Source organism: Diadema antillarum, unplaced genomic scaffold (assembly GCF_040938485.1).
Source record: "Diadema antillarum isolate AM-2024a unplaced genomic scaffold, OU_Dant_1.0 seq00000846_RagTag, whole genome shotgun sequence".
Classification (NCBI taxonomy): domain Eukaryota; kingdom Metazoa; phylum Echinodermata; class Echinoidea; order Diadematoida; family Diadematidae; genus Diadema; species Diadema antillarum.
Window position 1 is genome coordinate 848836 of NW_027271720.1, and position 72089 is coordinate 920924.

Consider the following 72089-nt stretch of genomic DNA (forward strand, 5'->3'; position numbering starts at 1 on the left):
GGTGACACACAAAAAGTATTTCCCATCTTATAATTTGTTATATGATAATAAACAATATTAGCAACAGCAAAACAGTGATACCACACATTGTAAATACATATTGAAAAACTGCATTTGAATATCTATATGTGCACTTTACATGTATTGGCAAAAGAGCCTAGAGGATAGGGGTGTCAGTTTCAAAGTAGATATAGGGCAACCAAGCAAGTGCAGGTAAAATATCACAATGCGTTCGAAACAATTAACTTTTGAATACAGATCGCTTGCATATATATTAAATCACATTTTTCCATGTGACACACACTTTTGAATTCACAGTATTTCTTTAATCTTACATCTATAACTTAGTGTAAGTATAAACATCATCTGTGAGTAAAATTTCAGACAAGTTGTGAAATATTTTTGTTTCTATTGACAGAAAAATAGTGTAGAGAGTAGTAAGACACTTAACAATCATCATATTCATAGATCATACTGCACATTCAAATGGTTATCAAGCAAGTTTACAGGAATATAGCTGAGTCGTACACTAGTGAATGTAGATCCTTTCTAAAACATGTTAGTCACTAAAACTTTAAGTTTAAATTTTATTTAGAATAGTCCAACTCCTTCACAGAGTTTATGCTAACATTTGTTAACATTTAAATGTACACACACAAACAAACCTCAAACAAAAATCTAAACGAGTTTCGTATATGCCATCAGCAAGACTGCAAGGTTAAGAAACTATGATATAAATATCTATGAAACAGCCACTTCAAAATTTTGCATCATGTTTGCATCAGGAAGTGCATATAAAACAATCACTAACGCCCATTAGAGCACGTGGGACTAACAACCGTAACTATGCGCTTTGGCCAATTTGTGCTTTCCTTTTGAAATGTGTTCTATAATAAAGCTGACGAAAATCGAATTTTCTGAAAGACTATTGGTAAACGTTCAGTCAAAATGAGAGAGACGATGCACAACACTTACCAATTTGAATGGTACATGGCACGAAACACTTGCCGGGGATTCCCTACGAAAGCCCCGTTCGGATGAGCGCCGAACTGCTTTTGGGGTCGTCGAGAGAACACGTCGCGGGGCCGCGCCGCGCCGCCCGGTACGGTTCGGACGGTACAGTGATGAGTAGCTAGCTAGCAGGAGGGCCTAACCATGGGGCCTTTTTGAGGTAAATAGTACAACATAGGGTGTTGATCGTATTCAGTCGTGGATGGGCGAAATTGGAAATCTTCTGCAACGATCGGTACTTATAAAACCCATATTAAACTACAAATATTTCTCAGACTTGTCTTAACTTCTTTGGAGGACGAGGGCTAGGGCTACCCCGCGGACATGATTGAAAAAAGTTGGAAAATGGCTTGTGTTTGGTGTAGATATAGCAAGTTACCGGAACATACATGTATTTCATATGACTACACCAAGCAAATGAATGCAAAATGCCAAAAACATCCTCTTTCTAAGCATTCTTGTGGTAGAATTACATAACCGCAATGTAAGAGCATATATCTGCAATTTGTAATGCACAGACACAGAACAAAAATTATAACAGAAATAGTTGCCATAGCAACCTTAATTGTAATAAAGTGATTCAAGCAAATCTTATATTTCTGCTGTGTAATTACTTTGTATCGGTACCTACCGGGTACCATCTTATATAATTTCCTACAATCAGTTTTCTCTCATCAATAAAGTTCACATATCATTATCTTTTTCCCTATACTGTGATGTCGTATTTTAATATACATGTATTTGAAATACATAGGCCTGGTACTAGTCACACAATAAAAACATAAATAATGCCTCTTTGTAACAAATGATTTTTTCCTTTTTTCCCACCTCTTTTTTTTTTTCTTTCATGTAAGAGATGTGACAAGGGCCCATCACAAACCAACTTTGGCACAATTATGAAAATACATGTATTCCATAATAGCAAACAGAAAATGGTATTGGCTATATATCATTTTGCCAAGATTGGAGATATGAAAGGTTTAACGATGTACATCACAGCGGATGCACTTGTAGGCCATGTGATGTTGATGTTGGAATGTTCCATGGCTTTATCCATCATAAATATCCTCTCCACTCTCAAAACTTGAGATATGGCTTATTTCAATTCTCACATCACAGCAATAAATTGTTCCATCACAGTTACTTGCTTTTTTTTTTCAACTTCTCCAATGTTACCACAAAACACTCAGACAGAGAGATAGATTGAGAAAGATGATATCAATATTGAAGGACATATACAGAGATAGAGAAAGTAGACATTTCTTAACGGTTGAAATGGAAAGAGACAAAATACAGATAGACAGAATGGATAAAAAAAAGTATATATACATATATATGTACATACACACATAAAGAAATGAATATAAGATATACAATGTACATCCAAACACTCACACACAAATGGATATATAGATAAAAATGACATAAATAGAAAGAAAAAAAAAAACACAGACCAAATAACCATCCTACAGACAGATAAGGTAGCTTTAGAGAATGAATAATCCAGGCTTTTTTTCTTTTTTTTTGTGGGGGGGGGGGGGAGGGGTGGCAAATTTTTAGGCTTACCATCATAACTCGGAGAATTGTAACCAAATCTCTTTCATACATGGTCAAATTTTTTTAAAAAACAAATAAACAAACACACATACACACACACACACACACACACACACACACACACACACACACACACACACATTTCACAGATATCAAATCTCTGCAAAATTAGTGAGACTTGTGACACCATAGTACGGTATTTAACATGAGGTAAGCATTTTAATAGCATAAACAGTAACATTCATTCATTATCTCACCATCAGCACCACAGAAATCATTATTATTATATGTCTGTACCAGTTAACTTTTACAGTCTTTTATTTGCATACAGGCATAATTGACAGTTCGTTTCATTTGGCAATTCAGGGAATCATACACAGCACACAGTTTTATCTGAAAGATGGTGCCTAAAATCCAGTCGACTCCTAGCATGCAATTTATTTTCGTAATATCAAAATTTTATCATAACTAAACACATACACAATAAAACACAAACAGCGGATAATGTTGCGGCCTGAATCTTTACTTTGTTGTAACCGGGATTTTGTTATAACCGTGTTCGTTATAACAGGTGCACTGTAGTAATTTTTTTTTTTTTTTTTTGTGACTGGTTCATGCACCATTTGTCAAGTAAGGTTGTCTCTTCTATGGTATCACTCATTTCCTCCTCAAAAAGTGAATGCTACATCTAATGACAATCATAAAAATGAAAACTGTGTCATAAGGTAGTCAGCTAAGCTGATATAATTTTTGTCTTTCTTTCTCCAACAGGACTTACTTGCTTGTTTCTCCTGTAATTATTCTGATACTGATGTACTTGTAATTTCCATGAATATTATAATTACCACCAAGTTTTTTTTTTTTAAAAAACTTTTGTCTGGCTCTGCTCTTCTTCTTCTTGTTTGTTACACTGCTTTTAAAAGAGAGTGTACCCTGTACAGGGAAATAAGTGCTCCATTGCAGTGAAGAGATAAAGCTGGTAGTTGCAATGCCCTATATTGGCATGGCAGAGTCTGACGAGTACATCGCACTGCATTATATCTGTTGCACGGTTGGGTGTTGGTGGGTGGGCATACACGTGATCAGCAAACTTCCTCATTTAATCTGAAATGTCTTTAGTCTTCAACTGCAAGCTTCCAGATTTGCTGCTTGCTTGAGGCCACTGCTAAAGGAGGATGAAAATCTGGCCAGGGTGGTGTGGAACAGCGGGCGTCCCTTCAGAACCTGTGAGTTTGAATCTGTGATCTGTGCAGAGATGAACATGAAAAAAATGTCATTTATGCACATATTTCTTTAAAGTATGTATGCACGAAGAGTGCTTGCATGTGAAATTTCATGTGCATGTAAGTCTAAATGAATACATTATTTGTATTCAAGCACTCTGACAGAAATTGGATGACAGTTCCAGCAAAACTTATGAGTCATACCAAGACATTTTATACCCTTCCCTGCTTTTAGACTGCTACCCAGCTAGTGTGTTATTTTGGAAGCCTTCTTTGATTTCTGTGACATCAAATCTTCTATCTGATGCAATGCTCTGTAATATTTCTATTTGTCTTTCACATAGATGTTAAAAGTGAACAATTTATGAAGTAAAAAAAAACATGATGTGAATTACTTCTATTTGTTTGTTTATAGTTTGTTTGCTTTCAATTAGACAAACATTAAAATGAATAACGAGAGCTTACGAGAGCTAATGTTCTCCGAAGACAGAAATTTCACTCAATATCTCAAGGGCTACTAATCACGAGGAAACAAAGTTTAGATGGTAAAAACTCACAAGTTTAAAGAAGTTTATCTCCACACCTACTGACTGCCCACTCTGGACCTATCAACTCACCTCAACAGCCACATAGTCTCCAGGGTTCATCCTGGAGTGACTGTTACCGTGACAACCATCAGACCCAGGGATTGCAACGTTGGGAATGACCACCCTCGTGTTGGCGTCATTTCGACCAACCACATCCTTATCAGATCGTTTGCTTGCCTGCCGCAGAAAAAACAACCCACAACAAAACAGTAACCCAAAAAACAGAACAAAACAAAACAACCAACCAACAACACCACTGTGATAAAAGCAAGTGAATGCACGTTCAATGGCATTATTATAAAGTTATCAATTGCTGGACCCTTATCAAAATCATTCCACATAACTAACTGGATTTCTCTTGACAAAATGTGGCAGTGACAAATGGTTGTGACTGAACAGGCATATGTCAACATTTTGTGATTATGTTCTGTTTGGCTGTTCAGTAAATGCTGTATGTAAAAAGCTGGTGTAACTTCTTATAATTCTATTGTGTATTGTGAGAAAAATACCAGAAAACCAACACATTCATCAGAAAATAAGAACTTTTCGTACTCACCCCCTCTATAAGAACAAGCTGTGTAGCACCAACTTGAGCCGCATTAATCTCTGCCATGCCGTCCCGGCAAACTGCGATGATCTCTAGCAAACGCCTCTGCTTCACCTCCTCAGGAACGTCGTCCTTCATGCGGTGATATGCGTGGGTTTTCTGCACACAGGTAAAGAGAGGAGACTCACAATTTCGTCAAAATGTTAGCGAAACGACCAACTGTTACAGCTTCCTTTTTTTATTTGGCATTTTATAACATTCTGCTCTTAATGACATCTAAACATTTAGCTTCTGTCTCTTTCTATACGTAGTTTGCTGATTGGCACATCTGCGGGCTTGCTTTGTGCACCAAGCACTACAACAGACGTGTTGCAACTACTAGTTTATGGATATGTATGGAGTTGTTTTCTGTAGCTTGGTCTTTGGGGAACTGAACTGAATTCTACAAAAGAAATTTGGGAAAATAAAGCTAAGTACGTGGGAATATAAAATAATATAACAGCAGAATTTCACAAAAAGTTCTGATTTTTTTTTTATCAGGGATGACAAAATGGTAAGAGTTTAACTTTATCACTTCTTAAAGTTTTTTTATATCCAAACCTACAGAACGATCGCACCTAGTCCATCCAATCAGAGAGAAAAGAAGACATTCTTGTGCAATGATGTGTGGTATGGAAGCTTTGTTGAATACTGATATATCTTTTCTTTCAGAGCTACACATTTTGAAAAACAAAAGTAAATTAAAAATGCGTTTTCACTTTGACCTTCAACAGAAACAGGAAGCAAATCTCATCAAGTCAGACATGAATATGATGACACATGTGTAACTCAAAATCCTAGTCCTCCATTTTCACCTGTCGCATGCTGTAGGCAAACAGGAAGGCATAGTTGTACTTGACCAGCCCAAGTAGTGACATCGTGTCCTCGTGGTCAGCCTCTGTCTCACCACAGAACCCAGCGATGAAGTCGCTGCTCAGTGCCACGCCAGGTATGTAGGCCCTCACGTGGTCCACCAGCTCGATGTAGGCCTCACGACTATACCTGATAGTATGTGAAATAACAAAATACTTTATGTCTGTGAATTTAATGTAAACATGTATATGAGTTCATGGATGCAATGGGGCAGGGGTGAAGGTGTTAAACACTCTGAGCAAATCACCAAAGGATCTTACAGAAATGATGCCCATTAGACCAGGAGACTAGGATTTATTGATACATGTGATTTATGACATGGTTGTAATAGCTTTTGCTCTCCTGTTTTGCCACTTTGATCTCATAACCTTTGCCAAGGCATTACTGACATTTGAAAATAATATGGTATAGATTGAGTATGAATACTATAACTACAGAGACTGAATTCCTGGGTAAATACAAAAGTCAACACCAAGATTTTATTTTGAGGCTTGACTCCTTCTCATAAAGGAAGGGATCATTCTTATACAATACTTTTGGCTTCTGAGAAATCTTAGATTGAGTAGTTTAATCAAATGGCTCCAGGAACTGAACACACTGACTGTATGTGTCCTATTTATGACAAATTACCACACATCAGAGACCAAAGGAGTGTGTGTGTCTCTTTAACACTCACCCTCTCCTCATGTTCTGCAACACCTGTGTGCTTCCACTCTGTGCCGGAAGATGCAGCTGATTGCACACGTTGGGGAAGTCCCTGATGGCAAGAAGAACCTGCAGCCAGAGGATGACAGAAAACACACTATGATGAAACATTACCATGTAAACCTAACATGTGTGTCTTTGTGTTATTGACATCTATGAACATTTGCTGATTTCAGCAGCTTGTCTTGCAACAGTCACTGTACTGTCACCACAGCCCAGACATAGCACATTATGATTTTGTCATACTTACTTTAGTGGCTCACCTCAACAGGACAGAGCAAGGATGGTTTTAATCTTTTCACATGCAAAATCCACCCCCACCTCCAGAAAAAAGGGGACAAATCTTTACGTTCCTACCAGACAAGACAGCATCAAGAGTATTCTGAAAGAGGTTGTCCCGACACCATCAGATGCCATTTTGCAGCCATTTTGCAAGGTGAGATTTCACAGAAATCTGTCAAGCTTGATCAACTACCATAAGTTGGCAGCCATGACATAACCACTGGTATATCCTCATATAATATCTGAGCTGTCATCTCACACAGTCTTTGCTTGCATAATGTATCTCTGCCATACAAAATGTACAACAATCCTCTATAAATAATACTAGGGCCTCTGTATTCATGGTTTCTATGGTGTAATACTGCATCCAAAGCTTCAAAAAATACCTCATCTGGAAAGTCCTTCGGGTGTGGCGAGGTGAATCTGATTCTCATTTCAGGATCCACCTGGGCTACTTGCTCCAGCAGGTCTGCAAACCTCCGGCCGCCCCTCTTCGTCTTGTAGATGGTCTTGAAACCCCTGGCAAGCTGTGTCGGCTTGTCACCATCGGGGGCACTCTCATCACCAAGGCCGTAGTAGGAGGTCTGTGACACGTCTCTGTAGCTGTTCACATTCTGGCCGAGGAGAGTGACTTCCTTCACTCCCTGTAGAGACAAAATCAGATTTAACCTTTACATATAGAATCCATACCACTCACTTCTATAGATTTTTATCTGGAATATGATTAATTGCCCTGTCATACAACAGGGCTGCACACTGACAGATTTTTTTTTTTTTTTCTACTGGTCCAACTTGTCATTTCAGACCAGTTGGTACCCATTCTTTTTTTTATTTTTTTTATTATTTTTTTTACTGGTCCAATCCTGAAAAAGTTACTGGTCTAAAAGTGATTTTTACTGGTCAGGGACCATCTGACCAGTGCCAGTGTGCAGAGTTGCATACAACATCTGTGCAACAAAAATTGATTTTTTGTGGATAAAATTGTACAAACAAACAAATTCCACACTGATTGCGAAATGAACAGGAAAAGAATATATTGTGGTCACTCCTGGTGAAGAGGAATGCGAGGCAAATTTTTAATTTCTTCCTAATTCAAATGAAAACCCTTGGCTGATTACGCAGAATATACGGCACAACTCCTTAACAAAACAGAATGAAACAGATACTACAAAACAAAACAAAAGAAAAGAAGAACACATGGAAAACTCACAGAAGGAAATGGAAGGCGGTGATTTGTGGCATCCAGAAATCAATTGGGAAAGGGCATTGAATCCTTCTGTATTTTGTAGGTAATTTTTATTAGTGAATAAAAGCACTTCTCACCTTTGATGACTCTACATGGATAGGATATTATAGAAGTAAAACCTCACCACTGCCTACTGCCAGGCTTGTTGTGGCATACTTTACTCAATGGATAATTGCCATGAAAGGCTGATAATTTTGTGACAAAATCCTCTCATCTCTTTATGTTCACTGAACTATAATTACCTGATCCGAGAGAGCTCGAATCTCGTCCACGATGGAGCTGATTGGTCGACTCCGTTCCCTCCCCCTGGTGAACGGTACGATGCAGTAGCTGCACATGTTGTCACATCCTCTCATGATGGACCTGTCAAGAGAATATGGACATGTAATGTTGGTAGCATATCACCATGGCAACACAGTAAACAACGTATCTCAAAAGGCATTCAATATCGTCAAGGAAGCATGGACAACTCGTAGTCATACAAGATCATCAGAAATCACTCTTAAGAAAGACTAGTACCACTAGATGGGTAACTGTGCATACGAAAACCTCAAATAAGTGCAGCTTGAACTCCAAAGAACATTTAACCTATATGCCAAAAGATTTTTTAAAAATCTGTTAAAAATTCATAAAAATTCTTTAATCACTACCACAATTTAAATATTCTGTTCCTTGTGTCATTACAAACTTTTCCTGCAAGTTTCATCCAAATCTGTTCACAACTTTTTAAAGGGATGGTACAGTATTGGTGGAGATGAGAATTAGGCTTTAAACTTTTTGCGAGATGCCAAGAAAACACTTATAAAATCGTACAGAACATACCATTTTAAAGGAATTCAAAGTTTATTTGATGAAAATTGGGTTTGGAATGACTGAAAAATCTAAAAACAAGGTAAATCTAAGCGATCGTAATAAAAGGTGGGTCTCACACTTTATTAGAATCACTCTGTTTTGGATATCTCAGCCATTTAAAAACCAAATTTCATCAAATAACATTGAATTACTCACAGAATTTCATGCTCTTTCATAATTCATATGAGGTTTCTCATTATCTCACCAAAAAATGTTAGAAACATGAAATTAGGTCTCAACCAAAACTATACCATCCCTTTAAGTTATTTTGAAGACAGACAAACAAGCAAACAAACACTGATGAAGACATTAAAGGTCCTGCTTACCTTCGAGAACAGTGATTTTAAAAATGTTCAAGATATCACATTGGGTGCATATGTGTAGGTCTTTGTATCACAAAACATCCTACCATATAATCTTTTTTTTGCAATAAAGCCTAAAATATACAGAGATATCACTATTTTTCTATATTAAACTGTAACTGCAGACGGTTTAGTCTTGAAACATTTTTACTATAAACCATTGTTCACATTTTGTGTATTTAACAGACTTAACATCGATTATACGGATTCAAATTTTTTCTGTGTTTTTTTTCTATCCCTAACTCACATTTCAGAACTATTTTAAGACACTTATGCTGGGTTTTTGTTTCTTCTGCAAATGGTAAATTATGCTTTTAAGCCTCCTTCCTTGGTGGAGGTAATTGTACACGTACACAAGTGACTTGGCATATAAGGGGTACTCACACAAAGGCAGCCTTGGACTCCTGGTCTAATCTCACTGGCACGATGTCTGCGTACGTCTCGTCCATTGAAAGCATTACATTGATTGCGGTCTGTCCCGACTCAGCGACCGACAAGAGTCTCGGGAGATCACGGTAAGCGTCAGGCCCTGCGACAATGTCCACTGTCTTGCTCTGCTCAAGGAGCTTCTTCTTCAGCCTTTCTGCCATACATCCTGGGTTACGGAGAGAAATATAAAAAGGGCTGCGAGATGTATTCAGTATGTGTGTTTGTCTTGGGGAAGTTAAAACTTGGTTCATCCAACGTAAAATTTTGTTATTTTATTAATTGTGATTATCATTTTCCCATTTGTTTCACTGCTTCTCATTGCAGTGTTACGACATCCACTGCACCCATGCCACTGAAACAGAATGGCTAATGTGCTACATCCTCATGTAATCTAATCTGGATATAATTGTGAGATACGTTTGTAGCTTCAAAGAGAATGAACTGTAGGTCTTGTATGGTACACATGTCGATGGCATGTATGAACCAGTTATGCGGGTTAAAATTACATTTGACAACCTTGGTGGATAAAGCCATTTACTATGTTTCCGTGGTATCTGTTCATATCAAAAATTACTTTTATACTGCACAAGGAAGGAATGGAAAATATGAGAAAATTCAAACTACATTTGTATAATCAACAAAACAAATTCTCACATTAAAACATTCATGGGCAAACAAGGCTGCACAGATTCTTCAGTTTAATATTCTTTCACAGAATACCATCAACATATATGATAAATAGAAATTTTCTGCTTATTTTCTACTTGTTCACTTACCCAGCAGACCAATCTTCAGAGGAAATTCCCCCTTTTTCCTCCTGTTTTTGAGTGACTGGAAGTGCTTGAGGCGATTCCATATCTTCTGCTCAGCATTCTCTCTGATTGCACAAGTGACAGCCAGGATTACATCAGCCTACAGTGTATGCACAAATGGCACAAAACATTTGAAACATTCAATGTGTATTTACCAAAGCATACCGAGTACTAGAATGACAAATTTGTATGAACAGCATAAGAAAAGTACAAAAGCATGAGTTTCAGTTGTACAATTTATGGTTGACATTTTGGTAACATTAAAATGTCTGTCTGGGAAGGGAAGAGGAGTAGGAAGATTAGAATGGCAAGAAAAAAAATACACTAGAAAGAAAAGAAGAGAAAAAAAAAAGAAAAAGTAGAAAGTTGAATAAAAGTGAAGGGAACGGAAAGAGGAAGAAATGAAGGAGTATTCATCTTGGATAGTCCTCAAAAGAACCACCTTCTGTGAGTAGACTGGAGGAAAGGGTCTGTTACATGTAAGTGAAGAAAAGGCAGCAGGGGAGGAGAGGCACAAAATGAATGACAAGACAATACATTTTATAATTACAAAATAAACCATTAATCTATTTTAGATTTAAAATGTCTTAGTGTGCAATTTGATATTAACCTTTCTATGCTTCTGCATACCATGAGTGTCAGCAGCATCTACATTGCACATCAGCATCAGTATTTAACCCATTACAGCCAATTCCTCTGAATAGATGGGACTTTAATATTCTGTCATACCGCAATGATATGTATATAAGTACCTTATGTAAATATATCGTCGCTGGGGTGACAAGACCTTGTATCTGCAATTTTGATGAAAATGACTTTTTTTGATTAATGGTCAAATAATGGGTTAAGTGATGTCCTGTCCAAATCCCAACTGTCTTACTCCAAAAATGAAGCCACCACAGCACATCAAAGGAAAGGCTCTCCCATTCGCCACAGTGCTTTGGCCGCCATGTTTTTTGGCTCTCCTGAACATTTGACATTTTGTAGATACAAGGTCTTGTCGCCCCAGCGACGATATGTACCTGTACCATGCTTGATGGATTACCCCTTATAGAATTATCATGAAACGTGTAATGTGGGAATCTACTTGAAATAATTGATGTTGAATGAACAATGAAATTTTTATTGTGATAACATACACATACTTTACACTATAAATGAATTTGACTTTTTTTTCTTTTTTTTTTTTGCACTGAGGGAAGTCTTCTCTTACCTCAGAGATTTCACCTGTCTTCTTGAATCCACTCTTCTCCAGGATGGCCCATGCAATCTCTGTGTCACTGACATTCATCTGGCAGCCATAGGTTTCGAAGTAAACTGTACACAAACAATATAGCAAAATGAAGAGGAAATTGAGACAAAGATTTCTTCACAAAATTATTTCATGCCATGTATACAGTAGTATTTGCCAGCCAACCCATTTACCAAAACTCAGTGAAAATGTATTTAACGAATCCATTCATGCAGAGTTCATTTTTGTTCCCACCATCTTTGGTAATACTAATATCACTTGACTTCGTCAAATTTTGTCATAACATTAAGATTGAAGTAAACACAGAAATATCTTTAATTGAATCCTTGAAAGTCATTGCGATTGCCTTAGACAATGAAATAATTTGTGCATACAATCACAATCCAATAATGCATTTATTGGCTCAATATGCATGACACTAGGTGAGTAGGTCTAGTGAAGTAGTGTCTATACTTGTGATACTTATTGATAGGTTCAATAATGTACAGTGTAATTTTAATCCAACAGTGGAACCAGCTTAAATGTACATGATTGTGTAAGCTACAGAGCTGTAGACAGTAGCCTACTACAGTCCCAGAGTACCCCATCATAATCAGCTACAGTACAAGGAGGGCTGACATCCATCTAACATTAAGTAATGAGGGCTCATCATCCTTTTCATATGAAGAAAAAAAGTAATGTTAGCTAGGGGGAAAGCATGACAGTCATAATAAATACCTTTTCTCGCTCGACCTTCAACAGCTTCAGGCAAATAAGGAATATAATCCCCTTTGCGAAAAATGACATCTTCTCTGGAATTGCTTTGGCTTTCTGCGATGAAATCGTTTAATGAAGGGCCGGATTCTATAGAAACTCGTTGTGTACGACGGGGTGGGACTCGGAGTTTCGTCGCAGGCCCGCCTTTATCATCGGTCGCTTGAGAACTCTCGTCCCCGGAGTTCGGGCAGAGGCTGCTGGTGCTGTTCGATGGTGATGAGTTTCCATGTGCAGTGCAGAAAGCAGCTGTCCTTGAGAAATGAACAGAAGTGTCATGCCTGAAAATCAGTCTTGTTTTGACTCTCCTGCATCCACGTCGGTTTAAGAGGCAGAGTGTACATGTTCTTTGCTGAAGCCTTGAGTGATACTGAGACAGAAGTAGCCGGCAGGAGAATGCCATAATCCCTAATTTTTCACACTAACCACGCTAGCGTACTAGTACATCGTTGCGTAAATGGTATCCAAGCCGGTTACACATTTTTAAGCCAAACACAGATCAAATATAGCCCAATGTTTGTTTTTTTTTTCTTCTTTTTTATAACTAAACGTAAGCGCAAACTTCTTTACGTAGAAAGCATGCACGGTGGCGGAGAGTGCAAGATTGGCTAGTTTTTGTACGAATGCCCCTGAAAGTTTGGTGTACGCCTATGGGAGATCTTCTGTTTTGGGCGATTTCTGGCAAGTGCGGTAAGAATACTCCTCATCTGGCCTGTCCAGTGCTTGACCCTGACAGCCTTTAATAAAGAAAAGAAGAAAGGAAAAGAGCCCAGATCACAAAATCAGTCCCCACATTTGAAATATTATCCTATCATCAGTCACCGATGATAAATCACAAGAAAAAATTGCTCTGGCCAGAGAGGAGAGCGATAACGTAAAAAAAAAAAAAAAAAAAAAAAAGACTCCTCCGGTCAGATGGATCTTTCTGTCTACCATCTTTCCAAGCAGGATATGACTCATGCATGGAAATAAAATAGATCTCTTCTATGTTTTTTTTTTTTTTTTCTGTTTTGAAAAATTAAACTATTTAATTTTTTTTTGGTTAATTTCCTTGGCACTGTAATAACCTGTGGCCGTTTTTCTTCCTTATACATTGTAATAGAATCCAAGGCAGCATAATGATTAAGTATACATTTTAAACTTCTGCTTCACCTTCATAATAATGTGAAAGAAAATTTTATTGTTCGCACATGCTGTGCATACGTGAATGCTTAGGTGGTGCAATGCTAAAAGACTGTGATTGTGAATTTGTGACAATGAAGACGCTCTACATAAATAACAACATATTTGCCATAAAATAGAATAAATCATTACAATTGTCTTTCATACATATAAATCCCTAGTGGCAATTTGCTGACGGGGCATAATTATGTGATCTCTCGTTGCAAAGTTTGGCAGTTTCATATCTTCCTTGATAGTTTTGAAATTTATTACTATTTACATCTATCCTATCCTACCTATCTCTCTCTCTCTCTCTCTATCATCTATCTACACGTATCTATCTACCTAGCTATCTGTCTATCTATCTGTCTATCTATCTACCTATCTTTCTATCTCTATCATCTATCTACCTATCTGTCTATCTATTTACCTATCTATTTACCTGTCTGTCTATCAATCAATCTATCTATCTATCTATCTATCTATCTATCTATCTATCTATCTATCTATCTATCTATCTATGTTGTATTATCTATCTACTATCCATCTACCTACATAGGGGCCCACGTATGGGTATGTGTACACCTGTATGTACGAATGTGTTCTATGTATTGTACATTAAAAGTATGTCAAGAAAAATACTGTACTAGTATACTTATTTTCATCTGGTCGATAATCGGTGCAATTTATGTTTCAGTATTATAAAGAGTATATTTTGCTTTATCAACCCTTTCTGCTTATAAAGCCAAAATGTCACACAGTTCTTTCCTACATACTTTTACAAGCCCTGAAACATATTATGAGTGCTCTGGCATTATAACTGAATGATCACCTTACACTGAAATGTGTGAAGCCACGGAAGATTCTCATAGCTGTGATTATTGGAATCAGCCTCGAAAGGCCAATGACCTACTGCCGATTTCCATCACCATTAATACTCAAATTGTTATGTCAATCTCCATCACACTCTTTTTAATCATGACTATATGTACTTACCTGAAATAATGTATATGTATATTTTGATTGAATGTCTCTGTTATATGTTTTTTAACTGAATTTGTGGAATAAACTTGAATTGAATTATTGATTTAATTTTGTTGCAATTCTATAAATAGAAACATATGTGCACTTCGCACATAAGAACATCACACATTGAGACAAGTCACTTTTCAAAATAAAAGAATGCATCAAACTTGTTCAGAGAGTTCACACGTTTTAATGCAACCATCCAATCCCATCCCCTATCTACACATGACATAGAAATTTGGATGGAATACCACTCAAAAGATACTCTGTTAATTAGATGTTGAATATGCACACTCGATCATGTGACATTTGCAGCTCACAAAGGTACAGCTTTGAATGAAGAATACAGGTTAAATTTCTGAAGCGCGATAAAGCTACAATATAAACTGTTACATATATGCACAAATTTATGCAGAAGGAATGTGTTAGTGCATGGATTTGCATATGTAGCGTATAATTAAGACTATGGAGGTCATATCATGATGTAACCTCATGATCTTGCAATAGGAATGTAGAGTGAGTGTGGCATTTTCTTCTAGATAATTTTGATATCACAACACTTTTGAGAAAATATATTTCATGATTTCCCAATCATGTATAACTCATGATTATCATTCAGTTACAATTCAACTGCAATGGAAATACAAGATTTGAAAAGAAATGTATCACTTACGGACACACATCATAAAGACAAGTTCACCCAAATACACCTGCCAATTGAGCAAATGCAGCAATATTAGTAGAGCATATCAGTGAAGGTTGAGGAAAATTGGACAATCTGTCAAAAGTTGTGATTTTTCTTAAAGTTTCAGTGCCACCATTGCTGGATGAGAAAACTACAACAGTTTGTGTCATTACTGCCGGACAACAATACAGGGTGTCTCCAAAAAAAGTAAACCCAACTTCAACGGCGAATTTTCAGAAAACTATAAAATATTTACACGTTACTTTTTCATGGTTAGATAGTCCAATAAGTCCTCTGTCCAATGATACCACGTAGGTTATGTAACTCTCATGCATGACTGAGCATGAATCAACTTAGTGAATGGGTGTGAAATCATCGCTGTGGCAAGTTCCGTGATGAGCATACTTTCTTACATGGTACCAGATGGCTCTTTTTGTTGAAGGCTGCCTGTCACGGAACTGCACCCGAAAAGCCTCTTGAACTTCCAAGAAACTTCTTGTTTCCCGGTATCGAGTTACCAGGAATACTCTCTGCTCAATTGTCAACTGTATCATGTTTGGAAAGCATGTGAAGTGTGCCTGTGTCAGGAACAACCTTTGCTGAAGTTGTTATGTAATCATAGGCTTAACATGTGACAAAAATTTAACTTCAAATATGCCCTGAATGCATGACAATAGCAAGAAGTAACTTGCCACAGTAATGATTTCACACCCATTCACTAAGTTGAATCATGCTCAGTCATGCATGAGAGTTACATAACCTGCGTGGTATCATTGGATAGAGGACTTATTGGACTATCTAACCATGAAAAAATAATGTGCAAATATTTTATAGTTTTCTGAAAATTTGCTGTTGAAGTTGGGTTTACTTTTTTTAGAGACACACTGTATATCAATAAAATAGAAAGAGATTTCCACAAAATTTCTTTGTGTGTGTGTGTGTGTGTGTGTGTGTGTGTATGTAAAGTACACGTTCCTTCGACTTATACGCTACAAACTCATGTTCAGGGTAATATTGTTACACTGATTTCTGAAAGAGGCAAGTCAAATGCCCTTCCATTTTGCTAGAAATACAAATACATGTTACATTTTGTTCATATTTTCTGTTCATAGTTATCCTGTAGAGACATCACAAACTGTTGTAATCTTCACATCCAGTGATGGCGATGCTGAAACTTTAAAGGAGCATTATTTTTGAATGGATAGTCTGATCTTCAAGTCCTTGATCCTCAAACTTTCACTGATGTGTTCTATTTTCAATAGTATTGTTGAATTCACTTAATCCACACATACATTTGGGTGGACTTGTCTTTGAAGTATCTCACATTAACTTTGTGCAAATACATCTTTTGAAACATCATACGCAATTGACATTAATTTTGACATTAATCATGACAAATTAGGAGTTGTTTAACAGTCACAGCACGATATCTTTGCATCATCTGGTCATAGTGATTTCACTGTTACAGCATTTTCATTTGTGAGGTACAATGTATGTGCTTTAAGAGTTACAATTTTAAGTTGTAAGAAGAGTTACACAATCTGGAATGTGGTTAATGATATATAATGTACATCAGGATTTGTGTACTAAACACTGCACATATAATGTACAAGTACTGCTAAAAGCAGTACAAACCTATCAGCAACTCTGCAGCTAGCTTACATAATGAACATTAGAACACAAACACTAATATACTCTGAGATGTAAAAGGAGATTTCAAACACAAAAACGCACTTACAAACAAACAAACAAACAAACAAAGAATCTAAAGCCATACCTGTCAAAAACAAGAAAAACAAATGTCATAAATCCACACACATTAAAGCTTGTGCAACTGGTGCACAGTCCTTTCACAGCCTGTCACAGGCAGGTCTGAAATTTGGATGACCTGTTGTTCACTTACAGCAATCTTTGGAAACAAAGCACTCAGAATAATATTATATGTATAAAGTCATTCTTTCACTAAAAACCCAAACAATGTCATATGATTTATGAGACTCAGCAAATCACTGTGCTATAGACAGATGGAAAATACTGCATACTGAATGAACTGATGAGGGTGGGTGACACTTCAGTTGGAAAGAACCAAGTGAAATCTTGCTTTTAAAAATGTCCTATGCACCTAAAATGATGCAGTTTCCACTGCTACATTGTACCTACACTGTATTATCCTGTCAAACATGAATATGAATAAAGACTGAAGCCCAACAAGTGCAGAGACATAAAATGCATGATTAGCATCATTGTCACATTATACTGGAGAATGTACATTTATTGTCTTGCCATTACGTATCTTGTATGAACATTACCATGCATCAGCATGACCATACGTAATCAGCTTTAAAGTTGTCCTTGTCAGAGATGATAACTTCACTGCACAATGGTAATTGGACAGTGGGACACGAGTTAATAATTAAGCTGTGATAATCTATTTGGTACTTTGGTTACTGTAGTTTTTCTAATACCTGATGATCGAATGTGAGCATGGCCCAATTCACAAAATCTTGCAACATGTACTTTTCATTCTCACTTCATAAATTTCTCTACAGGGCCACATTTAGTTATTCTTTTCCATGCCTAAAAAAGTCTTTGTATAATTGTTCTATCTAATGATTTGACTAACTGTGCAAGTTTTGACATATCAAATGACATAAGTGTGGGGGAAAAAAGCCTTGTAGCAAGTCACCAAGCATGATTTAAAGGGGAAATCCAGTCCAAATATAAGTTAGTCTGATAAGAAAGAGTAAAATATTACGAGTTCAACGGTATAAATTTGATTGAAATTGGATGGAAAATAAGGAAGTTATGACATTTCAAAGTTTCACTATTTTGGGGGGGAAACAGTTCTTGAACAGTCAATATGAATATTCAAATGGCAAAGTGGGCATGTCGCACCCTCACAACTTGCCATACAGTTTGTACATAAAAATTTTGAAATTTCCAGTTTTCCATTCAAACGCAATTATGCCCGAGGCTCAAATCCTCACAGGGTATCTAACTGATCAGATTTGACTGATCATGATTTGACTGATCAGATTTGACTGATTTGCGGAATCATTCTGATCAGTCACGATTTCAGTCAAATTTTTACCGTTGAACTCGTAAAATTTTACTCTTTTTTATCAGACTATCTTATATTTGGACTGGATTTATTCTTTAATAGTTTGTGTTTTCACCTACTGCTAAACTGGTTGAAGACTAGTCCCGATTATACTCAGACAAGTGTCTATGGAGAATGCACGTTACGGTAAAATCAGCTTGCCCTCAACAGGTTAAAAGTACTCTGCCACAGGTTGTGGTCAAGTATACCTACTAGGTAATCCTAGAATTACAAGAATGTTAATGACAAACTTTATTTACAATGTACACATAAACTAAATGAACTTATCACACAAAAGGGGAGTGAAAATGATATACATTGTATGATACAAGTAGTAAAGCTATCTTTTTCATTTTTACATCAGCCTCTTAACATGTGATTTCTCTTCAGTACAGAGCAACAACATAGTCTTATACAGTGTGTAATTGTGCAAGTCCCTCATTTATACATATATACCAGTGTCAGTCTTTTCATCACAATTTCTTTGTGTAAGTGTGGCATTCTGCCACACAAGAAACAAGAATACATGGCCATTTCTGTGATCAACTACCAAACCAAAAATAATAGTGAGGGAACTTTCTCTAAAAACATATTTGTTTGAAAAAAAAAATCACTAAGACTTGTAAGAGGCACAAGTATACCTGTATCATTCAGGTGTCTGCAATGCAAAAAACAGTGAATCTGTCTCTATTGATGTACAATTGCCACAAACAAACTATGACAATACGAGTTGTGCTCTGCAAATTATATCCACAGAAAGTGCAATACCGGTATATATAATGCATGAAAGTTCATACATGCACACCCACACACTAACAATGTCAAAATTTCAGTATCAAGATTATCAAGCATGCACTGTTATACCTTGTCCATGTTGTGCAATACTCCAAATCCCATGTAGGGAAAGTTTAGCACTAATTCTTTATGGATTCACTTCAGCCAATTCTGGTCCTTAGACATTCTTTTGCTGCAACTGGGACAGACATTAAATTCATAGTCATGGCACACAATAACTAAACACTTGACAAACATCAAATTGAGCACGTTAAGATGAGTTAAACACTGTATACAATCATTGTACAAGTATGACAGGTGGCACTGGGTGTTACATGATGTGCAGTAAAATGTTTAAAATCCATCAAGTGCTCTCCTGCTGGAAAGTGTATTTCAGATGCTCACTTGTAAGATATGAAGACAAAATCCCTATGGAAGTTTAAAATGTTAGGTTTCATTTGTGAATTTTGATGTAAACATGTTACAGCTTATATGTTTTTACACTACCATGGCGATGAAGTGTATAATAAGACTGGAATGTGAATTTGCTTTGTGTATTTACATGCATATAAACACAGAAACATTGAAATAACAGGTATCAAATTTTGACACAAAATCAATAAATGTAGTGGATGATTTCACAAATACATTACAGTACCACCCCTTACACTACTTGGCCAGAGAATTATTGGTTCATTGGTCTACAATACCAACTTGATACCTTAACATCATTATCTTGTATATACCTAACTTCCATAACATGGTGAAAATCAAAACTATCTCCAAAAGACTACCCAAACTGAGGAGCTTTGTGCACCAAATTTGATGAAATGAAATCTACTCCTTAGTGAATTGTAACAGACATATCACAAATTGACCTAAAACCCTCCACATTCATTTCACAAAGAGTGAATTTCAGCTGGCACCTGCCCAAGCAACATTATGTGTATTTCAATACATGTAGAAACAACTAGATATATCGCTACGGCTACTGATATGCCTCTGCCATAATGCATGGTTCTCCTAATAGGTCTATAGTACAATGTCTTGACAATGTGTGATGACAGTTTCACACAATTGGCAAAATATTAAAATGACAGGTTTGACACAAATTTGCTGAATGTTCACTTTCCTAGAACTAGGTTCAATTGGATGAATGATTAAAATGTCAGAGCGCAGGTATTTGGGGAACTGATGATTTTTACTTGACTTTTGACCCTTTTATAAGTTTATGCATTGAGTAATTTTCAAGGTATTGAGAAAAAGTATAATTTCAGTATCAAATGGGAAAATAGCATTATCTAAACCTGGCCTTTGACCTTTGACTCACAGTTCCAGAGAGAATCACTGTTAGGTTGAACATGCATAAATATGTAAGTTTCATGATGATACCTTGAGTTACTTTCGAGATATGGAGGAAAGTGCAATTTAGCACTTTCACTTGACCTTTTACCTTTTGACCTTTGACCTTTTTGGCAAGAAACTTCCCCAAAAATATATATTGGGTAATATATGCCATACATCAAGTTAAAAAAAAAACCTTCAGGCATATTGCATTTTAAGGAAAGTAGTGATATTTTGAGGAGTTGACCTTGACCTTTGACCCCCTGACCTTTGACCCATGACCCCTAACTTCCCTAGATAATCACTGCCCATCGGTACAAGCATATATACTAAGTTCCATGAAGATACCTTGAACCATTTGCGAGATATGGAGAAAAACATGAAATTTCATTTTTTTTCACAAAATAACCTGTGACCTTTGACCTTTGACCCTGTGACCCTAAAATCCACACAAAGTATTATCCTTCAAGGATATACCCTCATACCAAGTTTGATGTAAAACCACCACACGGTTCTTGAGATATCGACAAAAACAAACGGGACGGACGGACGTACGGACGGACGACCCGAAAACATAATGCCTCCGGCCACTTCGTTGCGGAGGCATAAAAAAGGTTTAGTGACACTGAAAGCCATTAATCTTAAAGCTAACTTCTAGTTGAATCTTGTGCAAACATTCCTTTCAGATATTCAGCCTTTGTCCACTGCAAAATCAAGCCTTCCAACCTATTGTAATGTATCCCTGACAAAAATCACATGTCTCTATAAAGGTAGTTGCTCAATATGTCAGGGCTTCTGAGGTTACACTTGAATTTGGGTATGCAATCTCTGATGCAATCACGCCATTACAAGTTTAGAAACAGAAGCCAGATCAAGATGAAATGTGGCACATTCCTATTCCACTTGAAATGGTGACGGAGAAGATTTTGAGAGTCCCATGGTATAAACACTATCACACCTATCCACAGGATAAGGTAGAACCCCCTCCCCCCCCCCCCCCCCCCCCCACAAAAAAACCAAAACAAAACAACAACAAAAACTTGCACTTTCTCTTTGACCATTTGGAAACTGTTTTCATGAACAAAATGCTGCAATATAATGTAAATTAATCAAGTTTCAGCCATGAACAGAATGCTACCACAGCAACTCAACAAGCAACCTCGTGGGACTTACCATTTTTTTTTTCAGCTACTACAAGCCCCCCCCCCCCTTCCAAACCCCTCCCTCGTCCTTTCCAAACTACACTGTTTTGACATGACAGCTGGAACGTACATTTCCTGCAACACAGTGAATTCTCATATAAGACAATTGTATTACTTTAATAGTACTTCTTTAAAGTACAGACAAATGAGCGGGTGAGTATTAAGACAGTAGATGACACATAAAAGTAGATTTAAATAGGCAATGCTCACAACAAACATTCACACTATCTGAAGACAAAACATAACATCTTAGATCAAGATTTCATCTGATTAAATAGTAATTTCTATGTTACATGATATACACTCAATCAGTCATAACATCTGTAGCAGTCCTCTTTCATAATTCCTTTTCCATACCAAACTTACTATCACCAAACACCCTCCCCCTGATTGTCTGTCAAACTCGTCACTTGAATGTGCAGCTCCTACAGGGGTCTCTCTAATCCCTGTCAAAGTCAGATGTTCTCTGGAATCCTCCATCCCAGTAGCCAGTCCTCATTGGTACATACACATAAACACACACAAAGTGAGCCCAAACAGAAGATGATCCATCTGTTGTTGTCCCTCCCTCTACTGCACTGCCTCGCCTTAGACAGTCCTCACTGGCATATACTGTACCCACCCATCCTCCCCCAACACATAAAAACACACTGATCCTGATCAGAAGCTGCTCCAGCTGTCGTTGCCCCTCCCTTTGCTGTACTGGGAGCCAGACGAGTGGCCGCTGGAACGAGTCGGTGAACGGGAACTGCTTATCAGCGGTGGTCCTGAGCAGGAGAAAAAACACAAACAAATAAAATAATATACAAAAACTGCAAGTAGCTACAGTCCCGTGAGATAGTATGACATCTGTATCTTGAAGTACACTTGTGACACTTTTAGCTCCTATAAAATGATTTTGTTGTCAATTTTTGTTTCGCTTTGTTATAAAGTATACAATATGTAATAAAACAGGTAATGATTTCCACATCATAACCACAGGACAGAGACATACACAGCAATAATAAAACTATGGTTCACAAGAAGTTAAAGGAAATATTTTATGGTACTTTTCAGTCTATAACTGGGTTAACTACTTTTACTATCATAATGAACATTCTATTAATTGATGTGTAGACCAAGTTTCTTGTGTGTGTGTCATTTTCTTATCGTATATGCTTTTCTAATCTAACAACTAACATACCACTATCTCATGCCTGAACTGTGCAACTGTGTTTAGGATGTACAGTAAGTGCAACTATCCAGAAACACAGCCAAGAAATGAAAAAGAACGGAGAGAGAGGAAAAAAAGGGTAACCCTGGCGACACTGTTGGTCATATCATGAAAAGCTTTTCATTTCCACACATGCCATCAACCAACTATGAACAGATTTCTGGTGTGACTAGGAATCACCTCTCACGGTAGTGATCTTACCAAACCCACCTCCTCCCTTGCCAATCCCCTGAGTTGTGCTTGGCCCCGTTGGGAATCGGGGACTGGTACTCTGGCCGGGACCAACTCCAGCAGCGCCTGCATAGGAATAGCTGCTCCTGCTCTGCCCATACGAGTAGCCTCCAGATCCTAAGAGTGTACACGGTGTCGGGGTGAAGACAATTATTATGACAGTAGTAAGTCTATTAAATCATTTTTTGTTTGTTTGCAAACATATCATAGATATGATGATACCAAATATTGATCATTTTGATGATATTTGCCCTCAGTACGGTAGTTCTGTGCATTGCACAGAAAGGCAATAACAAGAATATGAGCCTCCATCAAGAGCTGGTGGACATCTTTGGAAGAAACAATTTTTGAGATACCATGTGTGAATCACAGTGTAATATTCATGTTTTAAGGGATAGACTGTTACTGGGGTTGTGTTGAGCATAATTCAATCTACATTCATCTAATGGCCTGGTACATTGTATTTTTAAGTGTTATCTCCTGTACACGATGAATATGAGCAATTATATCCCTCACAAATTATTTCTTGTCCTCTGACTGGTCGAGGTCATTGAAAGCGACAGAACATACAATTACATGTACACGTATTTCCACCACGAAAATCCTAGTCCGACTATTTCAACAGGGAAATACTAACACACACAAAAAATACCACGCTGACGATTTGCTATATTAAAAAACATTCCACTTGTACGTCAGAGGCGCATATTTTAGTGAATGAGAGGATGTGTCATCCTTCTCTCTGCATTGACACAAATACAGTATATTTTTTCTGCCAACACAGTGTCGTCTCTTGGCAACAAGACAGGCTAGGTTTGCACGTACAAAAAAATGGGTATTGTGCAAGGCAGACCATGAATACATGTACACTTATACGAGTAATTTTGTGCATAGATGAAATGAACTTGGGTGATCGGTCAACTGCGAACCTAATAAATAAATAAATAACAAAAAATTGTGAGAAGAAACAAACATTATACAAATATTGACTGCTTTACAGGAGCTGGTTACAACTATTGCCTAGAGGTGATTTCTCAACATTGCCATGCTTCATGCTTTTGATAGCAAACCCACAGGGGAAAACGATAAGTCATCGATGTCTATGAAAACAATACATAGTGTACATGGTGGATATAAATGTACCAGTCTAATAATCCTTCTAGAGACGATCAGATCCTGAGTAGGAATATAGCAATCTCACAATTTGTTTTTTTAGAGATTTTAATAACAAACCTACACGGGAAAATGATATTGAAAGTATCAACGTATATGAAAATAATACATACATGGCGGATATAAATGTACCAGTATTATCCTTCAAGAGAAGATCGGATTTTGACTGTAAATATCTGTTTACAAGTTTACAAACACTTCATGACTGTTTGTATCCTGCTAAGTTTCAACAGTTTGATTTCTTGTTGATCAGTGAACTTATCTCGGTGTCCCAGTTGTGATTTTTTTTTTCTGAACCTTTGGGGCAACATGATATGAATATTCATGAGATGCGGCTTGGTAAGACTGCACATGTGCGTGCACTTAATCACAGCTCATTTCTCATAATGTAAATGTGTACAGAGGCTTTAGCAACCGTTTAAAATGTATATTTCAACAATAAATGGGGGCTTCAAGCATGCCTGGTGTATTTGATTTATTCCCAGACATAGCAGGGTACATGTTTGGCTCATTACATAAATAACCGAACCACATTTTCTCCCTCTTTTGGAAGCCCCCAGTCGTGGCCGAAAAAAAAAGTAATAGTTTTAAACCTGAATCTGTCTTTATGGGTAGGCTGGTGTGTGTGTGTGTGTGTGTGTGGTGGGGGGGGGGGGGGGTGTTTTGTGTATTGCTTGGTGTCTCTTTTTTCGTTGTTGTTAGTTTAAGACACATACACAGTGGTGTATCCGGGATTTTTTTTAGGGAGTTGTTGTTTACTCTAGATTTTGCTAACATGCATGAAAAGTACGGGCAGCACTGCTATGAAAGGGAGCTCTAAGGGACAATCCACCCTGACAATAAGAAGTTCTCAATCAAAGTAGAGAAATGACATGAATCCATCAGTCAAAGGAAAATCCGATAAGAAATTTGTGGACTTTCAGTGTTGTGATCAACCACTCTGTATCAGCAATTCTGTAACAGTACAGCCAGCGTACATGTAAACTTAGATTCCTTTTGCTCTGTACAAAATACATAAAAATTTCAATTTTTCATGTTAGTTGAAGCAGGAGAATAGATAATTCTCAGGAGCATACATCTGATACTCATGCCTTTGGTATGTACATGTACTGTATGTACACCAAATGTTTTTATGAGTGAACACATTTTGTTTTTACATTTTACTACACAGTGGGTGAGATATCACATCACATGGTAATTTGTGTCTGATTGATAAACAACTTCACAAATTCACAACCTATTTTTGTTATCCACTGTCTTTCAAACTATCAGCAACCTGTTTCTACATATTTTTTTTTTCTTATTACAACGAAGTTATTTTTAAGTGGACTCTCCCTTAAACATGGATTCATATTAAAAGGGGGTCTTTTCGACATCTAAAACACCCCTCTTCTGTCTATTAAAGGGGGTGTTTGAATGCCAAAAACATCTTGCTTGATATGATGGCAATGCACACTCACATGCACCCCCCCCCCCCCCACACACACACACACACTATCATACACACAATGTACACCCAAGCATTCAAGCATATGCATTGGCAGAGGATAGTGGAGAAATAAAGAGTCATATGTTTTTAATTGTAAGTTGCTATTTTTTTAAATTAATGAACTCATAAGTTTAAAACTGAAGTTAGCACTATTACAATACACTTGTTTGGCTCTCTAGTTTGACAATTAAATCCAAGAAAGTGTGCTTCTTGACATAAGGGACATTTTCAAGCCGAGAGAAAAGGCTTTTACCATATTATAGCAAAATATTTTTGTTTATTGGTATACCATTTGCTTATAGTGTGACATTTACATTGTACATTATGCAGTGCTCTATGAGGTCATTTTCATTGATGCCAATGCCAGAGCTACCAAGTCTCACGCATTCTGCGTGAGACTCAAGCATTTAGGGGCCATCTCACGATCTCACGCACGACACCCAATTTTTTCTCGCATCGGGCGAAGTCTGCAACTTGGGCCTATAATAATGAGCACAGCTCAAAAAATTAAAGTGATAGTTGCAATTGAAGGTATATTTCCCTTTTGTCTTTCAAAATAAGTAAAAAATAGTCACTCAAGTATGCACCTGATCGCACCATTAAGAGCTAAAAATTGAAAAAGCTCCCTACCGTGGGAGGCAACAGGGGGGAAAAACCCCTCCCACACCCTCGCTCGCGCGCACATTTGCATGCCCAGATGCCGAGTCATGAAAATCTCACTCATAAAATTTTTTTGAACTTGGCATCCCTGCAATGCATCACTGAAAATAAAACTTTTACAAGTCTGCTGCATCCACACAATGCTCACAAACTGTCTGAGCATTATATTATTGCCAAACTACTGCATGGCTAAAAAGTATTTCCTTAATATGGTGCACACAATCATACTTGACATTCCAGATGGGTCAGAAGTGGTCAGACCAGCCATGCCCTCGTCCAGCTTGGATGACTTGGAGTACTGGCCGTGGCGTGAGTAGTAGCCAGTGTTGGAGGCGTGCTTCGAAGCCAACTGTGAGGGCTTGTTCAGGCTAGTGGACACATTCTTGCGGATACTCCACACATCATCCAGCTCAGTCCCACCCATGAGAACTTTTGCGGGGAGAAACAGAGAGAGCTGATCATTCAGCATGGTTGTACATACACATTTTGATACATTCATCTCTTTAGATTTATGATGTAAAAGAAGCTTAAATTACTAACCACTACTGCTCTTCAAGCACCCATTGGCTCATCTGCTCTTGTGTACTTTACTGTAGCTGTCTTGAAATTCACTCTCAATGAAGAGGTATGATATGCCTGGTAGACATGAATTAAGCCCCTAACCCCTAGTATCTAACCATTACTATCCTGCTAGAATGGGACATTGTTATACCTAGGCAGGTTGTCTAACTCATGATTAGTTCAAGTTTTAGGGGGATTAAAAGCAATTATGATGACAAAGCTTGATACATGTTAAGTTACTGTGAAGTACCTGGGTATACTGTATATCAAATGATCTATGGACAACTTTCAGGACGGTTGCATTAAATCAACCAAGTTACACAATGGTTTACCACAAAATTGAATGCTTGCATGTAGACATTGATTCTGTATGTCAGGAATGGTAATGACATATGGTGGATAGTGACTTGATCAAAATGCGTTGTCACACCCTACAAATATTCTGAAGTACAAGTCATGCCACCTGTCATCATTTACAATATCACCATGTGAAAACAACCATTTTGGCTGGGCATACAATAATATCCATTCACAACTCAACATGCATGGGTTTAACCCCCAAGAAAAAGTTTATCAGAATAAACTAAGAAACCAAGAGTGCAATAAAAAATTACAAACTTTCTTGGCAATTTGCAAGTTTCACTGATGTAATTGCACTTGCTTCATTAATTCACGTTATAAAGAAATACTTTTATAGATGTTGTATTCTCCATTCATTTTCATCTCATTGATTAACGGTCATTGTTTCTATCTTTTTACATTTCATGTGTAACATTCATACTGTGCCAAATTTTATCCTTTCAAATCTCTAAAAAAAAAGATGAGGTTCATACAGTAATGTAAAGAACTTACGAGACTGATCTGATTTTGACTTTGTGGGAGCACCACTGAACCAATCATCAGTGTGGGCCGAGTTGTCTTTGGCTGTTGAGTTGGGTCCATTGTAAGTAAAGCGTTTAACAGCACCTAGAATGAAAAATAAGATGTTAAATCAGTAAAAGATGGCTCACAAACATACACGTATACATAATGTACAGCTGTATGTATCCTTTACATTGTATTAGAACTGTGAGAATGAAGTTAAAGTATGATCTCAGAAATATCATTCATGACACAATAGTCTCTAAAAAAAGAGTTTGATCTCCTTGTCATGAAAGCAATTTATCTACAGTGACAATTGGCTCTGACCATATGGTGACATTTTCTTTTGGGATGATGTTTCATACTTTTCAAATTCCTTTTGAATACAATGAAGAATCATTTTTTTGCTGCACATTGTTTTTTACTCTGAGATCATGTACCAGTTGAGTAGTTACATGAAGTTCTACAAAAGCCCATCTTAACAGGCCACAAAATGCAGGGTAGCCTCAGGGTACATGTACAGTAGCCTCTGGCAAATATATATTTTTTTTTTCCAATGAAGATTGTGCTTGTAAGTAAATATGCAAAGTTCACGGTGGACAGCCTCCAGAGAGCCTCTGGAGAAATCTTACTTTGCAGTTTTAACCAGGGTAGACATGGGGCCAACAACCTCAAGATAACAGACAAAGAACCAGGGGAGATGGTGTCTGTTAAAGATGCTTGTGGGATGAATCTTACCCTGAGGTGTCATGTGATCAGCACTACATCAACGTGTGTGTATGTCAGGTGACCAGTGCTGTGTCACACAAATCTTATGAACTGCTACAAGATGTACGAGTGTATAAATATTTGGCAGCCCAATCTGACGTTGTGTGAAGTAGGTCTACAGTGAATTCTGTGCAGTGAATACAGCAACAGGTTTACCTAACGTTACACAGATGTTTTAAATATAAGGTTGCACACTCACCAATTTCTGTGGGCGATATCCTGTTAAAGTCTGGTTCTGATTGTTTAAACATATAGTAGTCTGTTTAACAGTTAGTTATCATGAATGCTACTCGGGTACTGGAGCTTGAGTTGTAGTCAAGTACAATTGTACCTCTTACAATTATATAGTGTAGGCTACTCAAAACAAATAAAATTATTATTAGTTTTAATTTTACTTTTAGCTGATCTCAGTCTGTGGACTCAGAGACTCAGTCAGTGTAACCATTAACATTGTTCTGCTTCTTTGGCTCTGCTGCATGCTGTGTATAAACATTTGCAAGACTCGATCAGTTCCTCGTCCAACCAAGCTTCGCCTTCCGTTGTATAATTGCATGGCCATGCATTGTAGTACGTAGGACCTAGAAAACTTCTCGGAATTAAACAAAACGTTACCTGGTGTGACTTACCATGCTGGCTATTCGACATCTCCCTCATGATGTTTTATCTCTCCTTTTTACCCCTTCCCGTCCATCTTATGCACTCGAGTCGAGGTAAACCAAGCCAGGGCAGGGAAAACGAAATAACACTTTAAGAGCTGGTCTTTGAATATTGGTGTATGTGTCCAATCTGCCAGCGTCTTGGTTCACGTCATGACATAGCATAGGAAAAAAACAATTTTTGCACGATGCAGAATTTCCAGCCGAAGACCAGTTCAATTACGGATGCGTTCACAGGGATGCGGAGTTCGCATTTTACCATATGCAGGCGTGTTACAAGCAGTAAAATGTAGGTTTACATGTAATCCTACATACTACTGCATACTATGTGTACTGTAAAGTACTGTAAAACATGATATATTCGCTACACGTTACACATTGTAGGGAGGGAGGCATTCCTGCGGCCACTCGCCAGCTTTCCCACGGCAACGCAACGCTTTCCGTCGTTGCATCGCTGCCATCCGTACGTACGTCACGCAGTCGACATTGCATTTACTGGGAGTGCTAGGTCCTCAGTGGTCTATTCACCTGGCCCGCCTCAAGTCAATTGTTCACCTGGCGACTCTCATTGCCAAAACATGGAGTGTTAATCATGATGCATACTAAATGTAGAAAACGACTAAAAGCAGCTGCCGTTGTTTGAAAGCTTCCCATTCGCAGGGGCGGATAATATTTCTGGTGCCACTTCCGGGTTTCATTTCATTTTTTTTTCTTTTTATTTCTTTTGTTTTTAACGATAAATAAAGGGGGGGGGGGCATGCGCCTCTTGCGCCCCCCCCCCCCTCTGGATCCGCCACTGCATTCGTATTGTATGCTACCACTTATAGCAGGGGGTGTTATACATTTCAACTGTTAGTTTCTTTATCTCATTAACTTTCTTTCTTTCTTTGTCTTATGCTTTATTTTTTCCTATTTCAATGAGCATGTCCGGAATTTTCCATGAGATGTTCAAATTGAATTATATCGCATTGAAAAACGAAATGCAACACACATATTCTGTTAATAATTTATCAGAAAGGTCACATATTCTATTAAGAACGACCAACACCGGAATGTATGCCTACTTAGTACTGAGTATTTGTTTGTTTGCAAGTCCGAAGCTGTAATACTGAAATCCCCTGTCAGCAACGAGGGGTTCCGTGATGATGTTTTTGTTTTTGTTTTTGTTTTTTGCTCGTTTTTGTTTTTTTGTCTTGAATTAGTTGGCCTAGCTCAGAGCACTTACTACCTACTACTTTGTCATACAAAAAGCACTGGAACTCTTGCATTGTACATTTATAATATAGTCTGCTATGTCGAAATATTGGACCCCGTGAGATTTTCGTGCCAAAATTGATTTTTTTTAAAAGCTAACTTTGTCAATTAGGGGGTGCTGAATCCAAAAACCTTTGGTTCCATTTTTTTTTCGACCACGTCTTCAGCTGCCATTTTGGATTTCAAAATGGCCGCCATAGCAAACTGTATTTCGACCCAATTCTCATAATGTGAGCATTATAGAAGGTTCAAATTTGATGCAAAAAGCATGTTTATGATGTCAGACATTCTGATACACCATTTCCTGATCTTGTATATTGTTTTAATACAATTTGAGGGCTGCCATCTTGAAATTAAAAATGGCCGCCATAGCTAAATGTATGTTTACCTGTGTCTCAGGTTATAAGCACCATGGAAAGTATAAATTTGGAGCAAAAAGCATGCTCATGATGTCAGACATGCTAATATGTACATTTTTGTTTTAAATGATGGATCATTTTGGTTGGCGGCCATCTTGAAATTTAAAATGGCTACCGTAGCAAATGTAATTGGACCTATATCTCATATAATATGCATTCTTTATGTAGGTTCTAATTTGAGGAAAAGAGCATGCATATGCCATCAGACTTTCTGAAACATCTTTTTCTGAAATGATGGTCCATTTTGATATTATAGGTGGCCATCTTGAAATTCAAAATGGCCGCCATACCAGGATGTATATTTTGACCCATATTTCATGTTGTAACCAATACAGAAAGTTCACATTTCGGGCATAAACCGGGCTCATGATGTTGAACATTCAGATGCACTTTGATCCCCTCCTTAAAATTGCAGATCATTTTTGAGGCTGCCATTTTATCATTCAAAATGACTGCTTTTCAGTTAATGGCAAGCAACTTTGCGGCATATCAATGTTTATGGTGGTGTACATTGTACATTCTTTTACAAACACACACACACACACACACACACACACATAATTATACATTCTGTAATAATGGATTATTCGCATTGGCTGCCACTCTTGAAATTCAAGATGGATTTCGACCCGTATTTGGGGGCGTAAGCGGGACTGCTTCCAGTCGGTACACTGCCATGTTGAAATGCAAAATGTCAGCCATGGGAAACATTCCTTTAAGAGCTTGCATTTGGGTAAAACTTGTTAATGGAAAAAAGTGCCTCAATAACTGTGTCTGAATGACTAAATGCCCCCATTAAGACGATTTGGTTGTAGAATTTAAATGAACAATATTAACCGTGTACTAAAAATTCACGGGATATTTACTTAGTTTATGTCTTCTAGGCTCATTCCCTGCATGCATTGTTTTTGAAGTCACAGCACTTGTATAGGGCTGCACAATGGGGAGAATTGGTTCTAAATTCTTCCAGAAACAATTGCTTTTGCATTTCGTGCCACATGAACATGATAATGAATTCTGTGGCTACCGTTGGTGTAGGAAGCTCAAAGCACTTCATTGCACAGTTTATGTATATCCGCTGAAAAATAACTACAATTTACCATATTACATTCCCCTGTAAGCGAGGCACAAATTAGGTTGTGAAGGTTTCCGAGGTTTGTTCTCTGGATGTGTTGTATCAAGACTCTACGAGAGCAAAGCGGGAGATTGTCCAGGTTGAGGTCATCCACGCCCAACGTCTGGAAAGCATGGACTGTGTCATTGCACATTTTGCATGATTCGAGGCTTAGAGAATTCTTGATTCATCTGCTCTTTGAGACATCCTCAAATTTTCAACTTCAGCCTGCACCATGAAAGGCATGACCAAGCAGACCTTTGTTTTGCGCAACAATTTGCAGAACATAATCTCTCAACAATGTCAATTGTACTTTTATCCATATTTCCAGTGATGGAGCAGACAACATGCGATGCAGTATTAAAAGTAAAGCAAAGATCTATTAGGAGAATGAAAATGTCAGTGTCTATATACGGAATAATCATCAATATCTCTGAAATTCCCTGTTGCTCTTGAAGTAGCATCTAATACATGCAATGGAATGAGGATATCTGCTTCCTCGTTGTGACGGGTGACAGCTCCCATGGCATCTTTGGTGAACCCTTTGTTTCTTTTTTTTTCCGTGATGTGGTATCTGTGTCAGATGGAATTGACTGTTCAGTATTTCAACTATCAGGCTGATTATTTGGCTCAGTTTTGTGGGTTTCTAAGGCATGGGTATGAAAAATGAACCTTTGTTAGTGCGAATGAGGAGAAGGCCATAAAATTATGAGATTAAGAGTGATTGTGGAATTACTTAGAACAGTAGAACTTATAACTTCCGATAATTGTATCGTAGTGTTATAAGAAGGTGTTGGTCCTCTTAAGCGTAATGACTTTGATCCAATCTTAAATGGTGTATTTCAATTGCAAGAGCTGAATGTCTGGCCTTTCTCATATCTATTATTAACCCAGATATATATATTTGTTTCATTCTTTCTGATAAATATTCTTAGTACAGAACTTGAAAACTTCCCTTTTTATCTCTTTCTAGAATATCCTCCTTGAACCTGATTGCCAAACACCGTATTCATCAGTTGCAATGCAGTGACAATTTTTGAGATTACCCTTGTGTGATGGTGTTCTAAATCACTGAGGAATTTTGATGCATCCAAAGTGCCACAGAACTGAGCTATTATTGCTCCTTTGTAGTTTTAGAATCCGATTGGCGGTACAGCAGTAAGCATCTTGGAAGTCTTGATAATTGAGGATGACCCACACAGGGCAATCAGGAAAAAAACCTACTCATTGACATTCCTTATTCATTCTATGTTATTCCAGAAACACATCCAGCAATTATGAGCTTCCTGATGAGTTGTTTCATTTTGTGGTCAACAAACAAGCTTCTGAATGGGATGCCTGGTAGGGTGACCATGGCAATTCTTGCCATTGCGAGGCTTTTCCTTGTTTGTCTTCATTCTCTCGAGGCAGCATCAAGTTTTTGAAGATCACCTTTAATCGTATCAATGCTTGCTTTTGTACAGATATTTAATAACTGGGACTGAGTATAACTATCAACGAGGTTCCACGACACCAAATAATGTATTGCCTGAGAGGCAAAAACAAATCACGTGTGTATTAAGCGCATAGCTGTAGCACACAGTACGCAAACCACATATACCTGGCTATTATGGGACGTGGGATGTAACGCTTACACGCTTGCCCACACTTATGGGAAATGGTATATGACCCCTCCCCTACCCCCCCCCCCCCCCCCCCCATATGCAGTTTTTGCCCCTCGGAATGGCTTGATGACGTCATTGGAACGTCGTCCTAACAGTCTGAATTAATGGCGGCCATTTTGAATTTAGAGCTGGCTGTCGTTCTGTGTGACCTGAAAATGAATTCGGTCTAACTAGGACAAATTTGGCAAATTCATCTAAGGCGCTTACCACAGTATTATATGTTTTTATATGGCCACCATCTTGAATTTCAAGATGGTGGCATATCTAATGATCCACAATAGGAAACAGCTCTATACTGGAACGTTGGACACCACAAGCATGTACATTACTGAAAATTTGATGCTCCTACAATAATTGCAACATGAGATATGAGTAAAAACGCTGTGGCTGCCATTTTGAATGTCAAGATGGCAGCCTATAAAGTGTATCAAAACAATCCACAGTATCAGAAAATGATATATCAGAGTGTTTGACATCACAACCATGCATTTTGCACCAAATTTGAAGCTTCTACGATGCTCAATTAATGAGATATGGATAAAAATACAGTTTGCTATGGTGGCCATTTTGAAATTCAAAATGGCAGCCTACATAATGTATCAAAACAATCTACAATATCAGAAAAAGATATACCAGAGTGTCTGACATCACAACCATGCATTTTGCACCAAATTTGAAGCTTCTACGATGCTCACTTAATGAGATATGGATAAAAATACAGTTTGCTATGGCGGCCATTTTGAATTTCAAAATGGCAGCTGAAGACGTAGTCGGAAAAAATGGAACCAAAGTTTTTTTGGATTCAGCACCACCAAATTGACAAAGTTAGCCAAAAAAAAAAAAATCAATTTTGGCACAAAGATCTCGCGGGATTACATAGTAGCCTCTACTAATACAAAACACTTTAAAACCCACTATAATACCTGACCTGTGTCACTACTTAGCAGGAATTCCTGAATGTCTTTTATTCGTGGCAAAATGCAAATCATAGGGCATATTATACCCGGCGGAAGACACATTGAAACAACACTTGCGAATCCGAAAGTCCCCAACTCATTGTTATTAATGATAGCCACACTCACGATATCCAAAGAAACACAGACAGACAGACAGACAGACAGACATTACACACACACACACACACACACACACAAACACAAACACACACACACACAAATAACCCACTTGCGGTGGCAATGAAATGAAGTCAAAGACTTGTGGCTATCACACTATATTATTAGGTCACTTGGTCAGCGGTTTGTTGAATGCTGTGCAATTTGATTTTCCTGCCTTTGCTATGGATGATGGCTAATACTTCCTCTTTATGAGTCAAAGGTTTCCCTTCGATTTACTGTGGTCTGAGTATAAGCAGTATCGACGTTGATATTATGGAATATCATCAGTACATGTCATACGTACTGTTATCAGGGTGGTCCACGAGGGGGGGGGGGGGGGGTCTTCTGATGTCAGTGCAACATATTCAAATTCTTGTGGAACATCCTCAACTCTTATATGCAACTTTCTCAAAAGCCAGCAATATGCTACATGCAACACCCTCAAGATTTTGCAGCAAGCTCAAAATAAGCTGTATCCAAACATGTAAAAAACATGTACAAAGAAAAAAGAAATTATTAAACTACATGGTACTTTTTTTGTGCAAAACACGAGACAGAAACATCGTCATAATCATAAACACAATGCAGTGCATATAACCAATGCGATGTACATGTTCTGTGGGTACATGCCTTTTAAAAGTCGTTCCGGCCGTATAGCAAGGACACTTTTATTTTCAGTCAGTAACCAGTGTGTTTTAACCTATGTTCGTCTATGTATTCCCAATGATTTCACTGCAATCATTACCGCTATTATTGCTTATACTACTGTTCCATTATTTCACCGCAAGTGTATGTGATAATACAAATGAATTTTTTCACAAGAATAATATTTTGAAATTGACTGATTTGTTTGGTTACAACCTAGGTATTTTCATGTATAAATACTCCACGAATGATCTTCCTGATGTTTTTCTTCACATGTTCAAAAGAAACTACTCAGTTCACAATTATCCCACCCGCCAACGGGACGCTTATCACCTTCCACGTACTCGAACAATTTTCGCGATGAAAACAATTATGTATGCGGGACCGAAATACTGGAACGATCTCCCCTCTGAACTCACAGGTTGTTTATCACTATCATCCTTTAAATGCAAATTAAGACAGTATTTATTGAATAATTACATTAATTCAGCTCACTGAAATCTGTTTTGTGCTGTACAGGACTATCCCGCTGTACTGTACTCCAGGGTTGTTGTTATGTTAAACCAGCTATTTCTGCCCTCATATTCTGTCACTGTGTTTATGACCTATTGCATTTTCTTCCTTCTCTAAGACAGTTGGGGCGAGGTAACAGCTGGTATTTTAATTCCTTCTGCACTGTAACTGGTTGTTGAAAGTCTTTTTTTTTTGGGGGGGGGGGAGGATTTGGAGGTGCATGTGTTCCCTCTTTAATATACGCAATGTATAAATCTCTAATACTTTTTAACCGTATCATTGTTATCATATATTGAGTCATATTGTTATTAATGCCAGAAAGACAATGGTTCATCCGCCTACAGCATGTGGCTTATCCGACCCCAAATCTGCATTAGAGAAGAATTTGCTATATAACTGTATAATTGTACTTTTTTTTTCTCTATGTTTCGGTCATTGTTGTACCCGTGCTCCCCATCTTAATCTTTAACTCGATTTCAACTGGGACCTACGCTCAACAAGCTCGCTTTTAAGTAGGTTCCTTCATATTTCTTTAGCATTCATTCACAGATTCAAAACTTCATAGATCGACCACTATATGTTTTATATATTTGCAATATTTTATGTATGTCTCCAGCTTGATATCATGTACTTCATTTAATTTTGTTATATTTGATGTATTTTTTCATCGAGAAATATGAAAATAAATCGAAATTGAAATCGAAATTGAAATAATACTGCCTTTCCGTTGGAGTGAATGTAATATTGTTGTCAGTTGTTTGATTTCTTTAATTTTCTTTTGCCCTGTTTTTTTGCCTTCGCTATTTCTGTTTAAATGTATGCAAATTGATGTGAATGTCTTGTTGCTGTCTATATTCCGTTTGATTGGCTTCTTATCATTATTTTCTATTTCTGTTCAAATGCATGCAAATTGGTTGCTAATTTGCTTTTATGTTTATGTCTCATCAAGCCCTTGTTATACAGTCGAAAGCTTGGAGAATAAAGGCCAGTGAACATCACTGCAACATCTGCGAGTCATTCTTCCGTCACACACACACACACACACACACACACACACACACACACACATATATATATATATATATATATATATATATAATGTATATTATATACAATTGTAGTATAAATGTCGGGGATTAGGATAAAGATGAATTATTATAAAACATATAAAATTATAAAACATATAAAACATTTATTTAATATCGTCTTATTATTTACTGTACAAAACATGACGTCATTTAATAATTACTAATGTCAATATAATTCATTATATACATTTTTATTAGTTTTGTCAATGCAACATCAATGTGCAGAAGCATATTCAATACAGCTCCTATATTCGTAAAATGAAAATTACATCTTACAAATTTCCCATATGGATCTGATGAATCTAGAGGTGCGGGATACGCCATCGTCATATCTATTACTATCTAAACATGTATCTTGTTTCAACTCCATTACCTAAGAAGCTCAGCTTTTCAATTATGGCTGTCTGGCATACAATGATTGCAGGTCTATCAAAAATGACGATCATTGCAAATAATGTTGATTCATCAAGGGCAATCATTTTCGTTTGTTGAATTGAATCGAACTGAAATCAATATTGAATTCTTTAAATTTTCACCATCGAGATACATCTTCAGATATTATCAGAGTTATATGATAACATATAAATGAAAAACAAAAGCAGTGCTTATTGTTATTAGCAGACAATAACAGAAACGTAATGGTGTATTTGTACACTGGTACAAGTTGATTATTACAATGGAAACGGCGGAATACACTAAAAAGCTTAGTTTGTGAAGTCGTAGATCCCTAGCTCATGAAAGCACAGCTCAAAAAAACACCTATAGACGTATTTATGCGTAGAAAAATAATACACGAGTAAAGATGCATAGCCATGAATAATGCAGCATACAAAAAACTACATCAGAGATTACATATTGAGAGAATGTGTGTGAGCGCTGTGTGTGTGTGTGTGTGTGTGTGGGGGGGGGGGTAATATGCCTACGGAAGCTCGAGCATTGTGGCAATTTTTGACAAAACGACGAATTAAGGATATAATGTTAAGAGGATATAACATAGCCTATGTTGGGGTTGGTTACAGCTCGTTATTCCGAAGGTTCGATATTCCGAAGGCTCTTTATTCCTAAGATTCGTTATTCCGAAGGTTCGTTGTTCCGAATTTCATTTTCGGATTGACCAATCTTCGGAATAACGAACCATCGGAATAACGCCACAAATTTTCGGATTAACGAACCCTTTTTCATTTTCGGATTAACGAACCTGTAGGTATAGGGAATTTGCGTGTTTCGGATTAACGACCCTTCGGAATAACGAACCTTCGGAATAGCGAACCTTCGGAATAACGAACAGCACCCTATGGGGTCAAAGGCCGAACACAAGACTGTATGAAAAGGACGTTCTATACGCTTAGATTGGAAAGGCGGTTTGGATTTTTTTTGGTTGATGGATTATTCCAAAGGTTTGGACTATTGAATTTAATCATATTCATATGTTCTTTTGCTCCTGTTAGTTGTCGATTTCTTAATAACCTATAATCAGTTGTTATTCGAGGATACTGGTGAAAACAATGTGATGCGCAATGGATACATATTGCAAATTTGATTTTTCGTATCACACACTCAAATATATTCAAAATGGATGACTCATTGTGTAAGACAGATCTGCAAGCTTTTACATAATCATGGTCCAACAAGACATCAACTAATTTGGTCTTATACTTTGAGTATCTTATATTCTCATGTTATCGATATCGTTAAAGAAACCACGTGTCCAACTTTCGTCGTTGGAAGAAAACAGAGGAGAAATTTTGACTGCGGTGAAAGGATGCTGCATCCCACGCTTTACTCGCCACAACTTAATAACTCCAAACGCAAAATTTTCCCTAATTTGAAGGGTTTGTCGTTTCCTTTATACCACCATAAATGATGAATTCTTGCCAACATCTTATTGAGCATGGATTTCCCTGACGTCTTGTTTTCTTCTGACAAGTGCCATTTTCAGACAATTTTTATCAATCATACGCACATAGCAAGCATCGTACACATCATTTCAGAAGATGTTAAAACGAAAATAATGGTACAAGTTTAAGTTTTTTATTTACAGTAATCAGAAAGGCAATATAGTTATGCTGAGAGAAATGCGTTTTGTTTTGGCAGTGTAAACGCTTGGTCGAAAATTACCTTGCGGACGAGAGGTGTACACTTCTTGTATGTTTTCGAATTTGCATAAAGTAATACATCAAACGTAGTGTTGCATGAAAAACGAAATAAAATGAATCTTCAAAGTTTGAGTGTGTGATGAGTCATTGATATCACATTTCAACTGAAATTCATGTACATGACTATCCTCATAAATTACGTAAATTTGTTTCTGTTCGGTTTTCGCAAGAGTAATTCCGTAAAGTTGATATGAAATAAAGCCCTTTGTAGTGTATTTTTATATTTTCGAAAACCATATATAATTATCTTTAACGTCTGAAGAAAGAAAAAAAAAACCTCTATCGAGCCTGAATAGGGACTGTCTTCAAGTCCTTAGACTGTAGACTTCTGAAAATGTATTTATGTTCCAAATTACGGACAGTGGTGGGAGAATACACGTAATATTATGACAGATGTCCTGTTTATGCGATAAAAGATGACTTCCGATGTTATACATCTGTTTATATATTCACGTTCATCCAGGACCGCTATTATAACCCGTTGAGGACGGAAGTGGAATTACTCTGCCACAATATATGGCCGCAGAGAAATTGAAAAAAAAAGCTGTGGAATACATGAGTGAAACAAGTGTTCATTTGTAAAGCACATAACGCACGAGGGAGTGATTTTCACCGTCGACGACGACGAGATGTCCCCTGTCGTGGTCGACGCAGATGCCGCGCACGAAGTTGAAGTACATGAACCCACTGCTGTGGTCCAGTGGTTGGTGGTCTTTGTCGAAAGCCGCCACACTCTCCGTAGTAGTCCGTACTGAATAGACGCCACGAGTTCTGGACACGCGAGCTGACGAAGACGTTATCGTACTTGTCGATGGTGATGCCTCGGCAAGCCCAGGGTGCGCCGCTGGTTTGAACAAGCAGAGCACGGCGATACTCTCCTTCGAGACTGAATACCTGGACACCTCTCACTGCGTCTGCCACGTACAGCTGGTCTCGGGAATCAAATGCCATGAACCAGGGTTCGGCCAGCTGTTCGTGACCGAAAGACTTTTGAGGCAACCCATCCTTGTTGTACAAGTGGATGCAGTGGTTACTAAAATCCTCCACATACACCCTGCTCCCTGATCTGTCCACTGCGATGCCCGTGGGAGCCAAACCTTCCGGCGTGCGCTTCGTCCAAATACTCCACTGACCGTTTTGGCACTCGAGCACGCACTTGTTTCTTGAATCTGTGACGAGGAAAATGGGCTCGGTAGCAGACGTCGCGACCACCCCGTAGGGTTCCATCGACTCAGCCACCGCCTTTGGCACTCCTGACATGTTGTCATGTAAATCTTTGGGTGTCTCCGAGAAAGGGTTGCAGGCAACCACTCGATGATTACCTTTATCGGTCACGATGTAGTATCCGCGGTGGTAAATGACATCGTGTGGGCTTCTTAGATGGCCTCGCCACATCACTTTCTCATCACAGATTGAAATTGGTGGACTTGATGGTGCTGCCATCTTCGGAACCTTTGAGAAAAATGTCAAACATTGTAACAATCTACGAAGGGACCTCCGCAATACATGTATTTAGAAATGAAGGAGGCGCCATTGTGGCGCCTCCTTCATTATTTGTAAAGCATGTGGATAATGGGAAACAGGGAAGCGACAAAAAATACGATAGCTGCATGAGTTTCACAGATGATATCAGGATCCCTCAATCGTGGTGGGTGAAACCATAATGCATTAACCAATTTTGGTACGTCTATTGCGATTATCAATCTACACAAAAATACAGTAAATGTACATGCGTACCGGTAATTCATTGTTGACACGATATATGAATAAAACAAAGTAGGTATAGGAATTGACACTGTGTACTAACCATTGTGCTTTGCTATTTTGCTCTCTTTTCTGGTTGTTGGATTGACTAGGTCAAGGGGTCCTACCATGAAACATAATATAGGGCCTACTCAAAACAAGACATCAATATCAAGTTACTTTGCATGGAATCATGAAATTACAACAATGGTCTCCTATAATACCGGAAACTGAAAAAAAAAACTACAACATAAAAAACCACACACTTGGTAACGGGACAAGGGGCCAGTGTCATACTGCAAGGTATACCTTTCAATTCACTTTGATTTCACGTGATTTGATCTCAGGTTTTGTAATTTCTGCTTGATAAAATTTGACACAGTGTTCATATACATCATAAGATAAGAGCTAATAAATTATCACTTAATCTCCAGAAAACTAAGTATATGCTTTTTAGCAATTCCACAGAAGCTTTACGAACAAATTTCATTTTGATGACACTCTGCTAGAACGTGTATCTCATTTAAAATTCCTTGGTATCACAGTGGACGATAAACTTTCGTAGAGGCCGCATATTATTAACATTAGTACAATAATTTCACGTAACCTTGGTATCATAAATAGAATCAAGTCTCATATTCCATTATCCTCTTTGTTGACATTGTATTTTCTCTAATTTTACTTTATCTTAATTACGGACTCCTAGCATGAGGTAGTGCCCATCAAACTTTACTAGATAAATTACTATTACTGAAAAAAAGGCTCTTCGTATCATTTGTGGCGTCCCGCCACATTCCCATTCAGAGCCATTATTTACTAAATATAAGATTTTGAAAATTAAAGATTTGTACCTTTTTAAACTTGGTCAGTTTATGTTTAATTACAATGCATATGTACTTTCCAGTATTTTCAATTCAATGTTCCGACGGAACCAGTTTTTTCATAATTATCCCACTAGGCAATCTAATGAGTTTCACCCCTCCTTAGAACTTTATTAGCTCAGAATGCATTTGTGTACACCGGTCCTAGATTTTGGAATTCATTAAGATGTGAAATAAAGAATTCCCCATCTTTGCATTCTATTAAGCGCAAGTTGAAATTCTCTCTGTTAAATCCTCTCTGATATTTTTTCCATTTTTTTAGTTAGATCTCATCAACCTCAGGGTTCATCATCCATCCACCAATCAATCGATCACTGAATTCATTATTACGTAATGAAGTAGCCATCACAATCTTTGCACAGCTGCGTGCAGTACCAGCTCTCTGAAGCACATCATCGTGTGGGCATTCTCTTTTTTTCCTTTCTCTCTTTCCATTCTTTCCATCTGTTCTGTCAAGTCGTGTCATGTTTTCGTGTTTCTCCTGTTTTGTTCCGTTCTGTCGTAAATTATATCTGTGATAAGTGTTTGTAAATAAGTAATTCATAAGTTTGTTCCTTTTTGAGTGGTTCACAACATACAAGCTTGCTTTTTAGTGGACCTCTCAATTCTTCTTTTTTTTCTCAACTGAAGCATAACTTTGTACTTTCTTTTGTTTATCTGTATCATTTATCTTTTGCAAAGTCGAATGTTTATGTTTATGATGTAACTCCAGATTTATTATGTGTTTTGTTTTGTTGGAGAAAGAAGAATAAAAATAAATGAATTGAATTGAATTGAATTGAATTGAATCATTATGACTGGTCGAACGTGTTGATAGAAGTGACTTAAAATTTAACAGAATAAAGAACTTTTGAAGTGTAAAAGCCCCCAAAATGATGAGGGCCGAGGATTCATGATTATATACAAATACATGTATATATACATATATAAATTATATATATATGTACATATATATATACACACACAAGGTGTGTGAAATGGCTGACATATCCAAAACAAAGCGATCCTAATAAAAGGTGGGACCCATCTTTCATTATTAGGATCGATTTGTGCTACTTTGTTTTTTTTTATACCTCAGCCTTTTCAAAACCGATTTTCATCAAATCAACTTTGAACTCCTGTTAAAATTGCATGCTCTTTAACTTTCATGAAGTGGTTTCTAAGTATCTCGCAAAAAGAAAAAAAGTTGAAGTTTGCTCGTTGATAAGTTACGTCATTTTTATTAGGAGGTTAAAGGCACGTTCTTGTGGTGTACATATACATAATAATAGAGATGGATACTTTATAAGTGTGACAAGTGTGTTTAATAATTATTATTCATAGAAATTGAAATATAAATAGTTTTTTTTTATAGCTTTAACAAGTGTGTTAATTGCATTTTCACATTGAATTTAAAAAAAGTTTCAATTTCACCTGTTCAAGAATGTGACATGAAATCTGTACATGTTGAGTTGCAGAAGTTTCAATTTCGGCTGCTGAAATTAAAAACGAACTGATACTTATTTGCCTTTTTTTTTTCAACGTGAATTCATGTTGAATTGTAAAACTATGTTACAGGGATTTAACTACCGTAGTTAACTAGTGTAGGCAGCCTACAGAAATTCAATTGCTATACCAAAAGTACAAAGGTTTCCAATAAATCTGTTTGAACTCTATGTATTGCATCATTTCTGTGATATAAATTTCATTGGAACAGTATTTTCCAAGTCATATTTTTTCTTGCTACTTCTAAAAAAGAATTCGTTGCAACATTAAACATGATAGAAAAAATTTAAAGACATAATGCACAGGTTGCTGCCAAAGAAAGAAACAAAAAGTTGCGATCATTTTGACAGGAACAATACATTGCATCCTTGTTCATATGTACTCACAGCACCGTAAACGTACGTTTTATAACCCTGCATGCCTAGCTAATGTTGTGCCATAATTCTTTGAAGTAACATACTGCTGTACAAAGGAAGACTCTTTAAAGAGTGAAAGATGCTTACATATTGAATTCATTGAAAGCAGATTTTTATATAATCAGCATGTAATTTCTTTTAAAAGTTCTATTTGATACTGTATGAAATTTGAGAAGGTGACTTAAAAAAAACCTCTTCCTCCATGAATACATCCCTGAAAATGTAGATTGTTTTAATGTTTCAATTGTATCAAATTTCTTTTAACTGCTGGTCAGTTTAACTGTTCTGGATAACGGATTTCAATTTAATTTTGAAGAGAACATTATTGATTTAAGACAAATTTCATTATCACATTTGAAATAACTGCTGCCATTCACATATCGAGTTCCTGGTCGTATACGATATCTCCAAATAACAAACACATTGTACCTGTGAATATTTGCATCTTATACAAGCATGAAAGCACACATGTAATGTGGACTGAACACTAGAAATCAGTCCCTCCAAACTCTCTAATCCCCATCCAAAAAGCAACATTCAACAAGAAGATAAGTCTCACATTTAAATGTATGTACAATACTTAATAATGTAATCATTTTAATGACAGGCTAATTGTCACTTAACATTTTCATCAATCAAATGCATCATGTGAAAAAACCATACCATTATGGTTCCTAATACGATTCAGGGAAAACCTGGAAAATGGCTTTTCTTTTCTTTTTTCAAGTTATGACAAATTCAAGGAAAATGAGAAAAGTGCCTCAAATCTGGGAAAAGCAGGATTTTTTCTTTACTGTTTTGCTTGTTTTTGTATTATAGTGGTCAGACTCTCTTTCTCCCCATATCCATATTTAAACATTGGATCATTGGATTTGCACAAGTCAAATGTAATTGCACTGAACAGGTCTAAATGATGAGTCTGGAATTTTGAACTTCCATTTGGGGGAAATAACTAGGGAATCACATTCCAATAAAATGTGGCAACAAGGAACCTTGTTGTAGGAATCTTGTTCTACTTTTTAACCATCAAACATAATCTTGCAAAAGTTTAGGTCATATCTCTAAAAACACCAAAAGTGTGTAATATCTATACGTCACGCCGCTGCGTTCTGTCCCGAAGTTACGCTGATGAATGTTATTTTTTTCTCCTAGTAAGACTGGTTGACAAGTAGTAATACTATACTTCCTCAATAGTGGTTTACATTACTACTAAGGTTTCACCCTTTGATGGTATCTAAGACTTGTTTCTCTCAAGGGGGCACGGATTTCAACTTAAGTAAGTCCAACTCTAGAGCCATATCTTTTGGCTGTCACGCTGTTAGGCTTCCTTTCATTTTCATATCATACAAGTGTTATTACAAAGGGGCAGAATCTGATTGGTGGCAATGATAGGTCCTTCCAATTGGTACTGGTGTGGGTATAAAAGGGGAGTCAAATTACAGTTATATCATATGAACTAGGTAGGAATAAGAAGAAGCAAAAATAAAAATAAATATCACGCCGTTACCATTATGGAATATGGAATTGCCCATATATATGTATGGGTGTGTGTGTGTGTGTGTGTGTGTGTGTGTGTGTGTGTGTGTCTGCATGTGTCTATAAACGAACAATATATATAGCACATTGCTGGAAGGATCGCAAATCATGGAATACCTCTGAGTGTGAAAATAAATTATAGCTAAGACAACTTTTTTCCCCCTGGTTCCATGAAGGGAACGTCATAACCAATGTCTTTGTTCTCAGAAACTTTTAAAAAAGATAAAAGGTCAGACGTTATTTTGCCATTTTGATCGCCTTTTCATACCCATGCCAGACCTACATTGCATGATTTTGTTGTAGTTAATGTTGAAACTCCCGTTCCTGCCTCGTCTTTATATTTCCAGGGAGGTGAGACTTACCTACCTGTTATTTCTGTAATACCTTTCCCGCAAACACATAAACGACAAAATGAGCATCTAATATTGGAGTTGATTATACCAAAGCCTGTGCATTTCAGTCTTGTTGATGGGTTTTACTCTGTCCAACTATATTAGTCACGACAATCTTTATAGTCTACAAACAGCAGTACACATTCAAGACCTTAGCTACTCTGCATATAGTCCAGTGTAGCCAGCATAAAAAAATGGGATTGTGCTTGAAGCGGCCTAAAATTGTGCTAAATTGCCATGAAATTATGTCGCATCATTTCAACGAATTACGTTGTGCCCAATTAGCTGAGAAGCAAAAAAAAAAAAAAAAAAAAAAAAATCCTCACTTTTTTTTACTACGAATTATGGTGCCCATCGAATGACAATCAACCCCCCCCCCCCAAAAAAAAAACGCACTATGAAAATAAAATTGAAAATTTGTGGTGCCCAATCGTCCTTACATTATTTGCTACAAATTCTGGTGCCCGATCAGCTGAAAAGGAAAAAAAAGGGGGAAGGGGGTCCTCACATTTGCTTTTATGGCGCCCAATCAGCAGCCAAGAAAAAAAAAATGATCCTCAAATCCAATGCTCCCAACTGAGCTGTGGCACTCAATCGCAAAAACAAAATAAAAAAACCCCCACAAAAAACAGGTCTTCACAACTTTTTTTTGGTCAATTTTGTCAACAAATCAGCTGACAAACCAAAAAACAAACCAAAAAAAAAAAAAACAACTGGTAGTACAGTATACAAAACAGCAACAGATTTCCTTTATGTAGCAATAATGCTTGTAGAATTCTGATAAAAACAGGCAAATTATGCCTAACACAATGCTAGATGCTGAAGCGTCGAAAATCATGCCAGAAAAGCATTCTATGCCAACTCGAGCAACATATACACTGTAGCAGCATACCAAGTACACCCCCCCCCCCCGGAAGTGACTGCATTACTGAGTAGCAAGTAGGCCTAGTTCTTTGACTATAAACGTCCAATTAGCCATTAGCAGCTGTATGATAGCTAGTGATATCACACGACACTCACCTTGGTGTGCGATTCTTTGCAGAGTGGGCAAGTATACACAGGCCTTCAAACTGTCGCCACGCCACATTAAACTAGGTCTTCCCATATGACAAAAAAAAAGCGAACTTGATTTATGGGAATGACAATTCAAACATGCATTAGGTGTTGGTGCAGAAGCATTCGCATATACACCAAACTGAGCAAATCGGAAAGTGTTTGCGAGGAACATCAGGTAAGCGGGGAAGCCCCAATGTGGCTTCTCCAAGCAATAATATTATCAACAGGGCCTAACCTATACGTGGCGGTAGAGATGTCGTAACTCTAAATAGAATGACCAGCCAGAGCCACTCAACTTTTTCGTATATCGCAGATACTAAAATAAGTCTTGGAAAAAAAGAGTTACATAATAAGCCATACAAGCCTGTTGAAAACTAGTAATTTGTTGTTTCGTGAGAGTAGATTATGCCTCTATACTAAAAAAAACCGCAACATTTGGAGGATGGACACGCTTTCTATCAAATTTAAGGGGATGATACACAGTCCTTGCATAAGGCCTAAGATTCAGAAGACACGTTAAATTCTTTTAAGTTAAAACCAAGGACTACTGAACGGAATATATATACTGAACGCATATATATTATATATACATACACATGTATATAATATATGAAGAGCTTGCTTCCAAAAGGCGCTAAATTCATCATTTTCAATGGATTTAGCGCCTTTTGGAAGCAAGTTTTTCTATATAACATATATATATACATGTATATATATATATATATATATATATATATATATATATATATATATATACGAGGGTATCCATTACTCTTTTATATCTATGGGGCAGTTTGGGTGCTATGGGGGGATTGTCAAAGTTAGAATCGAGGATTTACAATGAGGTATATAGGACTAGAGATGAAGAATGGAGGTTGCGCTTATTATGTTTTTGCGTGCGTGTATATGCATGAATTGTGTTGTTAACAGATTACGTAAAAGTTACATTGCGTCATAATTCTACATATATATATATATATATATACATATATAATATACACATATACATATAAGGGGGTGAGGATGATGATGAAAAAATGGACTTCTGAGAGAGACAGAAAAAAACACCCTTTTATTTAATCTCGTCTTATTATTTATTGTACAAAACACTATACGTCATCTAACAATTACTCATGTCGATACAATTCATAAGTATACTACTTTTGTCAATGCAACATCAATAATGTGCACAAGCATATTCAAAAAGCTTCCTTGATATGGGATATTCGTAACATGTACATTACATCTTAAGAATTTCCCATATGGATCTGATGAATCTAGAGGTGCGGGATACGCAATTGTCATAATTATTACTAACATGTATTTTGTTTCAACTCCATTACATAAGAAGCTCAGCTTTTCAAATATGACTGTCTTGCATACAATGATTACAGGTCTATCATAAATGACGATCATTGCAAACAATAATGATTCATCAATCAGTTTCGTTTGCTGAATTGAATCGAACTGAAATCAATATTGAATTTATTCAATTTTCACCATCAAGATTCATCTTCAGCTATCAGAGTTATGTAGCTATGATAACAATCATGTAAATGACAAACAAAAGCAGTGCTTATTGTTATTAGCAGACAATAACAGAAACGTAATGTATACACTGGTACAAGTTGATTATTACAATGGAAACGGCGGAATACACTAAAAAGCTTATAGCTTGTGAAGTCGTAGATCCCTAGCTCATGAAAGCACAGCGCAAAAAAAAAAAAAAAACACCACCTATACTGTATGCGTAACAAAATAATACACGAGAAAAGATGCATAGCCACAGATAATTCAGTACACGCAATACTACATCAAAGATTACATATTCAGTTCAGTTCAGTTCAGTTTTATTCACCATCAATTTAGGAGTATACAATAAAAAACATACACAAAGATACATAACTATATACAAAGCAAACAAAAACAAAGCAGAAAACAATTAAACTTGATGGTGGGAACCCCAGGAGAAGCAGTGCTTATAAATAGGGGCCCCAGTAATGCTTAAATATTAATATACATGTAAAACAAACAAGCAAAAGAATTAATATACATTTCAAGGTTGTACATTTGGTTTGGTGGGAATGGGAAAGGGAAAAAACAGCATGCATATACTATAAATACATATATATGCACAGATACCATGGAAAACAACAGCGAAAATCCAGGAGAGATGAAAGAAGAGTAGAAAACAAGGTGAGTATGATTGGGAAGGTGGGAGTATATAAGCGATAGATTTTTTTCAATTTTCCCTCGTAAGGAGCAAATTAAAGGACAATCTCTTAAATCGTGATAAAGTAGAACTATGCTTTATATCTTCTGGAAGAGCATTCCATAGTTTTGGGAATTTTACTTGGAATGAGTTCAGGGCTAATGTTGTGCGTACCTTTGGTTGTCGCAGTGAGTTTCTCTGACGGGTATCATACAAATGAACAGAACTATTTAATACGAATAAATCATTAAACACATTTGGTAATAAACCAGCGTGGAGCTTATACATAAAGACTAAAGAATTAAATGATATCGACTCAGTAGGTAATACACGAAGCTGAGAAAACAGGTTGCTCGTGTGGGCATAAATACAAGAATTAGTTATAACTCTGACTGTCTTTTTTTGGAGTATTTCTATTTTTCGAAGTTGACTTTTGTATGTATGACCCCAGATAATATTACAATAATTCAAATGTGGCATTATGATACTATTATACAATATTTTAATACAGTTTGGGGTAAAGTGTGCTTCAATCTTCTAAGAACACCAAGGCTTTTTGCTATCTTGAGTGAAATGGCACTGATGTGAGGCCTCCAGGAAAGATATTCGTTTAATACAACACCAAGAAATCTTATATTATCCACCATTGACACAGCGTGACCTCCTATACATACATTTGGGTGGTTACATGGTATTTTTCTGTTTCTTGTTCTAAACAAAACATATTTGGTCTTATCAAGATTCAAAAATAATTTGTTACAATTAAACCACTCATATAAATTAACCAGTTCTGCGTTAACTATTGTTATCAGATCATTCAGATTTTTGTGGGATACGAGAATTGTTGTGTCATCGGCAAATAATAAAAACTTGACTATATTAGAAGAAGATACAATGTCATTAATATAAACAAGAAACAAAAGGGGTCCCAGAACTGATCCCTGTGGGACACCACAACAAAGATTACCAAAACTGGATTTAACACCGTCCACCGCAACGTACTGTTTTCTATTCGTCAAGTAATTGGTGAACCAATCAAGAGCAATACCACGTACACCATAACATTCCAGTTTACGTAACATTATGTGGTGGTCGAGGGTGTCGAACGCTTTCGAAAGATCCATAAAGACCCCAACACAATAGTTACCAGCATCTATTTCGCGAGATATTGAGTTCACCAAGTTCAGTACACCGAGTTCGGTTGAGTAGTTTTTCCTAAAGCCGAATTGTTGTGGTATCAACACGTCATTGCGAACAAGGTGACCGTGTAGTCTAGCGTGGAGTACTTTTTCAAGGAGCTTGGAAAAAATGGGTAAAATGGCAATAGGTCTGTAGTTTTCTATACTGTTTTTGTCTCCTTTCTTGAAAATGGGAACTACTTTGGCTGTTTTCAAACTATCTGGAATCGTACCTTGAGTCATGGATTGATTAAAAATAAAACAAAGAGGATCAGCAATATAATGGATACACTTCTGAATAACTTGACTGCTGATTTCGTCAGGTCCAGACGATGCTGATGATTTCATACAGCGAGCAATATCTAATATTTCGGAGACTGTTGTGGGTTTCAAAAAAAGAGAAGAGAAGGATTGTTTTGGGAGAAATTTATCAAAATTCTTACTTGTCATTGGGATATGCTGACGGATACGTTTTCCAGTATTCAAAAAGTATTTGTTAAACGCTTCGGAAATAGACTTTTTGGTGTTCAGTTTATCTTGATGATGATACATAGTTGTAGGAAGATTATTACTCTTTTTGCCAAGCAGATTGTTTATGTGTCTCCACGTCTTATTCATGTCACCTTTTACAGAGATAAACTTATTGTGAAAATACTCTTTTTTTGATATTCTAATAATATTCGTCAAACTGTTTTTATACATGACATAAACCTTGCGTGTTTTATCAGTTGGGTTTCTGATATAAGTTCTATACAATCTCTGCTTCCGTTTTATTGATTTCAAAATTCCCGGAGTTATCCAAGGCTTTGACATATTCTTTATGGCAACTCGAACTAACGGAAAACACATTTCATATAAATGACAGAATTTTTGAATAAACATATTATACGACTTGTTAACATTGTCAGTGTCATAGATATCAGACAAATCAACCGACTGGAGCTGCTGGATAAAATGATCTATCTTATTCACGGTTATTAATCTTGTCTTTGTCCATTTTTTGTTGGACATTTGGGGTTTGTTTCGGTTACTGACATGAAATATAGGAAAATGATCTGAAATATCAGAATATATAAGACCACTCTTGTAATTTATATCAATACAATTACAGAATATATTATCAATCAAAGTAGCTGTATGGGGCGTAATTCTTGTAGGTTTTGTAATAGAGGGAAACAAACCAAACTGAAAGAGTGATTCAAGAAAACTATTTGTTTTGTTATCTCTTTCATAATTGAGTAAGTTAATATTGAAGTCGCCCATCAAATAAAAATCTTTATTGCCAATATTGGTATCTCTTAGGTAGTCGGAGAGAATCTGCGTGAAAATAGAGATGTCAGTATTGGGTACTCTATAGCAACAACCTACTACAATGGATTTATTCGTTTGGGGTATTTCAGTAAACACTGAATCACAAACACTACTACTGGCTGGCATTCTAGAACAGAGTGTGAATTCCACACCGTTTCTTACATAGAGGGCGACGCCGCCACCTTGCCTGTTCGGTCTGTCAACATGAACGAGTGTATAGCCATTGAGAGAGAAAGACTCAATTGATGTATCATTACGAAACCAGGTTTCTGAAATACCAATGACAGTAAATTTGTAGTCTACAGCAAATAAGAGTAGTTCCAATTCTTCATGGTTTCGGACAAGGCTTCTTGCATTTACGTGTAATAATGCAAAATCATCAGAAGTTGCCTTAGTTTTATGAAGGAAATCTTCACAGAACAAATAATTACAAAAATTGGACTCATTGACACTGTCGTAGGCACTCAATGCATCATTAAAATCATTGGTTATCGGATTAAACTTGTTCATGCTCATTGGATTCACAGAGAGGGAGCAGAATCTTTCTTCATCAACAATTTCATTTAACTTAAAATATGAAAATAATGACCACAGAAATTGATCATTACTATCGTAGTGATTAAATGGAAACAATTCAGAATTACATGTACAACAGAATGAATTATAACGTAAACAGTTCTGTTTGGAACAATATATACAAGGGTATAACGGATTCGGTTTGACAATACCAGGATTTCGCTCAGCAGTGGAAAAAGGTAGTTCACAAAACAAACATTTGTCACATATCCAATCACATGTTTCATTAAAAATGGCGATGCTTGAGGGTGTGCATTTCAAATGGCACCATGACTTACACGAGACACAGAGGAGTGCGTTTTGATTGTTTCGCACGGAGGTATTACAAACGATACACGGGTATTTCGGAGGCATTTACGAAATTGAAACTAATTAGACGAGAATGTAACTACAAAATGTGTATGTACAGTTGCAAATATAGAGAGAGTGAGAGGAGTAGAAGAAGGTAGAGAGGGAAAAAGAAGTCTCAGACTTACACGTTTCCGAGTTTTTCGAGGTCGTTTACAGTGTTTATTGGTATTTTCCTGTTGTCTGTGGTTAGAACTGTGATTCGTCCGTCTTGGGTCCACGTTCTTTGTACGTTCTTGCGACGTTTTGCTTGCATCAAGAGTCGCTGCCTGTAGGAAGTCAGAGATTCGTTGATGTAGATTCCCTTCCCTTTCAGCTTCGCTTTGGACTTGTAGACGAGTTGCCTCGCGTTGTACGTGGCGAAGCGGACAATGACGGCTCTCGGTTTCGGAGGTCGACTTGTTCGCGCGTTGTCGGCTTGTTGTCGAGGTCGCTGTGTAGGTCTATGGCTGCGGTCGATGTCCTTTGCGTGGAGGTCGATGCCCAATTCAGTCTTGGCGAACTGCGAGATGACGGTGTCTGTGCTCTCGTTCTCGTTCTCGGGGAGGGACTCGTATACCTGTTGAGTGACGTCCTCCAAGATGGCTTCTTTCACGGCTTGAATGAGGGCCGCCATGACTGGTTGAGAAAGGAGGGCACGCCGTATCTTTTCAGATAGGAGACAATCAAGGTCATTGTCTCCTTTGTCTGTTGACTGATTGTCCGTGGTGTCGGTTGGGTGACCAGCTGAACTCCCTTCAGGACCGGTGGGAGTGGAATCTACCGCAGAGTTGCCAGGGCCAGTTGTGGTCCGATGTCGTGCTTCCTTGCCTTGTCGTGTCACAGGCATCGTCACCACTTCAAAGTTGTCACAAAATTCAGTTATTTGAACGGAGTTGGTGGTAACAGAGCTTATCCAATGTTTCTTGAGCTCGACATCGTCGACGTCAGGCTGAAAATTATTTCTCAGATGTCATTTCAGCCACGTTGTCAGAGAGAAAACAGTAATTTTAGTGGAGCAACAAGCAGTGCATGACCCTGCGATGCGGCACCTCTTTTAAGCAATAAGACTATGTGCGTGAGCTGTTAAGGGGGGGGGGGATAGTGTGCTTTCGGAAGCTCAAGCATTGTGGCGATTTTTGACAAAATCACAAATTAAGGATAGGATAGGAGGTTATAAAATAGCCTATGTTGGGGTCAAAGGCCGAACACAAGACCGTATGAAAAGAACGTTCTATACGCTTAGATTGGAAAGCGGCTTGGACGTTGGTTGATGGATTATTCCAAAGGTTTGGACTATTGAATTTAATATATATATATTTTTCTTTTGCTCCTGATAGTTGTAGATTTCTCTATAATCAAACCGGTAATTCTTCGTGGAAACTTGCAAAAACAATTTGATGCGTAATGAATACATATTGCAAATCTGATTTTTCGTGTCAAACATTCAAATATATTCCAAAAATGGATGTGCAAGACAGACCTTGAAGCATCTACATCCCGCATGGTCCGACAAGACACCAGATAAGTATAATGTACTGTTATAGTCTTGTATAATTTAAGTATCTTATTTTCATGTTATTGATTTCTGTTAAAGAAACTACGTGCCCAACTTTCGTCATTGGAAGAAAAAAGAGGAGAAATTTTGACTGCGATGAAAGGATGCCGCATTCCATGCTTTAATTCGCAACAAACAAAATACAGACTGTAACTCCAATCGCAAAATTTTCTCGAACTTTTTATGGTTTGTCGTTTCCTTTATACCACCATAACTGATGAATTTCTTGCCAACATCTTATTGAGCATGGATTTTCCCTAGCGTCTTATTTTCATAATCATCGTCTTGTTTTGATATTACTAACTTCTTCTGACAGGTGCCATTTTTCAGACGATTTTTATCAATCATACGCAAATAGCATCGTACATATCATTTCAGAAGGTATCAGAATGAAAATAATGGTACAAGTTTAAGTTTTGTATGATATAGTAAACAGAAAGGCCATAATCATAGTCACGCTGAGAGAAATGCGTTTTGTTTTGGCAGTATATAGAATATAAATGCTTGGTCGAAAATTAGCTTGCGGACGAGAGGCGTATATTTTTCATATGTTCTCGAATTTGCATAGATATACATCAAACGTATAGTGTTGTATATAGAAACAAAATAAAAATGAATTTTCAAAGTTTGAGTGTGTGATGAGTCATTAATATCACAATACATTCAAGACATTTCAAATGAAATTCATGTATCCTCGTAAATCACGTAAATGTGTTAATATTCTGTTTTCGAAAGAGTAAAATCCGTTGAAGTTGATATGAAATATAGCCCTATAAGTTCATTTTTGAAAACAATATTATATATCTTTAATGTCTAAAGAAAAAAAGAACCCTACCGAGTCTGAATAGGGACTGTCTTGAAGTCCTCAGATTGCGAACTTCTGAAAATTCAGTATATTCCAAATTACGGGTAGTGATGGGAGAATAATACGACAGATGCCCTGTTTGTGCGAGAAGAGATGACTTCCGATGTTATATAATCACGGTCATACAGGACCGCTATTAATAAAGACGAGGAAATGGAATTACTCTGCCATAATATATGGCAGAAAAATTGACAAAACAAGCTGTGGAATACATGAGTGAAATAGGCATTCATTTGTACAGCACGTAACGCACGAGAGAGTGGTTTTCACCGTCGACGACGACGAGATGTCCCCTGTCGTGGTCGACGCAGATGCCGCGCACGAAGTTGAAGTACATGAACCCAGTGCTATGTTCCAGTGGTTGGTGGTCTTTGTCGAAGGCCGCCACACTCTCTGTACTGAATAAACGCCACGAGTTCTTGACACGCGAGCTGACGAAGACGTTATCGTACTTGTCGATAGTGATGCCTCGGCAAGACCAGGGTGCGCCGCTGGTTTGAACAATCATGGCTCGGCGATGCTCTCCTTCGGCACTGAATACCTGAACACCTTTCATGGCGTCTGCCACGTAGAGCTGGTCTCGGGAATCAAATGCCATGAACCAGGGTTCGACCAGCTGTTCGTGACCGAAAGACTTTTGAGGCAATCCATCCTTGTTGTACAAGTGGATGCAGTGGTTACTAAAATCCGCCACATACACCCTGCTCCCTGATCTGTCCACTGCGATGCCCGTGGGAGTCAAACCTTCCGGCGTGCGCTTCGTCCAAATACTCCACTGACCGTTCTGGCACTCGAGCACGCACTTGTTTTTTGAATCTGTGACGAGGAAATTGGGCTCGGTAGCAGACGTCGCGACTACACCGTAGGGTTCCATCGACTCAGCCACCGCCTTTGGCACTCCTGACATGTTGTCATGTAAATCTTTGGGTGTCTCCGAGAAAGGATTGCAGGCGACCACTCGATGATTACCCTTATCGGTCACGATGTAGTATCCGCGGTGGTAAATGACATCGTGTGGGCTTCTCAGATGGCCTCGCCAAAGCACTTTCTCTTCACAGATTGAGATTGGTGGACTTGGTGGTGATGCCATCTTTGGGCTCTTTAAGAGAAAAAAGTCAAAGAGATCATTACAACATTTAAGAATGGACTTCGCAGTATTTAAAATCAAAGAAGACTCCGCTTGTGGAAGTTTGTGTATTAGGTGAAATGGGTAATCGAAAAGAAGAAGAAGAAGAAGAAGAAGAAGAAGAAACAACCCGACTTTCACGGATGCTATCAGAGCCTCAATCGTAGCCGATGGGACCGTATAATGCATTAACCAATTGTGGCACTTTGATTGCAATACTTTTATATTGTGATCAATGTACACACAGTAAGTGTACATGCGTATTGCAGGTAATTCATTGTTATTAGAAAGAAATATAGATACAGAAATTGACACTGTATTACCCGTTGTGGAGTGATTTGTTATTGTTCCCTTTTTTTAATGCAAAAGGCATCCTACCAATGAAACATAACAGAGCCTATACGAAGACCTAGACATCAATCAATATCAAGTTACCAGGATTGCATGGGAATCATAAAATTACAGCAACGGCGTCCTACCGGAAACTGAAAAAACACAAAAACATAGTGTTGGTTAACGTGACGAGGAACCAGTTTAATATTACAAGGTATACAACAATTGATTCAATATGATTTCACGTGATTTTAATTTGATGTGTTTTCTGTTGGCCCTTCTTGATAAAACTATAGATACAGCTATACATCACCGAACGTGATTTGCAAAAATAAAATGAAAATAATTGAGGATATATATATATATATATATATATACATATATACATAATTATATACATATTATATACATATACACATGAAATTTCATTTACAGGAATTGAAACGATCGTATGAACCATTCAAAAGAGATAATTGATAAAATGTATGAATCCTCGAGAAATATATTCATTCAGCCATTGATTCCAGGCAGGTTTATGTTCGATCTTCAATTGAATTTCGATGAATTTGGACTAAGCTAGGAAAACTGCATGCCTCTCAAAATATCACAATGTCCTTCACTTTCATTAACTGTTAATGACACCATGATGCACTCTACATGAATATGTACCCAAGTATATCAAACAACGATTAGAGTTGAGGTCGATGTACTTTTTTTTCAAATAAGGGCAATAACGTTCATCAATGTATAATGTCCCGGCATATAATTATGTATTATAATATAAAACTATACACTATATATATATTATATACATTTAAGAAGAACGAGTCTCAAGTACGCCATGGATCCAACGATTACAAAAATTTTTATCGTTGGATCCATGGCGTACTTGAGACTCTTCTAATAATTACAACATTCGAAGTCCAACACGTGGAAAATTCCAAGATGAACATATATACATATATATATATATATATATATATATATATATAGCGAAAACTTTGAGCAAAGAAATATATATATATATATATATATATATATATATATATATATATATAATATCACAACGATACACAACAGGAAAAAGGAACTGTCCCATCAAAGTAGCGTCACTTTTTAACGAAAAGGTCCGGAGTAAAATATTGTAGCAGGTACATCTTTACATGTATCGACTAAATTATGCGCGAAAATGGATCTGATTGAAACTCCCGCTCCTGTCTCGCTTTTATTTCCAGGAAGGTGAGACTCGCCTCCCTGCACATTCACGTAAACAGGTAAACAACAAAACGAGTATCTAACAATTGAGTAGATTATACCAAAGCCAGCCCATTTACATTTCAGTCTTGCCATTATGTTCAGAGGATTATTTACCCTGTCCAACTATTCCAGTGATGACAGTCTCGATATATTTTAGTCTACAAACCGCAGTACACACTCTCAAGGCCCAATAGCTTCGCTGCATACACAGTACACCACTAGAGGAAGTGCTCGCATTAATGAGTATTATATAACCGCAGGGAAGTCTGTACAGTACAGTGGACATTGTTGCTCGCTTATAATTCACCTGCGTATCCAAGTAGGCCTATTACATGTAGTTCTTTGACTGCAAACCTCGATCCGCAGTTTAAACCATTGGATATCACACTACGCTCACCTCGGTACGCGACTGTCTGCAGAATAGACAAGTACAGTCCTCCAATAACTGTCGTGATCACGCCATACAAAAACGACGTGAAATGATTTGTGGGGATAACACTTCAAGCACGCATCTTGATCACCGTAGGTCTTGGTGCAGAAGCGTTTTCATGTCTACTGAGCAAATCGGCAGGTGTTTGCAAAGGTAAGTGGGGATGCCCCATTAGGCATTTCACAAGCAGCTTCTCAAAGCGAAGTCAACAGGGTCTATAGGTGGCGGTATATAGGGGTCGCAACTGGTCGCAACTAGTGTACCTGTATTGTAATCGCAACTGTATAAACAGAATGGACCAGAGCCATGCTTCATTTCTATACCTCATACCAGATACTAACAATAACCCTTGAAAAAGTGAGGGTTCCTAAAGGCGATTATACCTTTACAAAATACAAAAATGAACCAAAAAAAAAAAAAAATGGAGGATTCAGGACCTGACTGAAAGTTTGTTTAGTTTCTGATCTTAAACACGGAAGGGACTGAATTATTCCCGTGTTTGTCACTGAATCGTTCGAACTGCTGGCTCTAATCCTTATAGCATGCAGCAGGTACACTGCAAAAAGTCCGGTGTTAAATAGTGAACACCGAGCTGGTGTTAAATTTTCGGTGCTCATTTATGGTGTTAAATTGACACCTCCGGGTGTCATTTCCAAATATAAAACTGTTTTTTGAAGAGTTTCTTAGTAACTGCACTTCTTGTTGATTTTTAATTTAAACAAGACGATCAAGACTTTTACATTAAAATACTAGATTTTTGAAAACATGTGAAAATAAATTTACACCACAGTAACACCAGCTGGTGTGGTCCTTTGTTGAAGCTGGACGGGTGTTAAACCATTGATATTAACACCAACAAATATCAAATCAACACCATGTGGTGTCATTTTTGAATTAACACCAGTACAGTGTCAAAATAACACCAGGTACAGTGTCAAATTAACACCACGAAGTGTCAGGTGAACACTTTTCAACACCATCGCAGTGCATTTTCTACACCTGTGGGTGTGGTCCTCTATTGAAGTTTGATCGGTGTTAGATTTAACACCCATGGTGTTAAATCTAACACCGATGTTTTTACAGTGTATACTGCGTAATATTATCAAATTAATGAAATTCATGCGTTGAGTTGTTTTTCTAGCAACTCATTAGTAAATTGCCTTACATCGATGGAAAAATAGCATTGAATTAATCAGTGTTTCAGTTGTAGCCATGGCCAAAAAAAAAAAAAAAAAAAAAATCATAAGCATGTACTCCAGTGGGATTCGACCATACAACCTCCTGATCACCGGACAGGCGTCTTATCCACTAGACCTCCGAGCTTCCACACCACAGCCACTGCTGGTTCTGATCATTGTAGCATGTAGCAGGTACTGAGTAATAATTCAAATTCATAAAATTTTTGCGTCGAGTTGTTTTGATTCGTTCAACTGAGACAAATTGCCCTACATCGACGTAGACAAGCACTGAATTGATGAGTGTTTTAGTAGCAGCCATGAAAAGGGAAATCATGGGCATAAACAACCAAGTAGGATTCGAACTCCGACCTCCTGATCACTGAATAGTCAGCTGCTATATATTTTTGATTTTTGTATTTATATAAGATGTGTGTCATGGGTCATTACAGGACTAGTGTGAGACGTTTTTAGCAGCACCATTGACATGTAAACACCTCATATCATTATGTATAACTTGCTTGTATATTACTCGCACCATAACCAGATATGGACTGCTTTTCGGGGTACTGTTATACGATATATACAGCCCCGCCCGAGGTATCTCAACTCTCATGCATATAATTATGATCTGACCCGAGGAGCTTATACAGGGCCGGCGCAACCGGGGGGGGGGGGGGGGGGGGGGGGGGCTTATGGCCCCCTTCTTTTTTTTCTTCTTTTTTTTTGCATAATACATATAGGAATACATAGGGTCCAACCATCTGGGGTCGCCTCCTTTTTTTTACTCCGGAAGTGGCACCAGAAAATTGTGGTTAAGGTTTTGGGGGTTTTACTGTCAAGCCGATTAAGAAAATTGAAATTGCCGCTAAAGGCTTTTTTTTTGCTTGTTAGCTGTGAAACCCGGAAGTGGCACTAGAAACATAAACCGGGCCCCTCCCCGACGGCCGTGCCCTATAGGGCTCACACCCATAAATATTTCCCCATAGGGATGTGTGTTAAAAATCAAATTTCAAAAAATTCTGTAAAATAGCTGGGAGAAATGAGGTGTTTCAGCTTCACTAACCTGGATAAGTTAGATATACCCTTTCATCCATCAAATTCTCAGGGTGGATGATTCAGTTCAAATTCTGTCCAGGGGTCCGCAAAGCCAGACTACGAGTTCTTGTCACTAAAAAAATCACCCATTTTCCGTACTCGTACACAATGAAATATAGTCCCCTCAAATTCCACCAGAAAAGCTTTCATCTTCCAACCAAAATGCAATTTGTAGAGGAATTCATACTCAATATCTACAGCTATTCAGTTTTTTGCCAAACTACATCATTGATTTTTAATTAATTTTTTCTTCATTTATTTTGGTATCTTTGGTACGAATTTGTGAAGGGGTCTGGGACATTCCATTGTATTTACGGGTGTGAGCCCTATAGTGGAGGTCATATTTCTCATTTGACTTTTAAACATCATAAATGTGTTTTTGATTAGATTTGCACCTACATCATATGGGAAATTACACATTCAAGGGTTATAAAGCTTCTCAAAGGGACATTTTTGAAACTCATGCCCTTTGAGGTTTAACAAAAAATTTAAATGTAGTGTTGATCAGTTCTTCATAAGATGAATACCTAGATGCAGGCAGTAATCTCTTATTATGGGGGTGCCATCATCACATTACTACCTACAAAATACTTTAAAAGACTTTGCTTTGTCAAACAGACTAACTTCATGAATTTTGACCTGTTTCAGTGGTAGCCAAACAAAGAAATACATTAAAATAACACAGTCATTCAAAGTTGTGTGATACTGATTACTGCTATGTACAAAGATCTATCTATACCACAACAACATAATAAGAAAACAAATTTTAGCCAAACAGAGACGGGGGGGGGGGGGGGGGTAGAGGAGAGAGGTGGGGGGGGGGGGTAGGAAGGGAAGGGGGAGGGAGGAAGAGATCTGACACAATAGATCAACATAAACCAGCAGAGTTTGTATGGGATGACTACTTCCCATAGACTTGTGTGCATTGCATGCATCCTCTATAGGGCTCACACCCATAAATATTTCCCCATAGGGATGTGTGTTAAAAATCAAATTTCAAAAAATTCTGTAAAATAGCTGGGAGAAATGAGGTGTTTCAGCTTCACTAACCTGGATAAGTTAGATATACCCTTTCATCCATCAAATTCTCAGGGTGGATGATTCAGTTCAAATTCTGTCCAGGGGTCCGCAAAGCCAGACTACGAGTTCTTGTCACTAAAAAAAAATCACCCATTTTCCGTACACGTACACAATGAAATATAGTCCCCTCAAATTCCACCAGAAAAGCTTTCATCTTCCAACCAAAATGCAATTTGTAGAGAAATTCATACTCAATATCTACAGCTATTCAGTTTTTTTGCCAAACTACATCATTGATTTTTAATTAATTTTTTTCTTCATTTATTTTGGTATCTTTGGTACGAATTTGTGAAGGGGTCTGGGACGTTCCATTGTATTTACGGGTGTGAGCCCTATATACAGGAGTCATAGCAAGGAGTGAGATCCTGAGGGCATACTACTATGCAATAATGATTTAAAAATACCCCATAGTTCTGAATTACATTCAAAACTATATATGGGGCAAATTTGGATGCTATGAGGCAGTCGTTGAATTTCAAGCTATTAGAATCGAGAACTCATAATGAGGTAGTCTATATATTAGGTCTAGAGATGAATCATACAAGTTGCGTTTGTTGTTTTTTTTTTTTTTGCCTGCGTGTGTATGTAATATGAAGTGTGTGTTCACTGATAACAGAAACGTTACACTTGATACAATAATTATTATATTCAAAGAACTTACCAAGTGGAATTATGACTGTGTGCATCAGAAAAAGAAATCTTGTTGCGCTCTCCAGATGAAGCCTTACATTGAAATAAAAACAATTATACTTAAAAATCTCTCAACACTCACACACACATACACACGCACACACGCACACAGACATATAAAGACAGAGAGACATAAACATTACACATTCTGCACCACCTCTTAGAAGGAAATATTACATGATATACTGGCATTCCTCTCTAGTTTTGTTTGAATAGTAAAACGGGTATTTGCATGACAGTCTCTGTTAGCATGATTATAAGATGGTTACCAAAGCCATTTAGGATATGGTTTATAAAACAAAATACACAGAAGGTTGATAGGTGTGTGTTGGGCTACTCCCTCCCATACGATGGAGATTTTGGCATATTCAAACTTGAAATTCAGAGATCTAGTGCACTCTTTTGATGATATCATAGTTTCTATTATAAACGCAAGAAAAATATACATTTAGGCAAATATGCGGGGTCTGAGTCATCACTGTTTGCCAATGACACGTGCAAAATGGGAGAGGCAGGAGGCAGAAGGGAAGGGTACAATTCTTGCGGTTTCGTTCTGTTTTCTTTTTCGTAGGTAAAGTATAGATGGTCCCGAGTAAATTATGTATACAAATCCTAAAAATTAGGATACTGTTAAGCTCTGTTAGCTCTCACTAATAGGCGGCCGTGCCATCGAATGTCATGCAGCAGTATAACTAAAAACCCCCACTAGATTATTACAATTAAATTTCTTCTTCCTTATTTTTTTTAACAAGGGGTGGGGGCATGAATGTACAGGCAAACCCCCCCCCCCCCTCCTCCAAGAGCAGGGGATGTATCCATTCATCCCTCGGGGTTTAAACCCATATTGTGCACTTTAAAGGTAAAGATTCAGCTCGAAATTCTGAGTCTTTTAGCATTATTTTGTTTTGAATTTCTTTTGAAACAGGCTAAAGACAGCAATGTGTTGATAAAACAAAATGGCGGCAATTTTGGGCACCATTTGGTTTTCGGGAAGAACTTGCGCGCGGTTTCATCGGTAGACCTATGTGCTTCAAAATCCCTGAATGAGTATTTTGTTGGGTTTCTTATTTTTCATAACATATATCAAGTAGACATTCAAAGTGGGTATTTGGGTTAAAAGACAAGTTCACCTTCATATACATAAGGATTGAGAGAATGCAGCAATATTAGTAGAACACATCAGTGAAAGTTTGAGGAAAATTGGACAATCCGTTCAAAAGTTACGAATATTTTACTTATCTGCGCAGTCACCGCTGGAAGAGAAGACTACTACAGTGTATGATGTCACATGCGTACAACTATATAAGGAAAATAAAAAGAGAATTTCACAAAACTTTACTTTTTGAATAAAATGCACAGTTCTTCGACTTGCTACTGACGTATGTTAAGGGTAATATTATTCCCCCTGCCTTCTGAAAGAGAGAAGTCGAGTGTTCTTTTGTTATGGGAGAAAAATGGAAATATGTTGAATTTTCTTTATTCTTTCTTTATATCGTTGTACTCATGTGACATCACAAGCTATAGTAGTCTTTTCATCCAGCCGTGACTTGAGCAGAAACTTCAAAAATGCATAACTTTTTAACGGATTGTCCGATTTTGCTCAAACTCTCACTGATGTGTTCTACTAATATTGCTGTATTCACTCAACCCACATGTCTATGAAGGTGAACTTGTCCTTTAATTAGTTGCAGGGTTATGAGAAGAACAGCAAATGGTGACTACTTTGGGCACCATTTTGGATTGGAAGAGCTCCAGTGGTTGTATTAGTACTTGTGTGTTTCAAAATCTCGGAATAAGTATGCTATAATTTGAGTTCCTCGAGTCCGAAAAAGGGAAATGTCGGCTATTCTGGGCACCAGTTTGGATCTTAAACAAGCTTAAGCGCTTTTAGTAGTTCTTGCGTGTGGTCATTTGGTTTCTTGTGTCTCAGAAACGTATTTTTAGACATTTAAAGTGTGTATAGGTGAAACCTATAAACTTGCAAAGGTCAAGAAAAAATGGCGGCCATTTTGGACGCCATCTCGGAGTGCGGAAAACGGTCAAGGAGTATCTATGAGGACTTTTAGTGTAATATTTTACACATATTCCTGGAGCTTTCCTAAAAAAGAAAAAAAATCAGCATGTTAGGAGCAATGTCCCGGTTAAAACTTATAATCTTGGCCTATCGTAAGCGATATTGACCACAAGGTGTTTGCATCAAACAACCTGCGAGGTCCGTGGGAAGTACACGACCAAAAAAGTGATTGCGCGTATAGTTCATAAGTCAAGATTTAGTCATGACTAGTTAGTTTTCGACACACAAAGAGAAAGACGGATTGAAATGCCAAAAATTTCACCCAGAACACAAGGATCCTAATTTTGCTAGCAGGCTCAGATTTATGTAGCCATGTCTGTAGAGTTGTTCGTGGACGTTGGACGCGTGCAACCCTTGCATTAGCATATACTTTGCACGGACCATATTTCGTCATAATATTATGGAAGGTGGGTCTCGCACAGCAATGCTCTGAGACCAACACCGAACTTATCCCAGGGCTAGTGTTAGCCGACGGGGGAAACACGTAAACGGGCATGTAAATTGCCAACACCAAGGGCGGTAATTTGGCTCAGTCAGTATCCCGTCTGCCACCAGATCCAAAGGACCTGGGTTCGCTATGTTGTGTGTAATCATCCCTTCTCGTTACATCTTGTAGGAGGCAAAACCAGGGAGGTCTCACCTCCCTGGGCAAAACACTATGTCCCTAGGATACAACATAAAATTGAGGGTCCCGTGAGTGAGAGAGTCACGACTCATGCAAAAGATCCTGCTTCATTATCTCATGTATCGTTAAAGGTTTTATGACATACAAATGCGTGTTGATTTGTGTTGATTCATGATACCCTCAACATCGCTTTTGAGTTGAAACGAATATCTAGAAACAATCCATATATTCTTAAATATTTTCCTTCTATTTTTCTTCAGATTACTTGGATACGTCCACAAAAAACCCCAAAGAAACATCCAAACCAAGATTCTGGTTGTGACCTCATCTGTCAATCATTGCTAAAGTACTAATATGATGAACATAAGACATTGGAATGCACACTGCAAAAAGTCCGGTGTTAAATATGAAACACCGAGCTAGTGTTAAATTTCCGGTGCTCATTCATGGTGTTAGAGTAACACCTCCGGGTGTCATTTCAAAATATATATATTTTTTAATACTATTTTCTTAGGGACTGAATTTCTTCTTAATTCTGAACAAGACGATGAGGAATTTTCCGATAAGGTACTTGATTTTTGAAAAAAAGTGTAAGCACATTTACACCACAGTAACACCAGTTGGTGTGGTCTCCTATAGAAGCTTAACGGGTGTTATACCATTGAAATTAACACCACCAATATCAAATCAACACCATGCGGTGTCATTAATGAATTAACTCTAGCGCAGTGTCAAAAATATCACCAGCCACAGGGTCAAATTAACACCACGAAGTGCCAGGTGAACACTTTTTAACACCGTCACAATACATTTTCTATTATACACCTGTGGGTGTGGTCCTTTATTGAAGCTTGATCGGTGTTAGATTCAACACCCATGGTGTTAAATCTAACACCGATGTTTTTACAGTGCGCCCTCCCTGAGACCGAGCATAACTTGCATGTTAGTCTCATTAATATCACAGAAACATGCAAGTTATGCTGTGTCGAATCAGCGATCATGGAATGATTAAACAAGGCGATTTAATTGACATAGAGCTTTGTGGCACGATGATAGCATGAGCGCCCTCTGGTTGAGACGATCTCAAAGAAAAAGAAAAGAAAAACTGTTAACCCTTATCTTTAACTCATGATATTATATACAAATACAAGATAGAGATATTCGATAAGTACACGTTAGTGATTAACTGCTGAGCATACTAACAGCTTATTCATGTTTCCGGATTTCTTTGTCTTAAGATCTATCAAGCGGTTAGAGTAAAGAATTAAATGATTGAAAAGAGTAGGCCCTATATATCAAAGCAAGTGACACTCATCGATACCAGCATCAAAATGAAACATGAAGATTGTGGAAGCAAGGTGTCATCATTATGCCTCATACAGATTTTTGCTAATTTTATAGTTTTATAATCTCCTAATGTAATAGGACTACATGTTATTGATGTAGGATATATACGTATATGTAATATAATTCATAGTAATAAGGAGAATAGAAATATTCCTCCGTAAACTTATCATAATCAGGGAGGTCCTCACCTCCCTGTCATAATATTGTACACCAACAGATTATATTCAATTAACAAATTTTCAGACACCTTTGATGCCCTTTGTCACCTGATTTACAGTATACAGCATTTTAGGTTTTTAAGGAATTTCTCTGTTCGCTTGCTATCAACATTATTCAAGCATTATTTTACCAGGCACAAACACATACATTACTTACATATATATTATATTGAAAAAATATAAACAACATTAACAAAACTGACAGGTTTATTATTGATTAATCCATCTATTTCTTTTTTGGGGGCAATGATAGGTCCTTCCAATTGGTACAGGTGTGGGTACAAAAGGGGAGTCAAATTACAGTAATATGAACTAGGTAGGAATAAGAAGAAGCAAAGAAAAAAAATCAATATCACGCCGTTACCATTATGGCATTGCCCATATATATGTATGGATGTGTGTGTGATTGAAAGGTATTTATTTTGATTGAAAGGTATTTATTAACTAACATCTCTTGCAGCCAGGAGGCTGAATTGCGGACATTTTACAAAGATCATCATGAATACATTCAAATATACAAACATACATTAGAAATATTAACTATTGCACAATAAAATTGACCTTTACCATCAACAAACAAAAAATACAATTATTCACATCTCTGTTCTTATTTGCATAAATAATCTCTTTTGTTTGATAAATAACCTTACTAAAAAACAACTTTCTTTTCCTCTACTCATCTTCTTTTCCTCCATCTTCTCTTTTACCCCTCCTTATAAACTTTACCATCCTCGTCTTCACTTTCACTCCTTCAACCTCTTCTTATTCCCTGAAATTATCCTTATCATAATCTCACATTATTATTTTTCATCATTAAAAATCAAAATACCCTTTAGTCTCTATTAAAAAAAAAATCAATATACATTCATCAAAAATATACTATTGCAATGTATTATGTAAAACACTGGTTTCATATCAGTAAAAATATTCAAACCATAAAAAATTTCTTATTTCACATAACACAGGACAGAGGAACATAATATGGCAATTAAACTGATCTAAAAAATGTGCTTAAGACTAAAAAATTCTGGCAAATGAAAAAAAAAATGAGATGAAATCAGAAATAAATGAATGAATGGAGGGCCCATAATCAAATACATCATTACAAAGAGAGAGAAAAAAAAACAAAACAAAACAAAAACAAAACAAAACAAAACAAAACAAAAAACAAAAACAAAAACAACCTTAACAATAATGAATCCACGTGCGATTTGTAACAAAGTTGAGTGTTATATCAAAAAGAAAAAGTTTCGGCGTGCCTGTAAAAGGCTGAACTTGAATAGCAAAACACAGAGTGCATGGGCGATATAACTTTCAGTAAAACATTGATTATGTTTTTCTTTGTCAAAAAATATATACATATATTTATATAATCATATTCATATTAAAACACTTAAAAAACTTTCAGATCTTACACATCTTACAAATAAAATCAGTTGTTATCTCATTTTCATAAATAATCTCGATTGTTCATACAAATGACCTGACTAACCACAATTTTTTTTTCATCTACTCATTTTCTTCTTCTCTTTCCCCCGCCTTATAAACTTTACCATCCTCTTCTTCACTTTCCCTACTTCAGCCTCTTCATATTCCCTTACTATCTATTACAAAACTTCAATCAAAAACTCAGACTTTACATTCATCAAAAAGTATACTACTATTATACAAAACACTAAATTCATATCAAAAAGATTATTCAAAATACAAAATTTCATATTTCACATGACACCGAACAGAGGAACGTGACGTGGTGATCAAAATGTAATCAGAAAGTCTGTTTAAGACTAAAAAATTCTGACAGTTGAAACAAAATATTGAGATAAACTCAAACAGGCTTTACACATGTATGAAAAAAAAGGCGTTGGCATACTACTTTTGCTAGTGTCCTCTACGAACGGTACAATCAAATAAAAAGGGGAAATATCTACACATACATCAATTATGGCGTATAAACTCCCTTATTCGGCATTAGTAAGACGTCTGTTATTTTCTAAGAGGTATTAGCTCAGTTTGATTTCTCTTCTTTCTTTTTATGCTGGGGGTTTGTTGTTCAGTGTACAAAGTGGTGTGGGCTTTCTTCTCTGCAGAGGTTGAAGAAAGTCAGGGCACTGAAATAATTGACTGAAAGGTCCCTGATGAATAATATTAGTCAAAAGAAGCCAATAACACGCTTCCATGGTGAATTTGCAGGAAACGGCGATTAATCGCAATCATGTTGCAAATGGGCTGATGAGTGTAAATGGCTGAAAAAACCGGATACAGAAAGAAATGTAGCACATCTACGCATTAAAAAAAAAGAAAAAAAAAAGAAAGAGGGATAGAGAGAGAGAGAGAGAGAGAGGCTGAGGCTGGAATGAGAGTGACAGTCCATAAATCACATATTCTATTGAGTATTATACAAACGAATTAAAAAAGGAAGGGGGCTATTCTTCATTCTGTTTGTTCTACAGAAAAAGTCAGGTATTTTTTGAGAATGTCTTAAAAGTCTTTCATTTCTTGGTTTCTGAGGTAAATAGTTCTTGAATTGATCAGTATTGTTCAGAGTTTTTTGTATGAAATTTAAACACAACATCTTTCTCCTTTCCTGCAGGGTGATCATGCCTGACTGGGCGAGCATGTCACAGTAAGTACTGTACTGGCAACCGAAGATGATGCGGAGGGCTCTTTTTTGTATCTTTTCGATGTTTTCAGATTGCTTCTGCGTAATACCGCTGTGCCACACCGGGGTTCCATATTCAAGCACTGGGCGAATGTAACCTTCATAAATGGTCAACATATCGCGGGATGGTAAACAATGGCGCTTTAGGACTCGGAGCATATGGAGCTTCCTATTGGCACGTTTCAACATGTCATTAATGTGGGACTCCCATTTGAGGTCGCTTTGGATGAGAATTCCGAGAAGTTTGATGGTTTTAACAGACTCGAGCTGATGATCTCCTAGTAATACGGGTAACAATGGTGGCGTGTTTCTCATGAAGTTAACTTCCATTGTCGTGCATTTCATAGGGTTTAATTTCATCATGTTAGCATCCGACCAATTTGCCAAATACGAGACAGCCGCTTGCATCTCAGATTGGTCATTCCCAGAGCGGCATTCCACCAGCGTCATATCATCAACATACTTGTAGGACCGAATGGGTAGTAGTGGCTTTGCGTCATTTATCATAGCAAGGAATATGATAGGGCCCAAACGCGTTCCTTGGGGGACACCTGCATTGAGAGATGCCCAGTCAGACAAAGATCCTCTGTAGCGCACACATTGCTGACGTCCAGAAAGAAAGCTTGCAATCCATGGTATTATGCACGGGCGGACTCCCATCTGGACGAGCTTCGTTATTGCTGTTGTGTGGTCTATCCGGTCAAAGGCCTTTGTGAAATCGGTGATCACTAGGGTAGACGATGATTTTGATGTCTCAGCATTAACATAGATGTTGTGCAGCACATTGATGATGCAATGCGAAGTTGACAGGCTCTTTCTGTTGCCAAATTGCATGGGGTCCAAATTGGGTGCCATATCGCTCATCACCCACTTCGCTACAAAACCTTCTGCAACCTTGGCAATGTGGTCAGTGAGGGAAACTGGACGGAGTTTCTCGAGGGCCGGGGGAGACGTTTTCGGAATGGGGATCACAATTGCGCGTTTCCAAACGTTCGGCACAACACCTTCCTGGATAGATGTATTTATTATGTGTGCAAGTGGTGTAGATAATTCATAAGAAAATTCACGTAGAAACCGGGAGGAAATATTATCAGGGCCACCAGCAACGTTTCTTTTAATTCTCGAAAGTGCTTTTTGAACATCCCAGGGATAGATATCAGGACACCGTTCACACGCCGGTAGAAACGCAGGAAGATGCTCCGAAGTCAGTGGGTCGAACGATTCTGTTACAGACACGAAGTGATCATTTATGGCACTGGCGATCAATCCGGTATCGTCAGAATCCAGTCCAGGAATTGAGATCAAAGGTTCATCCCGCCTTCCTCCTGTCATGACACGAATCTGTCGATACCAAGCAGCTGGATTGGATCTTTTCAGCCGCTGGTTTGAACAATCAGGGCACGGCGATACTCTCCGTCGGCACTGAATACCTGGACACCTTTCACGGCGTCTGCCACGTACAGCTGGTCGCGAGAATCAAAGGCCATGAACCAGGGTTCGGCCAGCTGTTCGTGACCGAAGGACTTTTGAGGCAACCCATCCTTGCTGTACAAGTGGATGCAGTGGTTAGTAAAATCCGCCACATACACCCTGCTCCCTGATCTGTCCACTGCCATGCCTGTGGGAGCCAAACCCTCCGGCGTGCGCTTCGTCCAAATACTCCACTGACCGTTTTGGCACTCGAGCACGCACTTGTTTCTTGAATCCGTGACAAGGAAATGGGGCTCGGTAGCAGACGTCGCGACCACCCCGTAGGGTTCCATCGTTGTCATGTAAATCTTTGGGTGTCTCCGAGAAAGGGTTGCAGGCAACCACTCGATGATTACCTTTATCGGTCACGATGTAGTATCCGCGGTGGTAAATGACATCGTGTGGGCTTCTTAGATGGCCTCGCCACATCACTTTCTCATCACAGATTGAAATTGGTGGACTTGATGGTGCTGCCATCTTCGGAACCTTTGAGAAAAATGTCAAACATTGTAACAATCTACGAAGGGACCTCCGCAATACATGTATTTAGAAATGAGGGAGGCGCCATTGTGGCGCCTCCTTCATTATTTGTAAAGCATGTGAATAATGGGAAACAGGGAAGCGACAAAAAATACGATAGCTGCATGAGTTTCACAGATGATATCAGGATCCCTCAATCGTGGTGGGTGAAACCATAATGCATTAACCAATTTTGGTACGTCTATTGCGATTATCAATCTACACAAAAATACAGTAAATGTACATGCGTACCGGTAATTCATTGTTGACGCGATATATGAATAAAACAACGTAGGTATAGGAATTGACACTGTGTACTAACCATTGTGCTTTGCTATTTTGCTCTCTTTTCTTGTTGTTGGATTGACTAGGTCAAGGGGTCCTACCATGAAACATAATATAGGGCCTACTCAAAACAAGACATCAATATCAAGTTACTTTGCATGGAATCATGAAATTACAACAATGGCCTCCTATAATACCGGAAACTGAAAAAAAAAAACTACAACATAAAAAACCACACACTTGGTAACGGGACAAGGGGCCAGTGTCATACTGCAAGGTATACCTTTCAATTCACTTTGATTTCACGTGATTTGATCTCAGGTTTTGTAATTTCTGCTTGATAAAATTTGACACAGTGTTCATATACATCATAAGATAAGAGCTAATAAATTATCACTTAATCTCAAGAAAACTAAGTATATGCTTTTTAGCAATTCCATTGAAGCTTTACGAACAAATTTCATTTTGATGACACTCTGCTAGAACGTGTATCTCATGTAAAATTCCTTGGTATCACAGTGCAATGGACGATAAACTTTCGTGGAGGCCACATATTATTAACATTAGCACAATAATTTCACGTAACCTTGGTATCATAAATAGAATCAAGTCTCATATTCCATTATCCTCTTTGTTGACATTGTATTTTCTCTAATTTTACTTTATCTTAATTACGTACTCCTAGCATGAGGTAGTGCCCATCAAACTTTACTAGATAAATTACTATTACTGAAAAAAAGGCACTTCGTATCATTTGTGGCG

At 37.5% G+C, this 72089-nt stretch overlaps 2 protein-coding genes across 2 annotated transcripts; both read right to left on the reverse strand.

Annotated features, from left to right (window-relative positions):
• Nucleotides 1-3690: 3690 nt before the first annotated feature.
• On the reverse strand, nt 3691-14623 carry LOC139740272 (mitochondrial tRNA methylthiotransferase CDK5RAP1-like). Its single transcript, XM_071650855.1, has 12 exons — nt 14605-14623; nt 12495-12779; nt 11739-11842; nt 10490-10625; nt 9669-9879; nt 8313-8433; nt 7211-7468; nt 6514-6611; nt 5780-5966; nt 4935-5084; nt 4409-4555; nt 3691-3813 (listed from the first exon to the last, which is right to left on the reverse strand). Exons 1-12 carry the CDS (start codon nt 14621-14623, stop codon nt 3691-3693), a joined length of 1839 nt encoding a protein of 612 aa, XP_071506956.1.
• A 7773-nt stretch (nt 14624-22396) lies between these two features.
• Nucleotides 22397-29712, reverse strand: LOC139740299 (uncharacterized). Its single transcript, XM_071650881.1, has 5 exons — nt 29405-29712; nt 28002-28115; nt 26817-27017; nt 23237-23383; nt 22397-22589 (listed from the first exon to the last, which is right to left on the reverse strand). The coding sequence occupies exons 1-5, from the start codon at nt 29430-29432 to the stop codon at nt 22483-22485; spliced, it is 597 nt and encodes a 198-aa protein (XP_071506982.1). The 5' UTR covers nt 29433-29712; the 3' UTR covers nt 22397-22482.
• Between the last annotated feature and the right edge of the window lie 42377 nt (nt 29713-72089).

Bases quoted from the DNA above. Each gene is read 5' to 3' on its own strand.
- LOC139740272 (XM_071650855.1), bottom strand. The intron at 7,469-8,312 runs GTAATTATAGTT...TTGTCTCTACAG, and splicing joins TTCGAGCTCTCTCGGATCAG to GGAGTGAAGGAAGTCACTCT. The intron at 5,085-5,779 runs GTGAAAATGGAG...ACCTGTGTGCAG, and splicing joins TTGCCTACAGCATGCGACAG to AAAACCCACGCATATCACCG.
- LOC139740299 (XM_071650881.1), bottom strand. From the start codon at position 29,432: ATGAGGGAGATGTCGAATAGCCAGCATG. The intron at 28,116-29,404 runs GTAAGTCACACC...TTTTCATTCTAG, and splicing joins GATGTCGAATAGCCAGCATG to GTGCTGTTAAACGCTTTACT. The intron at 27,018-28,001 runs GTAAGTTCTTTA...TCCCCGCAAAAG, and splicing joins GTCAAAATCAGATCAGTCTC to TTCTCATGGGTGGGACTGAG.